The sequence below is a fragment of the Anolis carolinensis genome, unplaced genomic scaffold, assembly GCF_035594765.1.
Source record: "Anolis carolinensis isolate JA03-04 unplaced genomic scaffold, rAnoCar3.1.pri scaffold_13, whole genome shotgun sequence".
Classification (NCBI taxonomy): domain Eukaryota; kingdom Metazoa; phylum Chordata; class Lepidosauria; order Squamata; family Dactyloidae; genus Anolis; species Anolis carolinensis.
The window spans coordinates 11,100,356-11,172,444 of record NW_026943824.1 but is presented as its reverse complement, the minus strand read 5'-3'; the positions used below and the strand labels follow the sequence as shown (position 1 = coordinate 11,172,444).

Sequence of the window (72,089 nt, the reverse complement as noted above, 5' to 3'; positions counted from 1 at the left end):
TTGAAGAAGGTGAGAATAATGATTTGATCAGAGTTGGACAGTCTTATCTTAAATTAGAGCTTGATGGAAATATGCAAAAAAAATTAACCTATTGATGCCTCAATTAATGTAATTTTTGGTATCTACAGTAGAGTCTCACTTATCCAACACTCGCTTATCCAACGTTCTGGATTATCCAACGCATTTTTGTAGTCAATGTTTTCAGTACATCGTGATATTTTGATGCTAAATTCGTAAATACAGTAATTACTACATAGCATTACTTAGACGATCCCTCGTAGCTCGAGGACGATTGTCTTCCATCCTTGGTGTCTTGGGGGTGGGTTCTTAGGTGGCTGAAGAGACCTGTTCTTGACCCGCATATTCTCCCGCAGTGAGGACATCGGTTTCCAGGTGGAAGGCGGTCCTGGTTGGGGTTGGCTTGACGCTCCTTCCTTTTGGCACGTTTCTCCCTTAAGCCCTCCATTTGTGCCTCTTCGAGCTCTGCAGCACTGCTGGTCACAGCTGACCTCCAATTAGAGTGCTCAAGGGCCAGGGCTTCCCAGTTCTCAGTGTCTATGCCACAGTTTTTAAGGTTGGCTTTGAGCCCATCTTTAAATCTCTTTTCCTGCCCACCAACATTCCGTTTCCCATTCTTGAGTTTGGAGTAGAGTAACTGCTTTGGGAGACGGTGATCGGGCATTCGGACAACGTGTCCTTCAGTCCAGCGGAGTTGATGGCGTAGGAGTATCGCTTCAATGCTGGTGGTCTTTGCTTCCTCAAGCACGCTGACATTTGTCCGCCTGTCTTCCCAAGAGATTTGCAGGATTTTTCTGAGGCAACGCTGATGGAAACGCTCCAGGAGTTTGGTGTGACGTCTGTAGACAGTCCACGTTTTGCAGGCGTAGAGCAGGGTTGGGAGGGGAATGGCTTTGTAAACAAGAACCATGGTATCTCTACGGATGTCCCGGTCATCGAACACTCTCTGCTTCATTTGGAAAAATGCTGCACTCGCAGAGCTCAGGCGGTGTTGTATTTCAGTGTCGATGTTGACTTTTGTGGAGAGGTGGCTGCCAAGGGAGCGGAAATGGTCAACGTTTTCTAATGTGACACCGTTAAGCTGTATTCCTGGCTTTGCAGAGGGATTAGCTGGTGCCTGTTGGAAGAGCACTTTGGTTTTCTCGATGTTCAATGAGAGGCCGAGCTTCTCGTATGCTTCTGCGAAGGTGTTTAGAGTGGCTTGTAGGTCTTCTTCTGAATGCGCACAGACTACGTTGTCATATTGGAGTTCTATAACAGATGTTGTGGTGACCTTGGTTTTGGCTCTCAGTCTGCTGAGGTTAAACAGCTTGCCATCTGTCCGATAGATGATTTCCACTCCGGTGGGAAGCTTCCCATCAACAGGGTGAAGTATAGCAATGAAGATGGAAAATAAGGTGGGGGCAATAACACATCCCTGCTTGACACCTGATTCCACCTTAAATGGGTCACTTTGGGAGCCGTTGCTGTCCAAGACTGTTGCCATCATGTCATCATGGAGGAGCCGCAGGATGTTCACGAATTTGTCAGGGCACCCGATTTTTTGGAGGATGGTCCAGAGAGCGCTGCGATTCACTGTGTCGAATGCCTTTGCAAGGTCAATGAATGCCATGTACAGAGGTTGGTTTTGTTCCCTGCATTTTTCTTGGAGCTGTCGAGCAGTGAAGATCATGTCCACTGTTCCTCTGGAGGGACGGAAGCCATTCTGGGATTCTGGGAGGGTGTCTTCTGAGACAGGGAGAAGGCGGTTTGCAAGGATTCTTGCAAGGATTTTCCCGGCGGAGGTTAGAAGGGAGATACCACGATAGTTCCCGCAGTCTGTTCTGTCCCCTTTCTTGAAAAGGGTGATGATGGTGGCATCCTTGAAGTCAGCTGGGATTTTCTCAGTCATCCACACCTTTTCAATGAGCTGGTGGAGTTGTTGTATCAGCTCAGGACCACCCTCTTTGAAGATTTCAGGAGGAATCCCATCAGGTCCGCTGGCTTTGTTGTTTTTTTGTTGGCCGATGGCATTGCTGACTTCTTCCAAACTAGGCATTGCTGCAAGCTCACCCCTGGTTTGTTGTTGCAGGATTTGTGAGAGGGTCTCTTCGGCCACATTGGAGCTGCGATTCAGCAGGTTCTGGTAGTGCTCTTTCCAACGTAGTGCAATTGATGTTTTGTCCTTCAGAATTTTGGTTCCATCTGATGAGCGTAGGGGCTGTATGCCATGGTTTCTGGGTCCATAAATGATCTTTGTGGCTTTGAAAAATCCCTGAGCATCATGGGTATCTGCAAGGTGTTGGATTTCTTCAGCCTTCTTTGTCCACCAGATGTTCTTGAGTTCTCTGGTCCTTCTTTGGACCTCAGCTTTTGCACTGGCATAGATCTTTTTCCTGGCAGCACAGTTGGTGTCTCTCTGCCATGTTTGGAAGGCTTTCCTTTTGTTATCAATCAGCTGTTGGATCTCTTTGTCGTTATCATCAAACCAGTCTTGATGTTTCTTAGTTAGGTATCCAATGCTTTCTTCGCAGGCTGTGATGATGGAGGTCTTCAGTTTGTTCCAATGTTCCTCAACATTTTCGGGGTGTTCTGTGGGTAGATGATCTTTGAGTGTTGTTTGGAAAAGGGCTCGTTTGGAGGGCTCCTGAAGGGCTTGGGTGTTCATTTTGCACCTTGTTTTTCTTCCTTGGAGTCTGTGTTTGGGGACGATCTTGATAGCCATCGTGGATCGGATTAACCTGTGGTCCGTCCAGCAGTGATCAGCACCTGTCATGGCTCTTGTGAGAAGCACATCGCGGCGGTCTCTGGCACGTGTGATAACATAGTCCAAGAGGTGCCAATGCTTTGACCGAGGGTGCTTCCATGATGTCTTGAGCTTGTTTTTCTGGCGGAGGAGCATGTTGGTGATGACAAGGTTGTGCTCTCCGCATTTGGTGAGAAGCAAGATGCCATTCGAGTTGCTGTTTCCGACCCCGTCTTTTCCTATGATCCCTGGCCACAGGTCAGAGTCCCTTCCGACTCTGGCATTAAAGTCCCCCAGGAGGATGATTTTGTCCTCCTTAGGTATCTCCGATAGGATGGTGTCCAGTTGACAGTAAAAATTTTCCTTGATGTCTTCATCAGCATCTAGAGTTGGTGCATAGACGCATATGATGGTTGCCTGTTGGTTTTTGGCAAGGTTAATTCGGAGGGTTGAGAGTCGTTCATTGATGCCCGTGGGTGCTTCAGTCAGGTGCTTCACCAGGTCGTTTCTGATAGCAAAGCCAACTCCGTGTATTCTTCGCTCTTCTTCAGGCAGTCCCTTCCAGAAGAAGGTGTAGCCTCCTTTTTCTTCCTTCAGCTGCCCCTCTCCTGCTCTCCGGGTCTTCTGAAGGGCTGCTATGTCGATCTTAAAGCATCCCAGCTCCCTTGCAATGATAGCAGTCCTGCGTTTGGGGCGTTCATTGTCAGTGTTATCCAACAGTGTCCGTACGTTCCATTATCCAAAGTTCATTTTTCTTTTTTGGCCGCAGAGTGGTGACCCCTCTGGACGCGGCAGTCCAGTCAGGGTAGGAGAGGCAGACTATGTTTAGGGCACCTTTTCTAGCCCCTTCCCCGTGTGGGGTGAGCAGAGCGGATCCTAAAAAGGGCTGCTCAGTCATGGATACAGCTGCCGGACTCCTCAACTGCCTCGGTCCTTGAGGTAGAACGACTGAGTCCATATGCACCGCCCATGTGCCAGTCTGTGACTAGGGCCTTCCAGATTTCACAGTCCTGCCCCCGTCGCCACTCGCTGATCACCATGGGACTTTTGTAGGTTTGTTTTTATTTTTGTTGGAAGACACCTGTGCGTGATTTTTTTTTAATGTGTGGAGATCAGTGCACGGCCGGTCAACACACAGTCTTCACAGAGTGAGGTTCCAGCAGTGGTGTGGTTAACACAACGACAGTGGCTTCTCAGTCTGTTGCAGCCTTCTTCCGCCTTCACAGCCATTGTAACGTGTATCATGTTATCCTCCGCCTGCTCCGCCATTGAGGTCTTTGGGTCTTCAGATTGTGCTTGGTCTGGAACCTCCCCTGCGGCCTCTCCTGGGAGTGCATCACTCCAGTGGTTGTGCACACAGGTTCATCGGAACACACAAGCCCCCTCACCACGGCAAGGTGACAATCCATCGAGGGGGACATACTGTGTATTGAACTACTTTTTCTGTAAAATTTGTTGTATAACATGATGTTCTGGTGCTTAATTTGTAAAATCATAACCTAATTTGATGTTTAATAGGCTTTTCCTTAATCTCTCCTTATTATCCAACATATTCGCTTATCCAATGTTTTGTCGGCCCGTTTACGTTGGATAAGCGAGACTCTACTGTATCTATTTTTACTTCTGAAATTTACCACTCTCTGCTTATACTTGAGTCAATGATTTCCCAGTTTTTTTGGTGGTAAAATTAGATTTTTTTCCATGTCAGGAGCAACCGGAGTTGCTTCTGGAGAGAATTGGCTGTCTGCAAGGACGTTGCCCAGGGGACACCTGGATGTTTTGATGTTTTACCATCCTTGTGGGAGGCTTCTCTCATGTCCCCGCATAGAACTGGAGCTGACAGAGGGAGCTCATCCGCACTCTCCCCGGGTGGGATTCGAACCTGGCAGCCCAACCTTCAAGACACAAGGCTTTTATCCCCTAGGTCACTGGAGTCTCCTAGGGGATAAAATTAGATGCCTTGGCTTATATTTGGGTCGGCTTATATTTGAGTATATACGGTAATTATAATAGTGTATTATTATAACATCTATGGTGCATTACCAAATCCACAATCTCATAGAATCCTAGAGTTGGGGGGATCCTTGAGGTCATCCAGTCCAACCCCCTTCTTCATGGCAGGAATCCATAATCTAAGTATTCCCAGTATATGGCCATCTGGATCAGAGACAAAGACTCCAATACACTCTGTAGCAGCTTATTCCACTTCAAGCAGCTTACCATCAGGATGCTCTTCTTAGACACCTTCCATTTTTATGCAGGAAGAAAAGTGACCTCCAATCTATCCAGGTAAAAAGAGTTAGTGCAAACGGGAGGCTTCTGCGGACAGCTCTGCCTCTTGTTTTTATCAGCACACCAGGGAGCGTGGTTAGAGGGGGATAAGTTATGCACTGTGGGTTTAAGACTTAATGAGAACGCGAAGCTAAATTATGGAATTTTGCAATGCAAATGATTTTTGGAGTACAAATTCTTCATTTCGGGATGCGAAGGCCTCATAAAAAATGTCAATGGCTTATGAATTAGGCCATTAGCATGCAATTTGTGATGTGGGAGCTACCGGAGCTCCGTGCAATAAGGCACCACTGGGCTGTCTTCCCGTTTTAACAAATGGGATTTGCCGAGGACTTCAGACGAAAGAGTCAGCCGCTACGCAAAAAAGCTTAATCATCACCCTTGGTGGCGGATGCGATGGAGAACTTTGCAATAGTGGTGCCAAGGTAGTGCTCAGAAGAGGCAGGAGCAACATAATGACAGCCCACTGGGTGACCTTAGAGCAGAGGTTCTCAACCTGTGGGTCCCCAGATGTTTTGGCCTTCAACTGCCAGACATCCTAAAAAAATGATGGGCAACCTTTTGCGCTTGGTCAGGGCCGGCCCAATGCGGAGGCCACTGAAGTGCCCACTTCGGGCGCACAGTCCTGGGGGCGCCGTGGAGGCCAGCCGGGCAAGGGCGCGCAGGGCGGGAGGCGGGGCCCCGTCTGGGCGGAGCCCCGCCTCCCGCCCGTGCGCCCTGGCCCCGCCGCGCACTGCTCACCCTCGCCCGTCTGGCCTTTCCAGGTGGCCAGAGTGCGGCAGAGGTCCCTCCGGGCCGCAATCGCGGCCGGGAGGGACCTCCGCTGCACTCTGGCCAGCTGGCCTGGGCCAGGGCGCGCGGAGCGGGAGGCAAGGCCCCGTCCGGGCGGAGCCCCGCCTCCCGCCCCACGTACCCTGGCCCCACCTCCCACGCTGTGCGAGAGGCGAGGTCAGGGCAAGCAGCGCGGGACGCGGGGCCAGGGTGCGGGAGGCGGGGCCAGGTCTGGCCATGCCCCGTCTCCCGCGGTGCATGGCCACACCTCCCGCAGCGTGGGGGGGCGCAATTTTCGCCTCCCGCTTAATAGTTAAAATTTTCTCGGGCCGGCCCTGCGCTTGGTGTGTCAAAATTCACCAAAAAAACCTAGCATGACTTGGGTGGTGTGCCACTTTGAGAAAAAATCCCCATAATTTTGCAATATGTATAGTTTAAATAACCAAAATATATAATTGTAATATATAACTGTATTTAAATAATCAAAAAATATTTACTACAATTATTTCCATGTACAACAATCTATGGTACCTCTTGCAGTTTCCACGCTTATTTCTCTCTATTCTAGTTTCAATGTAGTCATGAATAATAAATAAATAATATAATAATATAATAGTAATAATATGCTAATATACTACAATAATAATAGAATAATAATAGAATGAATAGAATGAATATATATATATATATATATATATATATATATATATATATATATATGTAAATATAATGTGCATAATTCCCATGGAGTAAACAACAAAACCACTGGACCAAATCACACCAAATTTGGCCACAAAATACAAAGTCATCCAATCAATCTGCATGCGGCAGCGTGTCAGCAAAAATGGCTAGGTGTGTCAGTGCTGTCCTAAAAACTGGTAAATTGGCTGGGATTTCTGGGAGTTGTGGGCCAAAACACCTGGGGATCCACAGGTTGAAAATTTGTTAGAGAAAGGCAGGACCAAGATTTCTTCTTGAGTAGGGACTGGATCCTTGGTTTCTTGGAACAATAGCTGAACACTCAAAGCACTGCAGCATTGCCAATTTTGATTTACAACGACCATATCAATAGGGTCTCCTTGCCATCTTTTCTTCCTCTGAGGTTAAGAGAGTAGACTTGATCAAGGACACCTTGTTATGTGTTCCTCTGAGATGTCAAAAGGGCATCTGGAGAATATTTGCTGTCTGCCTTATCTAGAGTGGCCAAATGCTCGAGAGAAATGCCTGGGGCAATGCCAACTGAGTTGAAGGTCTACATCCCCAAAAATTCAAGAAGATGGCAAGGAGATCACATTGATTTGGGGATGTAGACCTTCAACTCAGTTGGCATTGCCCCAGCCATTTCTCTTGAACATTTAGCTTAGGAATCAACCTATAACAGAAAAACCAAAACAGAGAGATGTTCCAAAGGCGATCGAGGTCAATTTCAAAGCTGACATGGATACTGTTCTCAACATCTAGAGAATATTTGCTATCTGTCTTATCTATAAAAGGTAAAGGTTTTCCCTGACGTTAAGTCCAGTCATGTCCAACTCTGGGGGTTGGTGCTCTTCTCCATTTCTAAGCCAAAGAGCAGGTGTTGTCCATAGACACCTCCAAGGTCATGTGGCCATTGGCATGACTGCATGGAGCGCTGTTACCTTCCCGCCAGAGCGGTACCTATTGATCTACTCACACTGGCATTTTTTTGAACTGCTAGGTTGGCAGGAGCTGGAGCTAACAGCGGGCGCTCAAGCCGCTCCCGGGATTTGAACCTGGGACCTTTCGGTCTGCAAGTTCAGCAGCTCAGTGCTTTAACGCACTTTGCCACCGGGGCTCCTAGGAGACATGATAGCCATGTATAAATATGTGAGGTGAAGTCATAGGGAGAAGGGAGCAAGCTTGTTTTCTGCTGCCTTGGAGACTAGGACGCGGAACAATGGCTTCAAACTACAGGAAGGGAGATTCCACCTGAACATTAGGAAGAACGTCCTCACTGTGAGAGCTGTTCAGCAGTGGAACTCTCTGCCCCGGAGTGTGGTGGGGGCTCCTGCTTTGGAGGCTTTTAAGCAGAGACTCGATGGCCATCTGTTGGGAGTGCTTTGAATGCGATTTTCCTGCTTCTTGGCAGAATGGGGTTGAATTGGATGGCCCACGAGGTCTCATCCATCTCAATGATTCTATTATTCTAGGTCACCCTGTTTATGTGTTCCTCTGAGATGTCAAAAGGGCAAGAGTGTTTGGGGATGTAGACCTTCAACTCAGTTGGCATTGCCCCAGGCATTTCTCTTGAACTTTTAGCCACTCTAGAGGAGGCAGATATCAAATATTCTCCAGATGTTGAGAGCAGTATCCATGACAGCCTTGATAATAGCCTTGATCCCCTTTGGAACATCTCTCTGTTTTAGCTCTCTCTGTTATAGGTTGATTCCTAAGCGTCTTGACCTCAGAACTGTGAATGACCCATGTGGCTTCTCTCTTTCTCCTCCAAGTAAATTATGACATTGCCCAGGATTTTCATGGCAGATTAGAGATTTGAACCCTGGTCTCCTAGGAGTGGGACCTCTCCGGCGGGAAGGTAACGGCACTCCATGCAGTCATGCCAGTGGCCACATGACCTTGGAGGTGTCTACGGACAACACTGACTCTTCGGCTTAGAAATGGAGATGAGCACCAAACTCCAGAGTCGGACACGACCGGACTTAATGTCAGGGGAAAACCTGACATTATCTCCGAATCCAATGGTGTTTCTTGGGCCAGGCTGTGGGGAATGGAATCGTATGGGCGGAAGCAGTAAATGTACAAAGAAAACCGAGCAATCGGGGTTCTTTCTGCAGTTAATTTCCCATATCAATCTGCTGTGGGTCCAATAGGCGACTCAAAGGAGACGGTGAGGTCCTCTGTCACACCAATGAGCGTCTTTTAGCCTCCCATGGAGTTTAATGCCTGGTGTACACCCACAGCGCTAAGCCCCTTTTAAAAGCCGGTCCTGGGGAACATCGCTTGATTCCAGCCACTCAGCAAAGGATTAGTAGATCATTCTCCACATAAGCTAATTGAACACCTGGGGCTCCAAACAAGAGGAGGAGGGGGGGGAAATGAAATGGACCCTCTCCACTTAACGGAAAATAATCTCTTTCTCTGAGCCTTAAGTTGGTGGAATAGGTTAAAGGATGAGAGCAGCTGCTGCCCCCCAAGAGACGGCGGCAATTGCTTTTGCAAAAGGGTTGCATACACACACGCACAGACACACACTCCTGGGAGCCATCACAAATTGGCACTGGCTTGCTGCAGTCTGTGCCGATGTTTAGAACAGAGGCACAAGGTCAGAACCTGCTACCGCTGTTGTTGACTAACCTGAAACTAACCCAAGCTAACCCGAGTTAATAAACCAATTTGGTGGTGGTGCACCAGTGCATCTTTCCCTCCTCCTCCTTTCCCCTTCCTCCTTTTCCTCCCTTTCCTTCTTTTTCTCTTCCTCCTCCTTTCTTCTTCTCTCAAAACTACACACTAGAGATTAGACCCTAATTGATGATATTTTGCTTGCAAAACAGAGTATTGTTTTCAAAGTTCCCTCTTCACTGCATGGACCTGCAAGAGGTTTTGTCTGTTTGGGGATCGTTTCCCACAGTCTGAGGCTTTTATTTTAAAAGCTTGTTTGTGCAAAAACCCCTCAGAAACCCACTATTGTTCACATGCAAGTCATTTTATTATTTATTTATTTATTTGCTACATTTATATGCCACCCTTCTCACCCCGAAGGGGACTCAGAGCGGCTTACAAGTTAAATTTACATACAATATTATATTATTGGGGCCCCTGGTGGCTCAGTGCGTTAAAGTGCACCTGGACATAGAAAGCGCTTTAAATGTATATTTAAATGTATAAATATGTATATTTTTAATGTATATTCTTAATTTTATGTAATTTTTAATCTTGATGGATTTTTAAATTAGATGAAAACTGTTTTTTGATGTGTATGTTTATATTGTAAACCGCCCTGAGTCCCCTGATGGGTGAGAAGTGATGTAATAAATTAATAAATTAATAATAAAGCGCTGAGCTGCTGAGATTGCGGACCAAAAGGTGCCAGGTTCAAATCCCGGCAGCGGAATGAGTGCCCGCTGTTAGCCCCAGCTTCTGCCAACCTAGCAGTTTGAAAACATGCAAATGTGAGTAGATCAATAGGTACCGCTCCGGTAGAAAGGTAACAGCGCTCCATGCAGTCATGCTGGCCACATGACCTTGGAGGTGTCTACGGACAACGCCGGCTCTTCGGCTTAGAAATGGAGATGAGCACCAACCCCCAGAGTCGGTCTTGACTGGACGTAACGTCAGAGGAAAACCTTTACCTTTACCTATTATATTATTAGCACAGTACTGTACAATACTGGCAATAAATTACTATATTGTACTATATCAATATATGGTAATACAGTAGAGTCTCACTTATCCAAGCCTTGCTTATCAAAGCCTCTGGATTATCCAAGCCATTTTTGTAGTCAATGTTTTCAATATATCGTGATATTTTGGTGCTAAATTCATAAAGACAGTAATTAAAACATAGCATTACTGCGTATTGAACAATTTTTTCTGTCAAATTTGTTGTATAACATGATGTTTTGGTGCTTAATTTGTAAAATCATAACCTAATTTGATGTTTAATAGGCTTTTCCTTAATCCCTCCTTATTATCCAAGATACTCGCTTATCCAAGCTTCTGCCGGCCCTTTTAGCTTGAATAAGTGAGACTCTACTGTATTATTAGTAATATTACTTGTAAAATATAATATATAATTAATATTATTATATTGTATTGTTAGTATATTATATTACAGTATAGTATTATGAATATTATATGTATATACCATGTTATAATTATTATATATTATTATGTTAGGAGTCATCAATGTCATGTAGAACCTGAAGAATGTTGATCCTAGGTTGCATCCATAGGAATGGAATGTCTGGATCGGTTCTGGATTGTCAGTCACTGAAGGCCAGGAGAATAGCTCCTTTGTGACCTGCTTCTGGTTCGATAGGACATAATGCAGCCTGAGTTGGGAGAGATTCCATTTCACAGGAAGAAAGATGGAGTCAGGTGACTGCCCTTTCCTATCCCTGTGGCATATGATCTACTGTTGCTCTATTTTTTGGGTAATCCTGCTTATTGTCCTCGGATATGCCATTTTCAGGATGATAAAATATAGGGCGGTCCCAAGGTCTCCTGAGATTGGCAGCTTCGCAACATCTTTGAAGAGCAAAGTGGAATTTTCTTTGTTAGACACGGAAGAGCTCCTGAGTTCTTGCTCCTCCCTAACGTCTTTGAGGAGCCAGGAGCTGGAGTCTTCCTTGGAAGAAGAAGAAGATGATGATGAAGAAGACCAAGACATTCTTCCTGTACAAAGGCTTTATTTCAGCAACTCCTTTGCCAGCTCCTCAGAAAGCAGCTGCCGGTCTCAGGAAGCTCTTTTTGGTGCCTCAGAGGCTCCCTTTATTCCTGACTCTGTGCGGGAAACTTTGGAAGGACACCAACTCACAAAGAGACTCCAGCAACAAACGGGTCTGCCTTCCACCCTCCTCAAATCTCAGAGGGCCTTTTTGCCGCCTGCTCCAAACCGCACTTTCCGATCGGCCTCGGAAAGGGACGTTGTGGTAGAACCAAGGACTCATCCGATCCTATTCCGGAGTGAAGCCTTCAAGAGGAACCTGGAAGAACACCTGAGGACGATGATTGAGCAGAGGGGGTGGGGACTGCCCAGAAGGATCCGGGAGATACTTGCCTCCATGGGTTTGTCCATGCCTGACTTCGAGGAGGAGTGCGCCTGCGCTAGAGTGAGGAGGGCCGTAGCAGGGATGACTCACCAGCACTTTCCCTTTTGTGCTTCCACATCCAGTGAGGGGTTCCATAGCTCTTCCCAAGCCAAAAAAATTATTTGTGTTGGGAAGAACTCACTGCAGATTAGGCAAAAGGCACTTTCTAAACTGGTGGAGCCTTCCCAGAAAGACGAGGAGAAGCGGCTTCTGCCCAAGCTGATCTTGCACACTCCTACTAGCCGCCTACAAGAGCACAGTGGACCAAGCCTCCTCCTCCGGTGCAGGACCAATCGTGTGGCCATGAACCTCAAGTGCAAGTCCCTTCATGTCCAATGGAACCACCAAACCCAGTCCACACAGTTCCTGCCCAAAATGACACCCAGTCCTTTTCAGCCACAGACAGATATTCCACCTCAGACACACTCCGTCATTGAATTCAGAGGTGTAGACACGCCTTTTCTTCTCCATCGCGTGCGCCAGCTGTTGGAGTCCCATGTCACTGGGAAGAAACTCCAGCGGCAGTGGGGACAGCCGAGGCTGGTACGGTGGTCCTTGGAGAACTTCCTCCCAGGCACACAGTCATCTGGCTTCCATCAAATGCCTCTGCCAAACATGGACCTAGATGTGAAGGTCCACTTCAGCAGCTCCTTGTCTTTCATTTGCTCAGAGACTGCACGGCGCCTGGACAACCACATTAGGAAAAAGATTGCAGAGAGGATCTTTGGCTTTCCCAGGAGGGTTGTGCAATCTCTCCATCACTTCATGTCAGTCCCCCTTGCAATGCCAGAGGTGGCCATGGGCAGCAGGGAGATCTCAAGGTCTCTTCAAGGCGAGACAACTAGGAGGATGTCTTCTTTGGACGAGGCACTTTTGCAAAGACAAGTTCAAGAATGCAGCCAGTGCACAATGCTGCGAAGACACATGGCCAAAAGGGCAGTGGAGATCCACCTAGAACTGGCAGGTGCGGCATTCGAGGAGCCCCCAGTGACAGCCGACCAGGTCAGGGAATGCCAAAGTCTTCCAAAAATGATCTCACGTGGGATGAAAACCCATCAGCTGCGAACCCAAGAGCTCTCCTTTGTGGAACGTGAAGCCTTGGGCCACCTCGAACTCAACCTCATCCACAAAGACTTGATTTTCAAGTGGGGTCTTCCCACGCTCTACCAAACATCCCTCTCCTTCCTGTCTGCAAGTGTCTGGTGCCAGGCAGGCCCTCCTTCCTCAACTTGGAGGAGCACAAGCGTCGGCTTCCCTTCCACAGAGACCTTGCGGTTCATTGGCCAGGGAGCCCAGATGGAGCTGGAATGGCACATCAGATGGAAGAGGCTGCAGCACTTGTGGGGGCTGCCCCGCCTTGTCCAGAGGTCCCTGAGGAGGCTTTCCCCAGAAGCCCCCCACATGCAGAGACCTGGGCAGATGGAGGTGGTTGTGCTCCCTGCTCAGCTCTCCTTCCTGAGTGATGTTACCAAACAACAGCTGGAGAGAAACTTGCGGAAAAGGATCATCTTCCGGCAATGGTGCCTGCCCAAGAGAGTCCTTGAGTCCCTCTGGCTGCTTTGCCCTGAGATGGTAAGGACTGTAGATGTGGAGCGCAGACTGAGGAGCAGAGCAGAACCAGCTCCACGGCAACCTCGGGTGTTCCCCACGCCGCGTTGTGAAGCCCTGGAGAAGATGGTGCTCCACTTGGAGAAGAAGTGTTTGGAGGTGCAACTGGGAGTCCCCCTGGCCTTGACCCAACCACCCTCACCCACATTGAGGCGGCCTCTGCCCCAAAACATCTTCCCTGGCCAGAGATGCCCCAAACCACGCAGCCACTCTCTCACCTTTGGCCGCCAGGAGGACATGGACCGCCTGGAGCTGACCCTGCGGCACAACCACCTGACGTCCCTCTGGGGACGGGGCACTCGTTTCCTTGAGGATCTGGGTCCAAGGGCGCCCCGTGCCCCCTCCTGCTTCCAGCCCCCCAGGCCCAAGCAGGCAAAGGCTCTCCCGCTCTCAGAAGAGGAGACCCCGTTCCTCCAAACGCAGGAGAGGGAAGCCTTGGAGCTCCATGTCAAAAGCAAGAGGCTCCAGCACGAATGGCGCCTGCCTGGCCTGCTTGAGAGGTCACTTTCGGGATTCCGGCCAGCTCCCCGCTTGCAGACCGGCCCCTCAAAACTGGGTATCTCTATCGATGTTCTGCGGCAGGACCCCTGCTTTCTCCCACAAAGCACCTTCCAACGCTTGGACTTCCATCTTCAGAGGATGAAGCTGCAGAGGCAATGGGGATTGCCCAAGAGGGTCCTGGGATCCCTGAAGGGTCTCTGCCCTGGGATCATGGTGGGTCCCCCTGATGTCCACCAGATGGAAGATGGGGTGGCCCTCTCCCAGGGTCCTGGTCATCATGTGAATCCTGGTCTCTCCATCCCTGGGAGGACGGAGGGGAAACTTCTTCCCATGTTGGCGCCCAACATTATGAACAGGATGGAGGTCCACTGGGCCAGGAAGTCCATGGAGGTGAATCTGGAATTGGTTCCAGATATGGTCAGGCGCTCTTGGCTGCAGATGGCCCGTCTTTCCAGGCAACCCCTCCCCAGAAATATCCCTCCAGGTTTAATGCCACAGAAGGTCCGCACATCCTCCTTCCCATTTCTCCATGCAGGGAAAATGGACAAGATTGAGATGTCCGTGAAGTGCCACCACATGGCCTTCCTGTGGGGCTTGGGGACTCTCCATTTAGAGGCCCTGAGTGGGATGACGGAGCCCAAACCCACACCTGAGCATCCAGGACCCAGAGGGAGCTGCATTGCTTTCTCAGAATCAGAAACACCCTTTCTCCTGGAGGAGGAGAGGCAAGCTTTAGAGACTCATGTGTCAATGAAGAAGATCCACCATGCATGGGCATTACCAAGTCTTGTCCAAAAGTCCATAATGGCTTTTGTGCCAGAGCCTCCCCAAGCACCCTTCCCTCAGAAGACCACGATCGAGATCAACATCATTCCAGGGGAGCTCTCCTTCCTTTCCCAAGAGGTCTCCAGTGGCTTGGAATTCCACATTCATAAGAGGACCATCAAGCAACAATGGGGCTTGCCCAGGAGGGTGCTCCAGTCCCTCCACCTGATGGCCCCAAGGGATGGAAGTCATCACCAAGAGCCTTCTGATGGCCAGAGCTGGAGAAGCTCCCTCAGATGGCCTGTCCATGGGGAAACCCCCATTAGAAGTTGGCCAATGGGTGCAAGAGGAGCAGAGCAGAACATCCTGAGGAGAGGGGCAGAGAGTATTTTGGACACCGAGATCTTGAGAAAGGTGGCTAAAAAGGGTACAGAAATGTTCTTTGAGGCTTCCCCAATAGCCACTGAAGCCTCCTGTGAAGATGGAGGTCCCCAGACAGGACAAGCCTTTCTCAAGGTGATCCCTGCTGGCCATGGCACCAGGCAGCCCCAAAGCACTTCTCTGACCATGGTATCCCACAAAGAGATGGGAAGGATGGAGTTGGCTGTCCAAAGCCATCACTTGGCTCCCTTATGGGGCCTGAGCAAGACCTACAAGGAAGGGCTTCCTGGAATGGGGCGGGCACCATCCAACCTGCCCCATAAGTACAGACAGGTAGACATTGAGTACATGGGGATACAGACACCTTTCATCCTGAAAGAGGTGAGAGAAGCCCTAGAATTTCATGTGACAAAGAAAAGGATCCATCATACATGGGCATTACCAGGTCTTGTCCAAAAGTCCATAATGGCTTTTGTGCCAGGGCCTCCCCAAGTACCCTTCCATCAGAAGACCACGATCGAGATCAACATCATTCCAGGGGAGCTCTCCTTCCTTTCCCAAGAGGTCTCCAGTGGCTTGGAATTCCACATTCATAAGAGGACCATCAAGCAACAATGGGGCTTGCCTAGGCGGGTGCTCCAGTCCCTCCGCCTGATGGCCCCAAGGGATGGAAGTCATCACCAAGAACCTTCTGATGGCCAGAGTTGGAGAAGTTCCCTCCGATGGCCTGTTCATGGGAAACCCCCCATTGCACATTTGCCAATGGATGCAAGAGGAATAGCGCAGGGCATCAATAAAAGGAAAGGGGCAGAGAGTTTTTTGGACACCAAGATCTTGAGAAAGGTGGCTAGAAAGGATACAGAAATGTTTTTTGAGGCTCCCTCAACAGCCAATGAAGCCTCCTGTGAAGATGGGGGTCACCAGACAGGACATGCCTTTCTCAAGGTGATCCCTGCTGGCCATGGCACCAGGAAGCCCCAAAGCACTTCTCCGACCATGGTATCCCACAAAGAGATGGGAAGGATGGAGTTGGCTGTCCAAAGCCATCCCTTGGCTCCCTTATGGGGCCTGAGCAAGACCTACATGCATGCTGGAATGGGGCGGGCACCATCTAACCTGCTCCATAAGTACAGACAGGTAGACATTGAGTTCTTGGAGATACAGACACCCTTCATCCTGAAAGAGGTGAGAGAAGCCCTAGAACTTCATGTGACCAAGAAAAGGATCCACCATGCTTGGGCATTACCAAGTCTTGTTCAAAAGTCTGTAATGGCTTTTATGCAAGAGCCTCCCCAAGTACCCTTCCATCAGAAAACCACGATCGACATAGAGATCATTCCAGGGGAGCTCTCCTTCCTTTCCCAAAAGGTCTCCAGTGTCTTGGAATTCCACATTCATAAGAGGACCATCAAGCAACAATGGGGCTTGCCTAGGCGGGTGCTCCAGTCCCTCTGCCTGATGGCCCCAAGGGATGGAAGTCATCACCAAGAACCTTCGGATGGCCAGAGTTGGAGAAGTTCCCTCCGATGGCCTGTCCATGGGGAAACCCCCATTGGAAGTTGGCCAATGGGTGCAAGAGGAACAGAGCAGGACAACCTGAAAAGGAGAGGGGCAGAGAGTATTTTAGACACCAAGATCTTGAGAAGGGTGGCTAAAAAGGACACAGAAATGGTGTTTGAGGCTCCCCCAGCAGCCACTGAAGCCTCCTTTGAAGATGGAGGTCCCCTGGCAAGGCAATCCCTTCCCAAGCTGATCCCTCCTGGCCATGGCAGCAGGCAGCCCCGAAGCACTGCTCTGACCTTGGCATCCCACAAAGAGATGGGGAGGATGGAGTTGGCTGTCCAGCGCTGTCACTTGGCTTCCTTGTGGGGCCTGGGCAAGACTTACATAGAGGGGCTCGCAGGAATGGGTCCAGGGCTATCCACCCGACTCCCCAGGTATACACAGGTAGATGTTGAGTTCTTGGAGATGGAGACGCCCTTCCTCCCAAAGGATAGGAGAGAAGCCCTCGAATTTCATGTGACATGGAAGAGGATCCACCATACATGGTCCTTACCAGGCCTTGTCCAGAGGTCTCTTGAGGGCTTCATGGGCAACACTCCTTCGTGGCTTGAACCTAAAAAGCAGGAGATTAAGGTCCATATTTTGGTGCAAGAACCTCTGTTTCTCCCTGAAATCACCAGGATCTCCTTGGAGCAGCACCTTCAGAGGCGGAAGGTGAAGCATGTTTGGAGCTTACCACGGCAAGTGTTGAGGTCATTGAAACATCATCTTCCACCATCGCACCCAGCAAGGGTCCCCCCTTATTCTGGAAAAGACTTTGCAGAAGAAGACTTGGATGGGGAAAAGGAACAAATGCACAGGAGATGTATAGTGATGACTCCTTTCCAGGAAGTGGGCATTCAGTTTCTCCAGGATGAGGACAAGAAAAAGCTGGAATACCATATCCAGTGGAAGAAACTTCACCACCAGTGGGGTCTCCCCACTACCATCCAAAGGTCTCTTCAGGCCTTCCTTGCACCCTCTCTGCTGGTGCCAACGTCAAAAGATCACCCAATTGGCACAGTCAAGGAAGTTGAGATCCAGAGCAATAGACCATCTTTCTTCTCTGACTTGGTCCAGAAGGACCTGGAGGCCAGTTTGAAGAAGATGGCCATTCATAGGGCCCAGGATTCTCTCCATGCAGTCTCACCGGCCACCCCAGCCATTGGGGTACAGTGGCCCCATCAGGAAGAAGCCCATACATCTGAAAGGTCATCCGTCTCTGGTGAAAGTAGTCCATGGATCATAGAGGAACCAAGGGAGCAATCCCAGAGAAAGCTTTATGGGAGACATTCTGAGGCAAAAGTCTCCACATGTGGGAAAGCCATGGATCTCCAAGCCTTCCAGGACGGGAGCAGGGAATTGCTAGAGTTCCACATTATGCACAAGAAAATTTGCCGCTGGTGGGGCCTCCCACTAGTTGTCCAGAACTCTTTGGCAACCTTGGAGGACTTCAAGACCTCTCAGGAAGAGACCTTGGAGACCACCGAGAAAGAAACAACCTCCTCAGGGGGAAGCCATGAGGTTTCAAGAGTGTGGCCTGAACAAAGATCACAACTATGGGACAACACAGATGCTACAGATTTACAAAGCCCATCCACCACTGAAGGGAGGTCTAGTAGGGAGAGTGACTACACGTCTGAAGAATCGGTTATGGAAAGGGTCCTGGCATTCACTCCTGAGCTCCTGAGCCCACCTGCTGCTAAGGAAGAGACTGCCCCTGAAATCTATATCTCCTCATGGACGATGGAATATGAAAGCCAAGGAGAGCGATGGAGCAGCCACTCTTTCCATCTATGACAATGTTATTCAGATCTTTTGTCAAGCCCATTGGGAATTGCTCTCAGAGGACTCATTCTCAACAGCCTGTTTTCTTTTCCCAGAGAGACAAAATCTCAACACATCCGTTTCCATATTTCATCATCCTTTCCTTCTTCCTGAGTCTGCTGTCCACATTTCTAACCCAAACTTTTGCTTCATCAGCCCCAGTTACATTTTCTAGATTACTTTCCAATTGTTGGCACAAGACTATTGAATATTGCACACAAAAAGGTGCATTGAGCATGATGAGAATAAATTCCATTTTCCTTTGCATGCTTCATGGGATGATGTTGAAATTCCTTTAGGGGACTTGTAGGCATACTTCCATATAATACTTCTCTGGTCAATCTTCATGAAAGGGATTTTAACTGTACAGTAGAGTCTCACTTATCCAACATTAGCTTATCCAACATTCTGGATTATCCAACACATTTTTGTAGTCAATGTTTTCAATACATCATGATATTTTGGTGCCAAATTCGTAAATACAGTGATTACTACGTAGCATTACTGCACATTGAACTACTTTTTCTGTCAAATTTGTTGTATAACATGATGTTTTGGTGCTTAATTTGTAAAATCACAACCTAATTTGATGTTTAACAGGCGTCTCCTTAATCTCTCCTTATTATCCAACATATTCGCTTATCCAATGTTCTGCCGGCCTGTTTATGCTGGATAAGCGAGACTCTACTGTATTTCCAAAAGGGATTTTTGGGAAGAAAGCAGAATCTAGGATGCTTCTACACTATAGAATTAATATGGTTTGACACCACTTTAACTACCATGCTAGGGAGGAATGAGAGTTGTAATTTTACAAGGCCTTTAGCCTTATTTGACTGAGTGCTGATGCCTCACCAAACTACAGCTTCCATGGCAGGTAAAGCAGTGTCAAACTGCATTATTTAAGCCCAAATCAGAGTTCTATGCACAAATTCTCACCCTAATTTTCAGTAATTATTACAGTTCAGGTTTTAAATCGCTGTTTGATGTTTTATGCAGCTATAATGTTTTAATTTTACTGATCTGTTTTAATCTATGTTGTTCGGGTTTGTCTCTATGTGAACCGCCCCAACTCCCTTCAGCGGGATACAAAAATAAATTTAATTAATTAATTAATTAATTATGTATTTACCGTATTTATATTCCGCCCTTCTCACCTCGAAGGAGACTCAGGGCAGATCACAATGTATATATACATGGCAAACCTTCAATGCCATTAGACATGCAGACTGAGACAGAGACACAGAGGCAATTTGACATTTTCCAGCTTCCGGCTTCATGAGGATATGCTTGATTCTGGCCACAGTGGGAGCTGCTGCTTCATCATCCACTGTGACACCGAGTCCTTGATGGATTACTTCCACATTCCTTTCTGCATGCTGCTGGGCAATTTTTATGGTGCTGCAAATTAGTTAAATTAGCCTCCCCGCATAAGCGGTACCTAAATTTTCTACTTGATAGATGCAACTATCTTTTGGGTTGCTTAGGTCAACAATGAGTGGGCTATTTTTAATGGTCAGGTGCTCAATCCTACTTGGGCTGGTCTCAGTCAGTAGTGATTTATTGCAACTGGCTACTAACCAGCTGCACCACAGCAAGGCCCACAGTTGTTATTGCTGCTGCTGTTGTTGTTGTTGTTGTTGTTGTTGTTATTGTATGACACAGCAAACAAGATAGATATGCTGGATTCCGTATCACAAAATCATAAGTCGAACACTTCCCAAGTGTTTAGGGCTGTGTGATGTATTTTCGGATGATGTGTGCAGATCCCAGTAGGGTGGCCTTTTGCAGTTGGTAGATCGTAATTTTGTCAATGTCTGTTGTTTCCAAATGCCGGCTGAGATCTTTTGGCACGGCACCCAATGTGCAGATCACCACCGGGACCACCTGTACTGGTTTCTGCCAGAGTCTTTGAAGTTCAATCTTGAGGTCCTGAGAGCGGCTGAGTTTTTCCTGTTGTTTTTCGTCAATGCGACTGTCACCTGGGATGGCGACATCAATGATCCAAACCTTTTCTTTTCCACAACTGTGATGGTAATATAGCTTGGGAGGACTACATGTAAATTGAACCTTGGGGTTATTGTTGATCATAAATTAAAATGGTTAAACCCTTGTGCAGGCAGGACTGCTGACTTGAAGGTTGGGTTACTGACCTGAAGGTTTCCAGTTCGAATCCTACCTGGGGAGATTGCGGATGAGCTCCCTCTGTCAGCTCCAGCTCCATGTGGGGACATGAGAGAATCCTCCCATAATTATGGTAAAAACATTTAAAAAATCCCCGGGCAACGTCCTTGCAGACAGCCAATTGTCTCACACCAGAAGCGACTTGCAGTTTCTCAAGTTGCTCCTGACATGAGAATAAAAAATTAATTAAAATTGACATGAAACAGGAGAGTGGTACTGTGGCAAAGGAGGCAAATGCTACTTTAACCTACATAAAAATAAACTTGGATCCTGTATTGCTTAGTGGTTTCAGTATGACTGGAAACCTGAGTTTGAATCCTTGCTCAAACATGGACACCTACATAATATAAAAAGTGGCACCGAAATAGAAGCAGGTGGGATGAACATAACTGGAAAAATTGTGAATATACTTCCGATCTAATAATTATGATTGAAATAGTATTCCCCCAGAAATTGCACCCATCAGAACAGGAGAAAAATCTGAAAAGTCCCAGTGGAGAACTTGTACAGAACTAAAACAAGACATGTAGAACCCTTTTCTCCAGGCGTTTCCTATTGCGGACGGATTTTCTCCACTCGGTTTGTTAAGGAATAAACATTTGCAAGGTCTCTAAAAAAGGAATCCATCTTTCCCTTTTCTAAGGCCACTGCGTTGTTGCCCGTCCTTAGATCCATTCCGTAATTTGCCATCTGGGAAGCTTTTAGAAACACTTTGATAAATGAACAACTGACGCTCTCTCTGGAAGATAATGATACAGTGAGTTTCAGCTCTGCTTTAGTTCAGAGGATATTGCAGCGGCTGGAAAGGGTAAATGATTTTTTATTAGCCATAGACAAAAATCAAATTTGTGCTTCAATTTCCATCAATCTTCGGAAGGCCTCTGATGCGGTGGTACTGCTTTATTGGCCAGACTAATGAACACTGGAGTCAGTTCCTTAAGTCTTCAAAAATCACGCTCAATTCCTGGCAGTTCTAAACTAATGGCTTCTTTCTTTTCTTTTTCTTTCTCCCTCCCTCCCTCCTCTCCTCTCCTCCCTCTCTCTCTCTCTCTCTCTCTTTCTTTCTTTCTTTCTTTCTTTCTTTCTTTCTTTCTTTCTTTCTTTCTTTCTTTCTTTCTTTCCATACCTCCCTTCTTCTTTGTTTTTCCTTCCTTCCTTCCTTCCTTCCTTCCTTCCTTCCTTCCTTCCTTCCTTCCTTCCTTCCTTCCTTCCTCCCTCCCTCCCTCCCTCCCTCCCTCCCTCTCTTTCTTTCTTTCTTTCTTTCTTTCTTTCTTTCTTTCTTTCTTTCTTTCTTTCCATACCTCCCTTCTTCTTTGTTTTTCCTTCCTTCCTCCCTCCCTCCCTCCCTCCCTTTCTTTCTTTCTTTCTCTCTTTCTTTCTTTCTTTCTTTCTTTCTTTCTTTCTTTCTTTCTTTCCATACCTCCCTTCTTCTTTGTTTTCCCTTCCTTCCTTCCTTCCTTCCTTCCTTCCTTCCTTCCTTCCTTCCTTCCTTCCTTCCTTCCATCCTTCCTCTGAGAATGCCTGTCATAGATGTGGGCAAAACGTCAGGAGAGAATACTTCTGGAACATGGCCATATAGCCCGGAAAACACACAACAATTCCAGCTTCTGGTTTCATGAGGGTATGCTCGATTCCGGCCACAGGGGGAGCTGATGCTTCATCATCCACTGTGACGCTGAGTCCTTGATGGAGTACTTCCTCACCTTCTGGACATTTTTATGGTGACGTAAATTAGTTAAATTAACCTCCCCACATAAGTGGTCCCTACATTTCCTACTTGACAGATGCAACTGTCTTTCGGGTTGCTTAGGTAAACAACAAGCTGGGGCTATTAATGGTCAGTCACTCAATCCGACCCGGGTTTCGAACTCATGACCTCTCGGTCAGCAGTGATTTATTGCAACTGGCTACTAACCAGCTGCGCCACAGCCCGGCCCAGTTGAAAGGAAGCTGAGCAGAGAAATCACAGGGTCTTGAATGCAAGGTTCTGGTGGCTTCTGTTCTCTTGGAGGAGTCATGCTGGATGGAGAACAAACCATTCTGTACAAAAAATAACTTATATGGCATGCTTTGCTGCAATTAAATCATTGCTCGCTGCCTCTTGCCGACTTCTTTGTTTCCCCTGGGTTGTTTAATTATTGCCGAATAAGTGATACCATTGAGGGATTCGTCGGGGGGGAAAGTAATTAGTATTTCTATCTATCTCAATAAAAGAGACTGTTACTATTAATTAATATCCATACAAGGGAGCCAAAGAGGTTTTTAAAAAGTCTACAATAGAGATATCTCCAGGGTCCACATTTACTCTGAGAGTCTCTTTGACAGGTAGCCATTTATTATTTTAACAAGCTGAGATAGTCTGCATCTCCAGTCGCAGGAGGTCAATCCGTCATTGCTGTCAAATCTTTGATAACTAAAGTGTCTGTATTAATAACTAAAAAAGGGGGAAAAGAGAGTGTATTATAAGAAGCAACAGCGGCAGTGACGGAGAAGGGTCATCATATAGCAATGGTAGTCAACAGTCAATAGTCATCTATCTATCTATATATATAAAAGGGTAATGAAATTTCGGCCTAGGACAAAAGAACAAAACTACACATCCCAAAAACACTAAACTTGGCAGCACAACCCCTCATCCATGCCTCTACGTTCATACAACAAAAAGAAAAGAAAAATAAAGTCCTAATTAGAGGGAGAGGAATAATTGCTTTTATCAATCACTGCCAGTTACAAGGCTAAGCTCCGCCCACTGGGTCTCCTAGCAACCCACTCAGCCCAGGGGACAGGCAGAGTTAGGCCTCACTTAGGCCTCTTCCACAGATTATCTGATTGGCACTGGATTATATGGCAGTGTAGACTCAAGGCCCTTCCACACAGCTATATAACCCATTTAGAATCTTATATTATCTGCTTTGAACTGGATTATCTTGACTCCACACTGCCATATAATCCACTTCAGTGTGCATTTTATCCAGCTGTGTAGAAGGGGCCTCATATAATCCAGTTCTAAGCAGATAATACAGATTGTAAATACAGTAGCGTCTCACTTATCCAACATAAACGGGCCGGCAGAATGTTGGATAAGCGAATATGTTGGATAATAAGGAGGCATTAAGGAAAAGCCTATTAAACATCAAATTAGGTTATAATTTTTACAAATTAAGCACCAAAACATCATGTTATATAACAAATTTGACAGAAAAAGTAGTTCAATATGCAGTAATGCCATATAGTAATTACTGTATTTATGAATTTAGCACCAAAATATCACAATGTATTGAAAACATTGACTACAAAAATGCATTGGATAATCCAGAATGTTGGATAAGTGAGACTTTACTGTATAATATTATAGAAGCCCCCGGTGGTGTAGTGGATTAAAGTCTTATGACTTGAAAGTTGGGTTGCTGATCTGAAAGCTGCCAGGTTTGAATCCCACCCGGGGAGAGTGCAGATGAGCTCCCTCTATCAGCTCCAGCTCCATGCGGGGACATGAGAGAAGCCTCCCACAAGGATGATAAAAACATCAAAACATCTGGGCATCCCCTGGGCAACGTCCTTGCAGACAGCCAATTCTCTCACACCAGAAGCAACTTGCAGTTTCTCAAGTTGCTCCTGACATGAAAAATAAATAAATATAATATAATATGTAATAATTACTGTGGTATAATCATACAGAACAATATAATCTCTAAAACCAGGACAGTAAATAAAGAACAACACTCTGAAAACGGGGGAATTCCAGACAGGAAACAATCAGGGTCAGCTAACACCTCCCAACAAAGGATTCCCCTAGGAATCCTACTTAGGACGATGCCACAGCAACACGTGGCCGGGCACAGTTAGTAGAATCATAGAATCATAGAGTTGGAAGAGTACTCATGGGTGATTGAGATGCTTGAGTTGACCCACGTGATGCTGCAATGGAAAGTTGAATGTCCGTGATGTCCAGTGGTGGTATTGGAGAAACAAGGTCTCACATGGTTCTCACATCCAGAAGGTCCCCAGATTGGAAGTCATAGTGTTGGGACAGGTTCACAACCTTCCCTTTCAAATAAAGTGAATGATGCTTTCCCTTAAATAAAATTATGAGAACTGTGTAGCTTCAGTGAGCATCTCAAGATGAAGTTAGGAAGAACTATTCGTAAAAACAAAATTATGTACAAAAACAAGGGGGAGGAAAGAAGAAAGGCAGAAAAGAACAAGAATAGAAAAGAAAAATAGAAAGGAACAAACCTCTGGAAGATACCAGGAAGTCAAAACAACCAATCATCTTTCTGACAGAGTATTTACAGCGCAGCAGTAGTTGGATGGAAGCAGTGGAGCGCAGAATGAAGAGACACTCAGAGATGTTGGTAAAACTATTTACAAAGTTTTACTGTATGCAGCAATAATCAACACAAACAGACTTGCAGACAACAGACGAACACAGGACTGCTCTGTTCTCCAACCGAACTTGACTCGAACTCTAGGCAGACAGAACGCAACTGAACTGACACAATCATTATGCACAAACACTTGTGTCTGGATGCTCCCTAGTTCCAGCCACACATCAAGGTCATCATAGCTTCTTGGCAATTAACTCTTTCCACATTATGGTACATTCTGGATGATGCAAACAGTTGCAATACAAGCATGGCACAAATTGTATTTAAACACTATCAATACACAAATCCCACATTAACACTTTCTCTGTAACATCGTTTCGCTATCCTGAAAATTTTAACCTATGTTTATATTTTCATTTCCTCTTCGCCTACGCTATACATATATATTATATATTTTCTTTCTTTCTTCTTTTCTCTACTGCAATTACGTAATTATATTCTGTCACGAGCTGGGCCTGTGACTGACTGTCTGTTATATAGGACATACGCTTTACACCCAGCGGGAAGCCAGGAGCCTAAAGAAGGGTCGTTGAGGAATTTTCCTGAAAAGATGGCCTTGAAGTCTTTAAAGAAATGACAAAGTCTTTATTGACGAACAAATAATAAATCTTCAAGGAGTCTAGTCCCACAGGACAGGAGATAGGCTTTGAATAACGGTGAAAACCCTCTTATAACCCCTCCCAGGCTATCTATTATCTGGGCCTAGCTGGTCTGGGACCCACTGCCAACTCCCAAGTGCGTCTGGTTGTTGAGTGGACCTACCAGCTGAGGCTTTCAGATGTTTCTGTGCTGTTGTTCTGTATCCTGGGACGGTCAATATCCCTGGTATACTTTAACCCTGGTGCTCTTTATCCCCGGTGGTCTTGAAATAGGAAGCCTTTTACGGGACGAGCTGGTGTATGTCCTACAGCTGAGCTTCCCAAGAGAGACTAACTTAAAAATGGCTCCTTCCCTCCCAAAGCCCTGAACAGGGGGCGGAACCAAACTTAACGGTGATTGACAGGTGGCCTGTCCTAGGAATGCAAACATTTGCAGCAATAAAGTAAAGTAGAAGGTTCTGGTACAGCTGTACCAGCACACTCCTGGCCTAGATTTCTTAATGATGAGAAATCTACACTAAAACATTAACAAACAAATTTGGCAATGAACTGATTATACGTTCAACAACAACACAATATCACAAATTGGTCTGTGTAAAACAGAAACATTGCCATTTTGGCACACTCTTAGTTTTATCTTCCTTACCAATCCGTTCGGACTTGGCAAGGTCTCTATAACTTTGGCCAAAGGCCACTTGAAATGAGGTAAGGATTTGTCTCTGAGAAGTACAAAGTCCCCAACTTTGGTGTTGGTTTTGGTGTCTTTCCACTTTCTGCGACTCTGGAGCTGAGCCAAGTACTCTGCCTTCCAGCGTCTCCAAAACTGGTTGGCAAGAGTTTGAGTTTGCTTCCAAAGTGCTCTGTAAGATCCTTTCGAAACAGGATACGTAATCTCCTGCCATTCAGATGCCTTTGAGTTCGAATGGATGCAGGAGTGAGAAGCTGTGGGTGGTCCGTATCTGTGGTGATGGGCACCAATGGACGGCTATTTACAATGGCTGTCACCTCTGCGATCAAGGTGACCCAAACACCGTGGGTCAAATATTTACAGTTCAAAAACATAGCATTTAATATCTTTCTACACAAACCAATCATACGTTCCCACACCACCCCCATATGAGACGCATGCGGTACATTAAACAGCCATGTAACCTTTTTAGAACTCAAATAGCTGTAGACACTGGGGTCCTTGGCGAACTTAACAATACAGTCCAATTCTTTGGTAGCCCCAACAAAATTTGTGCCGCAATTGGACCTGATTGTCTTAACAGGTCCCCTGATTGAAATACCAGTTTCTCTTCTAATTATCTGAGCTATTTGGATGGCTAGCACGGCTGCACACAGTTCTAACCTAGGGATAGTGGCATTAGATGGAGCAATTTTGACCTTGGCCATAACAAAATCTAAAGCGCAAGAACTAGAGTCTCTTTGTCTTGCATAAGCCACAGCTGCAGTGGCTTTCTCTGAAGTGTCACTAAAGATGTGGAGTTCTGTGTGCAAGTTCTGCAAAGGGCTCCTGGCCATGAATTGACGCAGGATGCTCAACTGGTGTAGATCTTGAGCCTGGGCGTCTTCAAACCATAAAAACTTTAAAAACTTTCTATGCTCCGGTGTGACCAGGAACACATAAAACATTTTAAAGATGTCAGCGATGACCGTATACTTTGATTCCCTGAATCTTAGTATGACTCCAATAAGGCTGTTCAGAAGATCTGGTCCCTTCAGGAGCACATCGTTCAAGGAGATGTCCTTGCATTTGGCGCTGGCGTCAAACGCAATGCGCACCTTTTCCGGCTTCTGAGGGTGGGTGACTTTATAGAAGGGGAGAAACCAAAGTTCTTCATTGTCCGAGCCAGGGTTGGATGGCTCAGGATACCTTGATGCGAACATGTCGTCCATAAACTGAACAATTTGCTGCTTGGTCTTGGAATCACGCTGCATCTTGCATCTCAAAGACTGCAGTCTCTTCTCTGCCACCTGTCTGTTGGAAGGTAGCGTAGGCTGGTCTGCTTTGAAGGGTAAAGGGGCTATCCAATTCCCTTCCTCACTAAGGGTGACCTCGGAGTTCATGATGTTCAGGAACGCTCGCTCGTCTCGGGAGAGCGTCATCCCGGAATACGTCGAAGCTGGATGAGAATTCAGATGAAACTCCTTGGCAGCAGACAGAGATGTGACTGAGGCAACTCTGCATGAGGGTGACTCTGCCACTGTGATCTGGACACAGAGAAGATGGAGGATGCATTCTGTCGATACATACAGGTCCCTGTATGGTTCATCCTAAAGGAGTCTTCTGTGCCAAGGGTGCACTAGGAGGACCTCTCTTTTCAGCCTGGACGCTCATCAGGCTTGGGCAGTTGGATCCGATGAGCAGGACTATGTCGATGCCTGGCTCAAAGGGAGGAATGAGGTCCTGTAGTCCTTTCAGATGAGGATACGCTTGCATCACTTCTCTGGTAGCAATCTGGTCCTTGTTTCGTGGGATGGACGCACACTCAATAAGGTCAGGTAACTCTTTGGAATGTCTTTGCCACATGGCGAAATGATAAATCCAGATGCAACACGGCCCTGTCTTCTTTGTTTGCCCGTACAAGTAGAAATACAATAGTCAATAGTCTTTGCCTGCCCTTTGAAGAAGCTGAAGAAGTCAGGGGTGGCCAGTGAACCGTCACTTTGGTTGTCAAGGGCCACGTACATTCTCTTCTCCATCCATGGCTTGCTGGCGGGATAGACATCTGCCAAACAGATGGGGTGGCAAATCCTAGTTTTCTTTGGGCTGCCGCACAGCTGGGTGCAGGCCACAGAGGGTGCCTCAGTGCCCGATGAAGGTCCAGCCGAATCTTCCGGATGCACTTCTGGGGTGCGTTGACTGGTTGCTGCGCTCTTGGCCTTCAGGGGCACAAAATCCTTATCATGCATCGCTGAGCAATGTCTGACGGATTGACATACCTCGCATTTTACCTTTTCTTTGCATGACTTTGATTGGTAAGGGGTAGCACCACAGCACCTGAAGCAGATCCTGGATTTCTTGAGGATCTCAACTTTGTCTGCGTGAGGCTTTTTGGCAAACTCTCTGCAGTCGGCCAAACTGTGGGGCTTTGCGTGCAGTGGGCACAAAACTTCTTTTGGTGTCATCTTGGCATCAGGTAGAGATGGGATGGTCTCCGTAGTCTTGACGGCGATGTTTCTTTTGGTGTTACTGTCTTTAGCAGGTTTCTTGGTTTCTTTGATAGGCCTATCCGTCCTTGGAGCCCCATCAAGAGTTGGAAATCCTGTCTGTGGGTCGTTAAGTTGCATGGCAGCATTTGTAACAAAATCCACAAGATGGGTGAACGGTGGGTAGACCTGATGATTGGCCTGCTTGTATCTGAAGACTTCCCTGCCCCATTCTTCCTGCAAGAAAAAGGGCAGCCTTTGTGTGATGACAGTTTGGGACAAGTGCTGGTCCAGGCAGGCAAACCCTGGAAGCTGTGGGTTTCCCTTAGCTGACTGGAGCTCAACCAATAAGTCTGTTAGGTCCCAAAGCTGTTCAAAGTCCTTAGGTTTGAGCACCGGGAACTTATGAAGTCTGTCCATCAGCGAGGCTTCAATTTGGGTGCTGGACCCGTAACGCTGGTTAAGCCTTGTCCATGCAGTGTCCAGTGCTCTTTCTGGTTGGTCAATGAGGGCTGAGAAGATCCTTCTCACCTGGTGGGCTGATGCTGGACCAAGCCAGGCAACCATAAGAGTTAGTTCCTCCTCAGAGGTGAGTCTTAAATTCTGTATGGCACGCTGAAAGGTCTTCTTCCAAAGTAGGAAATCTTCTGGCCGGTCAGAGAATTTCTCCACACCTTTGTCCCTCAAATCCTTCTTCGGGTTCCTAAACAGAGACTCGAGCTGTGACTGAGGAGTCTGAAGAAACTGAAGGGGTGTTTGGTCAGGGGTAAAGGTGAAGTTCTTCTCAAACCTAGAAGGTCCCTTCAGAGGAACATCTGTGATCTCAGGTATGGGCGAAACCCTGGTTTCTATTGGCCACGCAGCCTGAGTTGGTGGCTGTGGGCTCCTGGCCCTGGATTCTTTGACCTGCCTGCGTGGCACGATGACGCTGTCCACCTGCACCAGCTTGTTGTCTTGGAAGCCAACGTGGGCTGGCAGAAGAGGTGTGGCTGGTGGTGTTGGTAAACAGTTGACGTTTTCCTGAGACAGCTCTCCTTGCAGCGCCTTCGCCAGGATGTTGGCATGAACCCTCTTCTGAGCTGCATCTTGTTGGACACGTGTGAGCTTTAACTTTGCTTCTAATTCAGTTTGAGCCCGCTCGAAGTTCAGGCTTAGCTCTGCTGCTGCTGCCTCAGCTTCCGCCTCAAGGATCTTCTCCTGCAGCTCCATGCGCTTGGCTTCCTTGTTGTAGAAGGCCGCCATCGATGAGGAGCTGCTCCTTGAAACAGAAGATCCAGGCACAGAGTCAGGTCTGCTGCCAAACTTCTTGCTGGGGTGACTATGTTTGCTATGGGCAAACGTGCCTCCCTGACTATCCTTCAAACTTAAGGCCTGTAGGGAATGTTTAAGGAGCTCAGGGCTCGCACTACGGGTGGGTGTAGCTTGACCATCTTTGTCCCTTCTGGGGGAGGGGCTGAAGTCAGCTACATGAAACAGGTGTGCATAACTTAGCTCCCTATGCTTAACACTATTTAGAAACTGTAGAGCTCTAAGATCTGATTCCTGGCTGTTTATTTTGCCAAGCACCTGGGTGATGCCATCCACTAGGGCTCTCCATTTGTTAATCAGAACCTTGATATTTGCCCTGATACATTGAGACTCCCTAGTGTCTTTAGAACCTTCTAGCTGACCATCAAGGTTAACAATAGAAAGCCAGACGCTTTCAGCCTTATTTGTCAACCGAGACTCTTCTAGCAAAAGCAGGTCTAAAGCCTTTTGGGTAGGATGAATTGAACCCTGAGATCTCAAACTATAAGCTTTTCCCTCTGATTTTGCAGAGCCTAGGGTATGAGCCATAATCACAAATTAAGCAAACAATATGGCAATGCAGTTACAAAAGCACACTCAAAACTTATTACTTTAAAGCAAGAAATAAGAACACAGCAATAACAAAAAATTTAATTAGTTTTTTAGTATATACACAATTGAGTGTATGTAATACACATAGTAAAATAGATACTCTAACTTGCAGTCTTAAATCTGCTCTATTTATGTCCCTTTTTTCATATCTATATATTAACCCTTCTTTTTCTTTTTTCCTTTCTTCTCTTTTTTTCCTTCTCTTTATTACTATTGTACTATTATTGTATTATAAAATAAACCTTAATAAAAAGTATTTTAAAAAGATGAAGTTAGGAAGTGAGTGCAAAGACAGGGATTGGGATTTGAAGGAAAGGAACACATTAATATTTTGGTCTTATGCATACTTTCCTTTCAAGACATCTCCGGATTGACAAGATACACACTCTCTAGGATTCCCCCTCCTCAAAATAATTCAAGAATAATGAGGTCATCCTGACTTGACAGGCCCTTGAATACAGTTCGACACTTGTACATAATACTTTTGGAAAACCGTCCTTTGGTTAAAAGAGCGGCTCTACATCTGTATTCAGCCTGGGCTCCTCGCTGTGAAGCGAAGGGGAAAACAAAAATATGGAAATCAGAAACCAGAGGTAATGTGAGCTGTGTAAGAAGGACAACTTAATTCCTACAAGGACGTCTCCTTTCTGCTTTCCTCAAGCAACTCAACGAATACCGCAGAGGCAACTGGTGTTCACTGGAGAAGTCCGGTTCTCCCGGGACCGCTTGCAAAGCCATACAAGCCCTTTTCCTCCTACCTTTAGCATTTGGCGAATTAAGGTTGTATAATCCTGAAATGAGGTTTATACAAAACAGGGAGAGTTTGCAATAGTTTTGATCTGGGAGTGAGCTTGCACGGGTCTAAAATTATGAAATCTGATTTTTTTTGTATAGGGGTAAAAAAGACTTCTGAAGTTCTGTATTTTGGATCAATCCACCTACCCTTTTTTAAACATAATATGCGGGACAGCTAAGTGAGAGATTTAAGCTGCACAAATGTGCTATTTCCAGACCAAAATATTTTCCACGAATGACAGAAAACATGTTTCTAAATCAAGAGAAATAATATTCCCACTATGTTGTTGGCTAATCTGGCTATACAGTAGAGTCTTACTTATCCAAGCTTCACTTATCCAAGGTTCTGTATTATCCAACACAGTCTGCCTTTTAGTAGTCAATGTTTTTGTAGTAAATCTTGCAATGTTTTGGTGTATTCATAAATACATAATTACAACATAACATTACTGTGAATTGAACTGTTTTATCTGTCAATTTGTTGTAAAACATGATGTTTTGGTGCTTAATTTGTAAAATCATAACGTATTTTGACGTTTAATAGGTTTTTGCTTAATCCCTCCTTATTATCCAACATTTTCGCTTATCCAATGTTCTGCCGGCCAGTTTATGTTGGATAAGTGAGACTCTAATGTATTTGGAGTACTGTGATCAGTTCTTATTTCAGGAAGGATGTGTTTATTTATTCATTCATTTATTATTAATTTATTAGCTACATTTATATCCCACCCGTCTCATCCCGAAGGGGACTCAGGGTGGCGTACAAGTTATATTTACATACAATATATCATATTATTAGCATATAAGTATTATACAGTACATTACTATATTGTACTATAACACTATATTGCAATATTATTAGTAATATTACATATAATAGAAATATACAATTATAACAGTGTATACACAGGATGTAGACAGGTTGGAGTAGATTCAGAGAAGGGAAACTCTGCAAACTAGGATCCCTCAAAGTTAACTGGGACAGAAGCACTTCAATAGGGAGAGGTTGGGGTGTGTGTGTGTTTTAGATCCAAGCTCCAAAAGTTGCGCGAAACGAGCAAACAACTTTGCAAACTGTTGGCAATTATGCCGTGATCGCTGTTTGTGTGCGCTCTACTGTACGTCGCTTGCCTTAGGGTGGCTTTGGGTGCTGGCGCAAAGACATAACTAATTTCATTTTAAAGGAGGAAATGAAAGTTTTAAAGTAGTTTAATGTTTCGATAAAACTATAATGGCTCGGGAAGATTGGAGCCTCCGAGTCAATAAAGCGCACTAATTCTGATAATAATTCAAGCCTTAACTCTCCCCAGATCTTGCAGAATCCTTTTTTCGGACACACAATATTAACGTGGCTTATGTTCACAATGGATGGGGAGTCAGCCCCAAGAATACCCATTTCCATCCTTGGAAAGCCAACATTCTTGTACGTTGAACACATCAGTGGTGGACTCTCCTTTTATAGCTTTGAGCCTCAAAAAGGTTCCCAATTGTCCCTCTTCCCCAAAGTAGAAGAGGTAGGGTCCCCTTATGACACATAACAATAGCAACATCATAAGTTTTTCATGGTGGCATATTACCAGTGGTTTGTTGATACCACCACCACTATATTGGTCCACCTCCTCTTCAGCAGGACTACACATTGAATACAACTTTGGATACACATGTGAGCCTTAGGGTCACCTTGAATTAGAGGTGACTTGTGTTGGGAATCACCTGGACTACTCAAGTCTAGATGTAGTTAGATAGATGATAGAGTTAGATTGAGGGAATCCTTTCCCTGTTTCCAAAGCATGCCTAGACAGGCTTTACTGTGTTTCACTCTATCCTGTTTACGTCACATCCCTTACTTTGAAGTTATAGAAATGTGAATTTCTAGGGACACTAACTTCTCATTGGTCAGAATGTTTTATGGCCCCAATAAACTGGACCAAGAGGTTGGAACTATTTTTGGTTCACTCTTCTCCCTTTTGTTCTTCTAGCTAACAAGAAGCATCTTACTGTCTCTCCTGGCAAGATGTAACTATTTAGATGTTTGTTATTTTTCCTTTCTTATTTTTCCTTAGAAACCAGTCTAGAGTACACTAGACAGCTCCCAAGCCTTTCTATCTACAATGGAGTTCTTTTTACCTGAATAAATATTTTTTGAACTTTTACTGAGAGTCTGCAGTCCATTACAATCCTAAATGGTCAAAGGCTTCTCCTGCTCACCCCGTGTAAGTAACTGTTGCATTTAAAAGCTTTGCTTTTGCTACTCTGCTGATTTTTGGTGGAATCTCCCCCAGAGAGGGTTACATTGAGTCTAACCGCTCAGAGATTACCACAACAATTTGAAGGCACACAACGACAACAAGCAGAGAGTGTTTGAGGATCAGGACATCCATAGGATACCAAGGTGCTTGTTTATAAAGCTATTGTCCTCCCAACTCTGCTATATGCCTGCGAAATATGGACTGTCTACAGACATCACACTCAACTCCTGGAAAGATTCCATCAGTGTTGACTCCAAATCTCTTGGGAAGACAGGCAGACAAATGTCAGCGTGCTGGAAGAAGCAAAGACTACCAGTATTGAAGCGATGCTCCTACGCCATCAACTCCGCTGGACTGGCCATGTTGTCCGAATGCCCGATCACCGTCTCCCAAAGCAGTTACTATACTCCCAATTCAAGAACGGGAAATGTAATGTTGGTGGACAGGAAAATTAAAAGATGGGCTTAAAGCCAACCTTAAAAACTGTGGCATAGACACCGAGAAACTGGGAAGCCCTTGCCCTTGAGCGCTCTAACTGGAGGTCAGCTGTGACCAGCAGTGCTGTGGAATTTGAAGAGGCATGAATGGAGAGCTTAAGGGAGAAAGATGCCAAGAGGAAGATACATCAAGCCAACCCTGACTGGGACCACCTTCCATCTGGAAATCGATGTCTTCAGAAGAACATGAGGATCAAAAATAGGTCTCCACAACCGCCTACTCATCCACTGCTAAGACATTCCACTTGGAGGGCCATCATCCTCAGGCCTAAGTAAGTAAAGTACTACAACATTTACTTTGGGGAAGAGGGACAACCCTAAGGCACTGCTTCTTAAAGTGTGAATCCTGAACTCTGGTCTGCCACTGATTAAACCAATATAATATCCTGTAGCATGACAGTTGAGAAACAGGGTTATGTTTGACTTTTATTCATTTTCATTTCCCTTTTCGGCACCTTGGATCAAGGGGTAGAAGATGGGCTTCAGGATACACTAGAGGTGCCTATATTGCATTTTTTTTTCATCCATGCTGCCTTGACTCTTGAACCTTCTTTGGTTTTGACTGTACCCTCAGCTCCTTGACTTGCTGATTTCTTGTTGTTCTTTGGACCCTGATATATTTGTTGTTGCTCTTTGTTCTTTGGATATGGATTCCCCAGAAACACCTCCTCTCCAGATAGCAGACCTGGTGGCCCCAAAGAACAGGGGGAAAATCTTACCCAGGTTTAACCTGCGTGCTTCTAAGGCAGTGATGGCCAACCTATGACACACGTGTCAGCACTGACACGCCTAGCCATTTTTGCTGACACGCTGCTGCATGCAGATTGATTAGATGACTAATGCCTTTTGTGGCCAAATTTGGTGTGATTTGGTCCAGTGGTTTTGTTGTTTACTCCATGGGAATTATGCACATTACATTTATATATATATATATTATATCATTCTATTATTATTCTATTATTATTGTAGTATATTATCGTATTATTACCATTATATTATTATTATATTATTCATTATTCATGACTACATTGAAACTAGAATAGAGAGAAATCAGCGTGGAAACTGCAAGAGGTACCATAGGTTGTTGTACATGGAAATAATGGTAGTAAATAGTTTTTGATTTATTAAATACATTTTTGTTATTTAAACTATACATATTGCAAAATTATGGGTTTTTTTCTCAAAGTGACACACCACCCAAGTCATGCTAGGTTTTTTGGTGAATTTTGACACACCAAGTGCAAAAGGTTGCCCATCATTGTTCTAAGGGTATGAACTATGAAGCAGACCATTACAGTGGCCGGCACATGTGCAAAGTTGGGAAAGGGTCAAGAACGAAAGAAGCGATACAGACAAGGACAGAGTTTGCTGGGATTCTGATTAGAAAAATATCAAACTTGCCTTCGAGAGGGACTTCATATGGGCAATGTGACTGAACACACTTGAAAGTTAAGGGGAACGGCCTTGACTCAAGGGCGTAGAATTTTTAGCCAGACTGGTGCAATTCATCACGAATTAGATGGGAGGTAATTGGATGCTACAAATTTGAAAATAACCTTTTTGTCAATGCCCGCGTGAACGCAGGACACGAGACAAGAGATTTCTGATTAGATGCCTCCTGGTCTTCAGGGACCACCTCTTCTCCGAGTCGAGTTGTTGAGTACATCTTTATTAGAAAGACCACATTTACGCGACTGAACAAGGGCCGTAAGGGAGGCTTGATCGCCCTACAAACTAATGCACCAGTAAGAGACGACAGGGATGGATGTCATTGTTATGATAACTAGACAGTCAAGGATTCACACTCGCCTTGCCTCAAAATGGAGCAGTTGAAATATTTTGTGCTAAAAAAATGAGCTAGTTCACCCTTTCAAGACTAATATGAAGACTGAGACAGAGTTGCATGCATGAATCAAAACTAAGAACAATTTGGATGTTACTGCAATAATTATATCTAGACTATTTTATTCAGTTGGAATGTGGGTTGAGGCTATTCATATTTGTGGGCTTACCGTATATACTCAAAGATAAGCCGAGTTTTTCAGCCCTTATTTATGAGCTGAAAAAGCCTCCCTGGGCTTATAATCGGGACAAGGTCAAGGCTGGCAACAGAGTCTGCAGGCTATTGCTTGCAATATGTGATCTATTTCTCTCTTCTGCCTTATCAATGTGTTTTCTTTTGCAAAGCCTCCCTCCTCTTAATCAAGGGAATGTTTTGATAAGAGAAAGACACCCTTGCAAGTCAGGAAAAAGAAAAATATATATTCATTAATCTTGTGAAAGCATTTTCCCCTGAAATATTTATTAAACCCTCCTACAGATATATAGGCATTTACCCCTTGTAACCTTTTGCCATCTCTATGTACCTTTATATGTGTATCTATCTATATACATCAATTTCATATATGAATTTCCCCTCATATGTTTGTAGGTCTTTGCAAATCCTTTATACACATAGATCCATGTACCTGTGTATCTGTAGCCATACATACACATTATTTTTATATATGAATTTACCCTCATATGTTTTCAAGTCTATGCAAATATCTATATAAAGAGAGATGTCTGGATAGATATGTTCTTACCTACCTATATATAGGGCTTGCAAATATTACAGGGGGGAAATGAACACACAAATATATATAGACATGTCTATATATATATATATATATATATATTGCAAATATTGTAGGGGAAATGCACACACACACACACAGGGATTTGCAAACGTTTCAGGGGGAAATGCATATGTGAAATTCGTGTCTAAAATTATAGATCTATATATAGCTCTGCACTGTTTATATAAACATTGAATGTTTGCCTGTTATTATGTTGGGTGCCGGCCTGAATCCCCATGGGGAGATAGGGTGGGATCCAAATGAAGTTATTATTATTATTATTATTATTATTATTATTATTATTATTATTATTATTATTTTATTGTTGATACCATATTGTTTTTGTTCCCCTACCTTTCCACTTATAGAGCTAGTTTATTGTTTTTCTTTGAAATACGTTAAATATTAAAAAACATTTAACCTACTGATGCCTCGATTAATGAAATTTATTGGTACCTATTTTTATTTTGAAATTTACCCGTAGCTGCTGCATTTCCCACTCTCGGCTTATATTCGAGTCAATAAGTTATCCCAGTTTTTTGTGGTAAAATTAGGTGCCTCGGCTTATATTCGGGTCAGCTTATACTCGAGTATATACACTAATTTTGCAAATTTGATTATTCTTGGATTTAATTAAATATGTTCTTGATAGGAATTTCTCGGTCTTCAAGTATGAATGAGTTCTGCTGGATGTTGACTGTAAAACCGAACTGGAGGAGGTAGAGAAAGTCTCTCCTATGGATGCAGCCTAGAATCGCATTGGCTGGGTGGCATGCTGGAAAACAATCCTGCTCCTATCCAAAATCCACCTTTTTCACTAACAGAAGGACCCACTGGGAGAAGAGTATTACTACTGCTTGGGTTGAAGTAGCTACCCAGAGATTTCCTATTTTAACACAGGTTTAATCCCAGTGTCCTCTCCATTCAATTTTCGCCAGAGAATGGATGGTACTCAGACTCTGAGCCGTGAAAGATTTATGGCTCAAGCGGTCCATATCCTTAATTTGCTATGGTTTTAATTTAATTTTATATCTTTTAGGAGATTGAGTTATGTTAGTAATATCTCACCGAGGGGCTGCGACTCCCTCCCCGAAGTGAGAAATGGCTCGGTGCCTCTACCTGGGTTGGGAAGCCTCCTTGTTCTTATTCATGCCGCTCTCACAACTTCAAGGATGAAGTTGTGCGGTGACAAAAAAAGTATTGTTAAATCAATAGAAGCCAATAACATTCCCAATTATTTAGAGGACACTTATTTTGATTTAGCGGAGCTCGGCGACAGAGTTTTGATGCTCCCGTTAAGAAAGAAAGAGAGAAGGGAAAACATGAGATGCCTTAACAACGGCTTCGCTGGGATTTAAATCTCACATGGCTTGAACTGCTGACCTCCCACTTTGATACAACTCAGGAAAGGTGTGTAATTTGCAGCTTCCCTCAAAATAATTAAGCTCTCTATGCATATATCTATCTATATATAAAAGGGTAATGAAATTTCGGCCTAGGACAAAACAACAAAACCACACATCCCAGAAACACTAAACTTGGCAGCATGCCTCTACATTCATACAACAAAAAGAAAAGAAAAATAAAGTCCTAATTAGAGGGAGAGGTATAATTGTTTTTATCCAATTGCTGCCAGTTAAAAGGCTAAGCTCCGCTCACTTGGCCTCCTAGCAACCTACTCAGCCCAGGGGATAGGCAGAGTTAGGCCTCACTTAGGCCTCTTCCACACTGCCTATAAAATACAGATTATCAGATTTGAACTGTATTATATGGCAGTGTAGACTCAAGGCCCTTCCACACAGCTATATAACCCATTTAGAATCTTATATTATCTGCTTTGAACTGGATTATCTTGACTCCACACTGCCATATAATCCACTTCAGTGTGCAGTTGGACACAACTGGACTTAATGTCAGGGGAAAACCTTTACCCTTTACCTTAACTATCACCAATTCCTCAATACTTTATTTCCCATACCACCAGACTTCGCCACAGCAACGCGTGGCCGGGCACAGCTAGTATGTATGTGTGTGTGTGTATATATATATATATATATATATATATATATATACACACACACACACACACACACACACACACACACACACATATATATATATACACACACATATATACAGTAGAGTCTCGCTTATCCAACGTAAACGGGCCGGCAGAACGTTGGATAAGCGAATATGTTGGATAATAAGGAGGCTTTAAGGAAAAGCCTATTAAACATCAAATTAGGTTATGATTTTACAAATTAAGCACCAAAACATCATGTTATACAACAAATTTGACAGAAAAAGTAGTTCAATAAGCAGTAATGCTATGTAGTAATTAATGTATTTACGAATTTAGCACCAAAATATCACGATATATTGAAAACATTGACTCCAAAAATGCGTTGGATAATCCAGAATGTTGGATAAGCGAGTGTTGGATAAGTGAGACTCTACTGTATTTTAAATCTGTTTTTAATTGCTTATGTTTTATTCTTTTGTATTGTTGTATATTGGCATCGAATTCTGCCAGTTTTGTAAGCCGACCTGAGTCCCTTCGGGTGAGAAGGGCGGGATAGAAATGTTAGAAATAAATAAATAAAAAACAGGGAACAAAAATCTGCAAAAGAATGAGATTTACGAAGCACCTGATTTGGCAATAAATTATCTTTGTGGAATTATGTCTTATCTGTAGACTAAAATATGCCCCCCTCCCTGGGAAAAAATTAATGAGCTTGTCAAAGAGGTGATTTCAAGATTTATGCGGAACTCCCTTGAGGTAGTTTTTCAAGGAGTGGGAAAGAAAGGCTCTCTAAGGAAAATTAAAAAAGAGGAAAAAGACAAATGGGAGATATTTAGTCTAAATAAGAGCAAAAACAAGTAGCTTCTTGTTAAGCTTGAAATGTTTTATCTTGTGGGAAGAAAGGGGGAAAGAAACCATATAGACGCATATTTCTTCTTGAAATATTTTGAACAGGAAAGTAATTTTGAGAGAACTAAAGTCAGAGATAATTTTACTGAGGCTGATGTAATATAATTATAAGGCCTTTCTACTACTCTACTACTATTTCTGATGGACTTAAGAACCCCTTTGTAGGTGAACTATAAATCCCAGCAACTACAACTCCCAAATGTCAAGGTTTATTATTCCCAAACTCCACCAGTGCTCAAATTTGGGCATACTGAGTATTCGTGCCAAGTTTGGTCCAAATCCATCATTGTTTGAGTCCACAGTGTTCTCTGGATGTAGGTGAACTACAAGGCCAAAACTCAAGGTCATTGCCCACCAATGCCCACAGTTCTGTCTATTTAAAAAAGACATATTTAAAAGAATTTGCAGCTTTTCTCTACATATATGGCAATGCTGGCAGCTTGGGACTTTATTGCACAAGGCAGGCCAAACAGCATTGCATATTGCACAATGTTGTATGCATTCTGGTCTTCTTCTCCCTGTGATTCCTCAAACCCAGCTATTATCAGATAGAACCTATCAATAGCTCGCAATCCCGCAATGTTCCCATCACCCATCTTGGTGCAATGGATCCCTTCTGCTTCTGTAATGGCATGTGGCATCACGGTAGTAACGTGACATCAGATTATCCTCTTCCCTCCTCCCTTGCTATTCCCAAACTAGCAATTATTTCCCTTTCCTTTCATATTTCATATTTATATTTGACTTTTTTGTTTTCAAATGTTGGAATTGCGCAATTGCACTAAAATAAAATAAAATAAAATACCTGTAGTACACCCGGAGGACCATGCATTTGTGAATCAGTGCAATTACATTACCAAAGAAAGATGCAATATCAAAGATGTTCAATCTGGTATTTTATCTGCTGTCAACATAACACAAGTGTAGCGGAATAGCAGGTTCGTGTGATAAAGTCCTTAATCTTGAATCTCTTTGTTAGAAATCAGTTTAACAATTATTATGGCTATGCGAGCAAGCATTCAAAGAATACATTTCGTTGGCTTGAACTCGGTCTGGACTAAGGTTTATGTACAAGGTTTTGTGGGTGAATGGATCAAGTATTTTGTATTACAGTAGAGTCTCACTTATCCAACATAAACGGGCCGGCAGAACGTTGGATAAGCGAATATGTTGGATAATAAGGAGGCTTTAAGGAAAAGCCTATTAAACATCAAATTAGGTTATGATTTTACAAATTAAGCACCAAAACATCATGTTATACAACAAATTTGACAGAAAAAGTAGTTCAATAAGCAGTAATGCTATGTAGTAATTAATGTATTTACGAATTTAGCACCAAAATATCACGATATATTGAAAACATTGACTCCAAAAATGCGTTGGATAATCCAGAATGTTGGATAAGCGAGTGTTGGATAAGTGAGACTCTACTGTATTTTAAATCTGTTTTTAATTGCTTATGTTTTATTCTTTTGTATTGTTGTATATTGGCATCGAATTCTGCCAGTTTTGTAAGCCGACCTGAGTCCCTTCGGGTGAGAAGGGCGGGATAGAAATGTTAGAAATAAATAAATAAATAAATAAAATTATAATTGACTAGCTGTGCCCGGCCACGCATTGCTGTGGCTTATGGGAATGCTTTGTTGGCTAGGTGGAATAGCAATGAATAGCCTTGCAGCCTCAAAGTCTGAACCCTGGCTGTACCCTGGCGCCATTGTGGCCAAGGGGGTTGTTAGGAGATGAAGTGGGCGGGGCTAAAGGGGGCATGGCCTACCCTTCTGACCAGTAACCAGGGTTGAAAACGGCTCTTCCTTGTTCTCTAATTTGGACTTTATTTTCCAGGTTTTTTTGTTTGAAAGACATAGAATGCATGACTACCCTGTTTCCCCGAAAATAAGACATCCCCTGAAAATAAGACCTAGTAGAGGTTTTGCTGAATTGCAAAATATAAGACCTCCCCTGAAAGTAAGGCCTAGCAAAGTTTTTGTTTGGAAGCATGCCCTACACCCAAGCATGTAGGATCAGTAAATGTACGTACCATAGATTGTTGTACATGGAAATAATGGTAGTAACAAGAAATTCTTAATAGTATTCACAATTTGATAGGATTCAGTTTGTCTGGTTATGTTGGTTTGTGATGACAATTACTGTACAGTATATAATAGGGGTCCAATCATAGGGTTGGAAGATACCTCCAGGGCCATTCAGTCCATAAAGGAAGAGACAATCCAACCCTTTCTTGACAGCCTTAAAGGTCCACAGAGAAGGAGATAGATAGATACTATAGATAGATAGTATCTATCTATAGTATCTGTATTTAACACACTGTACACAGTGTGTTAAAGCGCTGAGCTGCTGAACTTGTGGACCAAAAGGTTCAAATCCCGGGAGCGGAATGAGCGCCCGCTGTTAGCCCCAGCTCCTGCCAACCTAGCAGTTCGAAAACATGCAAATGTGAGTAGATCAATAGGTACTGCTCCAGCGGGAAGGTAACGGCGCTCCATGCAGTCATGCCAGTGGCCACATGACCTTGGGGGTATCTACGGACAACGCCGGCTCTTCGGCTTAGAAATGGAGATGAGCACCAACCCCCAGAGTCGGTCACGACTGGACTTAATGTCAGGGGAAAACCTTTACCTTTTAACCTTTTATATAATAAGTGTTCATTTTTTTCTGTTCAACAATAAATGTGAATTCTTCTTCATAGAAAAATAAGACATCCCCTGAAAATAAGACCTAGCACATCTTTGGCAGCAAAAATTAATATAAGACACTGTCATATTTTCAGGGCTAAATTTGGTGTGATTTGGTTCAGTGGTTTTGTTGTTTACTCAGTCCTATAAACGTACATTACATATATATATATATATATATATATATATATATATATATATATATATATATATATAGATTTCCTCCATAAGAACCTAATAGGGAATCATTCTTGGGGCTGTGGAAAATACAGACTGAGGTTTTAGTATCCTTCCTTCCTTCTTCCCTTGCAAATACATTTTTATGTTTCCAGGTACGATTCTCCTGCTAATGGGCACAGGGACCCGAACAATCTTCCCACCGAACCATTTGCATGCTGTTCTTTCTGTGTAATGTCATCCATTTATGGGATTTTCCCCTCTTCCCCGTGACCTTTCTTTCAGGATCGCCAGACAAGGCATCCGGTGCGGTATTCACATCTGCATAACCACCGGAACATTGATAATGACTTGCTGCGTTGCGTCTGGTTTTGAGAAAAGAGAGTAATAGTGCGGGCGATGGATCCTGAACGGGGACAAACCGCAGGTCCTCGTATCTCACGGAGCCAAAGGAGCTGTGGCATAACCGCTAAGCAAAAAAGGACATTGGGGAAATCACAGAAGTCTGGCAAAAATGAAATGTAACCTTTAGTTCAGCCGGGGTTAGTTGGAGGCTGCCTTCTAATGGGAAGCAAACAGCAAGGAAAGTTTGCCAGTTTTCTGTGCCTGGACTTTTCAGGGCTGCTCTCTCCTTATTATAAAAAATGGGACGATGTTTAGGAGGGGTAAGAATTGAAATACAAAAATTCAATCTGGACTCAAAATACTTTCTTTTAGAAAAAAATAAAGAAATATTATTTAACTATCTTATTACGGCAGTAAGAATGACATATGCCAAATATTGAAAAAAGAAAGAAACTCCTGAGACAAATTGTTGGATAAATAAGGTGTTGGAAATAATGAATATGGATAAGTTGACGTGTTTATTAAAAAATAACCATGGCAGACCGAAAAAACAAACAAACTGGGATTTGATAAAAAATTATTTGAAAGAAGAGCAACTGAAGGTGTTACAGTAGAGTCTCACTTATCCAAGCCTCGCTTATCCAAGCCTCTGGATAATCCAAGCCATTTTTGTAGTCAACGTTTTCAATATATCGTGATATTTTGGTGCTAAATTCATAAATACAGTAATTACAACATAACATTACTGCATATTGAACTACTTTTGCCGTCAAATTTGTTATATAACATGAAGTTTTGGTGCTTAATTTGTAAAATCATAACCTAATTTGATGTTTAATAGGCTTTTCCTTAATCCCTCCTTATTATCCAAGATATTCGCTTATCCGAGCTTCTGCCGGCCCGTTTAGCTTGGATAAGTGAGACTCTACTGTAATTTAAGGATAAGATTTGCTAATATAGATTGATTGTAAGAAGATACCGACACTAGATGCCCCACCCGCAGCCAAGCAAGCTTAAGGCGGGGGAGGGCAGTTTGGAAGACCCCATGAGGGAGCCAGACTTGCTAAGGCCGGCTGGTCTGCCGGCTCATCCATGTGAGGGGGCGGAGCAACAAGTGGGAGGAGGCTCCTCTGTTCCCCTCTTTCAGTTTCCTCCTGATGGCGTGAGAAGAGGTTGTCCTGAAGCACGCAGCTCCTGATCTGCCCTCCTTCAGGCCTGGCGAAGCTTCCTTCCTCCTTCCAGGCTGGTAACTATGGAGTGGGGAGGGATGAGCTAGGCAAGCAGCAGCCTTCGCCCCATCAGGAGCCTTTTGGGTGCCCTTAGGGGCCCTTGGCCTCTCCTTATTTCCCCTTTTGGCTTGCCTTCTCCTGCAGTGGAGCCAGCAGTGCCAGCCCTGCCTTCTGCTTGATTCCTTCATTCACCCTCTTGCAGGGAGGGGCCTTTGGTGTGCATTCTGTGGTGCCACTGAGGGTCCCCCTGACCTTTTGCCCCCTTGGAGGGGCCTGTTCTGCTCATACCCCGAGGAGGGAGGGACCTTTCTAGCAGGACTGCATTTTGAAGGGCCCCTTGGTCCTTCTCCTGTCCCCTTGGAGGCTCCCTGGGCCTCTAGCCCCCTCGGAAGGGCCTTTTTGCACAGTGCCAACTGCTCCTGGAGGAAGGCCTGCTTGGCAGGAGCCTAACTCCCTGGGGAGTGCCCTCCCCTTTAGCAGGGTGGCCATTTTTTATTTAGGCCTAACCACATGGCCAGCAAGAAGCCTGCCTAGGAGTACGGTGGCCATTTTGTCCTCCATACCTTTTCTTGGCAGGGTGGCCATTTTGATTTTGGGCCTAAGCACATGGTCAGAAAGAAGCCTGCCTAGGAATATGGCAGCCATTTTGTCCTTCATACCTTTGCTTGGCAGGGTGGCCATTTTGATTTTGGGCCTAAGCACATGGTCAGAAAGAAGCCTGCCTAGGAGTATGGTGGCCATTTTGTCCTCCATACCTTTTTTTGGCAGGGTGGCCATTTTGATTTTGGGCCTAAGCACATGGTCAGAAAGAAGCCTGCCTAGGAGTATGGTGGCCATTTTGTCCTTCATACCTTTGCTTGGCAAGGCAGCCATTTTGATTTTGGGCCTACCTCATGGTCAGTAGAGACCCTGTTTGGTAGTAGGGTGGCCATTTTGTTGTATCTTTTTTAAGTCTGATTTTATGGCAGCCATTTTGTACCATTGAATTTAACCTTTTCCATTGCATTTGGCGGACAGTGCCATTAGGGCATAGACCATCATTTAGGAATTGACAGCTTTATCTCCTTTACCTAGAGGGGGAACCTCTGATCCAGCGAAAGGCCCCCTCACGAACTGCAATAGTTTCTGAACGACAGGAAAAAAGGAAAAGGAAAAAGGCAAAGGAAAAAAGCCAGTTTTAAACCACATGCTTTACAATCTTTCCTTTGGATTCTGGATTTCGTATGAAACTTTATGAACTCTAGACCTTTGGGTGGCTGGGAGTGGGCAGTATGATTTCTGATTCTATGAATGTATTCCTATATGTCTCCCTTCCCAAAATGCCTCATATATATATAAAAAAAAATAGAGTGACTGAGGTTTGACTCAGCTACGTGCAGACAGCCCCCCCCCCTTTGGATGGGCTGGAGTACCCTGCCCAGAGGAGATTATCACCTACCCTTGCATGGACAATTATTTGGGCTGTTCCCCCTTCTGAGTTCGGAGCAGGCCATCAGAAGGAAGAATAGCTCACCCTTCATCCACACAATTATTCAGGAAACAGCTCTCCCTTTGTCAATATCAGCGTGTCAGACATATTTGTAGATTGGACATATTGACTCATCCATCTTTTTCATAATCTGCTTGGCTGTCCATTAATCGCTGCTCAGCCCGCCCCTTGTCCCTGATTGGTAGACTGTAGGAAGCCATCTGATTGGGGGGATTTCGAGCCACCCAGTCAAAGAGCCAATCAGAGTGGAACTGGGCGGGGAAAGGCAGGGAGGGAGATTTGAATTGCTCCGCCTGTCTTTTTGCTTATAAAAATTGCTGCACTGTATTATGTGACATGTCATCACGACGAGCGATTGCGTCTTGACATCCGCGTCAGCTGACTCGAAATAAAGACAACTCGGTTCTCTCTCTTCAAGATTTGGGTGAGATTATTGTGGGAAATAGGGTTTTAATTTACAGTGCCCCCGCTGGCCAGGATCGAATCCTGCGGTCAGAGGGCATCGGTTTGTCCCTGCTCCAGGGACGAACCCTAAATTTGCTCGACAACACCCCTGCAGTGCCTCAGGTTCCTGTCTTCTCCCCTACAGTACTATCAGCACCGCACCAGCCTCCTTCCTATTTTCAGGTAGCGCCATTGGTGACCCAGGCTTCTGCCATTTCTAGCACTATGGCTTCTACAGTGCCCCAGACTTCTATCTATTCTCAGGTAGCACCAAGGGGGCCTCAGGCATCTGCCCTTCCTAGAGCAGTGGCCCCCGCAGGAGTTTCTCCAATGCCTTAGGTTGCACCAGCGGTGCCTGCCTTCATGGTTACAATGGCCTCTGCAGCAGCATTATCAGCTCCCCAGGCCCCTACATATTCTCAGATGGCATAGTCTATGTCTCAGGCCCCTCCTTACGTAGGTGTTACACCCTTGGTTTCTACAGCAATAGGCAAGCAACCAAGCTTAGTGGTAGGATCTGGGTCACTTTCTGTCGGAAATGCTTTGGCAGCTCCGACATCAACAGTTTCATTAGGTGGCACCACTGTACACACCAAGCCACCAGGAGTCCCTCAGCCACAACAATTGGTTTATGGGCAAAGCTTGGTGGGGCAATAGCCCACCTTGCAAGCCTACTCGGCCATCCCACCAGGTGACCTGACTATGGAGCTAGGAGATCACCTTACTCAGGGAATCATTGATACAATCTTGAAGGGTGAGTATGTCAATATACTCTCATTATTTCATAGGGAAATTTTAAAAAAAGGATTGGGAACTACTGGATGGCAAAGAAAGGCTAACGGTGAAGAAATGAAAAGTGAATAGATCCTGGAGTGACTGGCTAGCAGGTTATGTTATCTACATGGGAGTCAGTGTTAGGGTTCAGCCATGGTGGGCTTACACCCTGACCAAATACTTTGACATTATACAGAAAGCTTACACAGACTATCAAGGCCCCACATGGCTCTCCTATGAAGAGGCTTTCCGTATGAAGGCAACCTCCTTTCCTACTTTGCCGTGGGATAGGCCATTTTCTGAGATGTGGATGAGGATCATGAACCCGGCCCGTCCCGTGCTAGAGGACATGTCACACAGTGGCCATTTGTTGGCAAACACTAGTTTTTCCCTAACAATGCTAGCTTCAAACAAGGGAAACAGAATAAATGCTGCTGGGAATTTGAGATACAAGGCAATACTAAGGTGTGTCGATTTAAGCACGAGTGTTCATTGTGCAAAAGACCACATTCCTTTCGTAATTGTTCAAAAGAACGCAGCAATGCACAAGTGTGGATCAGTCAGGCAAGAAACCAAAGTAATGCCCAGTGATATCAGGGAACACCCCAATTACCTCCTAAAGGGCCCCAGCCCAATTAAATGAGAAAACATGATGGGCTGGTTGATGGAATACCAGATCGTATTCCTGCCAGTTATTTGCTATGGGGATTTTTTCTGAAGGTTTTCAAATTCCATTTCATGGGAATAGGTGGCCTTTCAAGTCAGGTAACCTCCAGTCCATTGTTGGAATGGGGGATGCAGTTCACCACAAGATACAAAAAGAGGTTTGGGAAGGACATGTAGTGAGTCCCTTTGTGAACCCCCCCCCCCCCTTCTGAATTTGAGAGTCTCGCCATTGGGAATTGTCCCAAAGAAGGCCCCTGGAGAGTTTCGCCTCGTACATCACCTCTCATTTCCCAAAGGTGAGTTTGTGAATGATGCCATCCTGGCTGAATTATGCTCAGTGCGGTACACGTCATTCGATGATGCTGCCTTGAGAGTTAGAAGGCAGGAACCTGGAGCGGAACTAGCAAATGTGACATTAAGTTAGCTTTCTGTCTGCTCCCAGTGCACCCTCAGAATTTTGAGTTATTGGTTTCTGTTTTGAACAGGCATGCTATAGGGACAGAGCCCTGCCCATGGGTTGTTCTGTGTCCTGTAATGCCTTTGAACAGTTCAGTTCATTCTTGGAGTGGGCTATTAGAAATCTGGCCGGCCAGGGGTGGCACACTATCTGGATATTTCCTGTTTATCGGCAAAGCAGGACAGTGCAGATACCTAATGCAGCAATTTCACCAACTGGCTGATCACTTTGTCATGCAAGTAAACAGAAGGGCCAGCCACGGTACTCACTTTTTTGAGGGATTGAAATTGATACAGTGGCTCAGAGCTGTCGACTACCATTGGATACCTGAAGGGTAAGTTAAGTAGTTTTTTAGGTCACCGTAAAGCATCACCCAAAGAATTTCAAAAGCTCATGGGGCATCTTAATTTCGCCTGTCGAGTAGTTGCTCCAGGTAGGTCCTTTTTGCCTCGTTTATGTGAGGCTACGTGTGGTGTCACCAAGCCCCACCACAGAATAGCTATATCTCGGGGCATCCGGGACCACCTATTACTTGGGCAGAGTTCTTAAACTCTCACAACTGTGTCTCTTTCTGGAGACAAGACTTGCAGTTGCGTGACGCTGAAGGTCGCATCGGATGCCTCTGGATCTGTGGGTTTTGGAGTTTACTTTAATAGCCAGTGGTGGCCAGTTCAGTGGTTCTCTACAGGAATGTTATCTGATTTAACTGTTTGGAGTTCTTCCCTATAGTGGTCGCTGTTTGGCTATGGCCAACAATGTAGTTCACTTTTGGTGTGACAATGTGGCCATCAGGCAATGTTGGTCTGAAGTTCTGATTGCCTGATTGGCACTTTTGACAAGATTACTGTGTCTAAGGGATTGTGATCCCAAGAAACCCGATGTGGCCAGAAGGAAGGTCAATCGGGAAATGAAAATTGCTAGGGGGCAGAGTGGGGGCTGTTTAGTCCCACACAGAGAAACTCTTCAAATGGCCAGAGTTGTTTAGGGCTGATGGAGTTCACCTCTCAGATGAAGGCAATGTTTTGTATGAGAGCAATTTGAAAGAGGGAATAAAAGATTTATTCCACAATTGGGAATACATTTTCTGCATTGGCATTTGCCTCCCAAACTCATGGTACCCAAACTCACCCAAGAATTTTAGGGTTCGTAAATGTGACACAGTAAAAGATACTCGGGCACCACTGGGGGCCAGCAACCCTAAGAGGTGTGGCAAAATGTTTGGCCTGGGATTTGTCATTCTCAATTCGAGGCCCTGCTTTTCCAGGCTACAGCTCTGACAGCTTTCTTTGGGGCCCTAGATGTAAGCAAATTGCGGTAGAGTCTCGCTTATCCAAGCTCCGCTTATCCAAGGTTCTGTATTATCCAAGGCAGTTTGCCTTTTAGTAGTCAATGTTTTTGTAGTCAATTTTTCAATAAATTGCAAAATTTTGGTGCTAAATTTATAAATATTACATAATGTTATCGTGTACTGAACTGCTTTTTCTGTCTATTTGTTGTAAAGCATGATGTTTTGGTGCTTAATTTGTAAAATCATAACATAATTTGATGTTTGATAGGCTTTTCCTTGATCCCTCCTTATTGTCCAACATTTTCGCTTATCCAGAGTTCTGCTGGCCCATTTTTTGTTGGATGAGTGAGACTCTACGGTAGTTGTAAGATCTCGCAGGGATGGCTCGGGCCGGGCGCTGATGATGCAGGACCTGGAGTTAGGGGCAAAACAGGCAATTTTGCACATTCGCTATTCCAAAATGGATCAAAGGGTAAGGAGACTAAAGTGCAGTTACTTGCCTATGCAGATGAGACCTTGTGCCCAGTGAGAGCCCTGCATCCATACATAGAGGTAAGGGGAAGAGACCCAGGCATTCTTTTTAGGCATGCAGACTCCCTCCCGCTTGCAAAATCTCAATTTTGGAGGGTTACATCAAGGCCCTACAATTTTTGGGCTTGGTCGGGGTCAATATTGGAACTTAGTCCTTTTGAATCAGGGCAGTCATGGGATGTAAAGACCAAGATGTTCAGCACAGTGGGAGATGGCGCTCAAACGCATATCGGCGTTATGTGCAATCATTCACAACAACAAATCAGTAGTCATTGACCCTCTTATTTACAGGTGCAGACCACTTTGCAGGCGTGTCCTCATCTATGGCCATAGTTTGGTCTTCTGGGTGGAGAGAAATGCCCGACGAAGTTACTTTGGGACCCAGTTGGGTTTGAGTAACCAGGTTGAGGAGAGGTGGGGACCTCCTCCCGATATGGTAATTGTACATTTGGGTGGCAATGATTTGGGTATCTTCCTCAAGCCCTAAAAGATTTCAATCTCATCAGGCAATGGTGGCCTGGAGTTCTGATTGCCTGGTCGGCACTGTTGCCACGATGGCAGTGGCTAAGGGATTGTGATCCCAAGAAGCTCGATGTGGCCTGGAGGAAGGTCAATCGGGAGATGAAAACTGCCATGGGGCAGAGCGGGGGCTGTTGAGTCACACACAGAGAAACGGCCAGTGTTAGGGCCGATAGAGTTCACCTCTCAGAGGAGGGGAATGTTGTGTTTGTGAGCGATTTGAAAGAGGGAAGAAAAGATATGTTGGCCAGCCTAGTGGGAAAAAAGGACGAGGCAGACGCCTGACCCTTTTAGTGGCATGTTTAAGGTTAAATAGGTATGGTAGGCACCGTGGCACCCCCCCCTTAGGGGTGAAGGGTGGACTCCCCAAAAGTCCCTATAAGTTTTCATAAAATGGGAGCTACCCTTGGGGCTGGATTGAGGGTTCTCACTCTTGAAAGACTCTGTGGTTTGGGAGAGAGCGCCCTCAGGATGGCCTTCCAACTATGATCGGCCGAGGGTGCAGACTAAGAATTTTTGGTCGGCCTTCGGGATCCTTGGTGCACGCATGTCCTTGGAGGTGGTCAGAGGGAGTGACACCTGGACCCGGGACGAGGCTCACTAGGTAGCCATTCACCCATGATTTACATTTTGTGTGTTTTTTTACAGATTTTCCCTCTACAGGTTATTACCAGGTCTTTCAATAAATAGGTCAGAGAATGGCCCTTTAGATCCATTTTCTTGTGTCTGGCTCTTTTATTTCATGGTGGGAGTTCAAATAGAGAGAGAAGAAAAGGTAATCAAAAAGTTTCTAAAGTAACTGTGTAAAAGATGGAAGTCAATATACAGTAGAGTCTCACTTATCCAACATAAATGGGCCGGCAGAACGTTGGATAAGCAAATATGTTGGATAATAAGGAGGGATTAAGGAAAAGCCTATTAATCATCAAATTAGGTTATGATTTTACAAATGAAGCACCAAAACATCATGTTATACAACAAATTTGACAGAAAAAGTAGTTCATTACACAGTAATGCTATGTAGTAATTACTGTATTTATGAATTTAGCACCAAAATATCACGATGTATTGAAAACATTGACTACAAAAATGTGTTGGATAATCCAGAAGGTTGGATAAGCAAGTGTTGGATAAGTGAGACTCTACTGTATATTTATTTTTATTTTCTATTTTTTTCTTTCACTTTTTTCTTTTTTTCTTTTTCTTTCTTCTTCCTTTTTTTCCAGTCTCTCTCTCTCTCTCCCCTTTTAAATCACCGTCTCACGACATTGACTATAAAACAGGACACTCTCTTTCCCTGTTTTATTGTATTTCATGTCTATATTTACGTTTATCACTATTTCTTTTTAATAAAACCACTAATAAAAATTATTTTTAAAAAATTCAACCTATTGGTAGAAGTCAAAATTGTGGGCTTGGTTGCATTTAACCTTTCAACTTAGTGGATTTTTTTTTTATCGTGTCAGAAGCGACTTGAGAACATACTGCAACTTGAGAACATACTGCAAGTCGCTTCTGGAATAAGATAATTGGCCGTCTACAGAGATGTTGCCCATGGGATGCCTGGATGTGTTGCTGGGAGACTTCTCTCATGTCCCCGCAAGCTGGAGCTGACAGACAAGAGCTCACCCCGTCTCGCAGATGAGACAATTTGAAAGGTTTTGTTTGGTGGAATCCCAGCTCAGTGAAGAACCTGGTGAAAAGTTTCTAGCTTTCTTTGTAAACAATCAATATGCAGGGAATCCAGATTTAGAATAAATATGATGTCAGAAATTGCTTTCCACCCTGCCCTCCTAGAAGCCAATAACTTAGATTTGCAGCCTTCATTTGTAAGGGAAATGGGATAACAGTCGGAGCCTAAACTTTGGATCTCTTACAGCTTTTGACACAAAAGTAATTAATGCTTCTGAGAAACTGATGGAAATTTAGGCCCCTTCCACAAAGCTGAATCAAATCCCACATTTTCTGCTTTGGACTGGAATATATGGCAATGTGGACTCAGATAACCCAGTTCAAAGCAGATATTGTGGCTTATATGGCTTGTGAAATGAACATTAGGAGTGCTCATTTCCCCAAACATTATACTTTCAATATTATGCTAAGTTATGGAAAAATCAAGATATACCTGACGAAGAAACCTGGATTACAAAAATCTTAGAAATTAGAAATATGGATAGGCTTACCTTTCTCATGACTAAGAATAAAGGAATGAAAATAAAGGAAACCAACTGGAAACAAGTAAATGAATATCTCATGTCAAAGAATGAAAAAAATATTGATATGATAAGAACTATTCGTAAAAACAAAATTATGTACAAAAACAGTCAGTCAGTCAGTAGCCTTTATTTCGGTCAACAAACCATTGGCTAGAATCAAGTTACAGTACAATGATGGAATACAGCATTTGAGTAATTTATGACATTGCATTTGGCTTATGGTTAATAACAAGTATGTCCAATCTCTATTGGTTATTTGACTGTCTTTGGTAATATAAAGCAAAAACTGATTACAGATTAGTAAACCATCCCCTGGATACTCTTTGTTATACTCTCAACACTTAAGATTTTTTATGAAGTACAAAAACAAAGGGGAAGAAAGAAGAAAAAACAAGAATAGAAAAGAAAAATAGAAAAGGATCAGACCTCTGGAAGATACCAGGAAGTCAAAACAACCAATCATTTTTCTATGTAACATCGTTTCTCTATCCTGATAATTTTAACCTATGTTTATATCTCCATTTCCTCTTCACCTATGCGAGATATATATATATATATATATACACACACACACACACATATATACATATATACATACACACACATACTAGCTGTGCCCAGTCACGCGTTACTGTGGCGTTGTCTGGTGGTGTTGGTGAGAAATTGTTGAGCTAGTGGTGGTATTGAATGTCTGTTGTTTGGTTGTCTTTATGTTTAGTATGCACACTGAAGTGGATTATATGGCAGTGTGGAGTCAAGATAATCCAGTTCAAACCAGATAATATAAGATTCTAAATGGGTTATATAGCTGTGTGGAAGGGCCTTGAGTCTACACTGCCATATAATCCAGTGCCAATTACATAATCTGTGGAAGAGGTCTAAGTCTAACTGTGCCTGTCCCCTGGGTTGAGTAGATTGCTGGGAGACCAAGTAGGCGGAGCTTAGCCTTCAAACTGGCAGCAATTGGATAAAAACTATTATTCTTCTACCTGTAATTAGGACTTTATTTCTTTTCTTTTTGTTGTATTAACCTAGAGCCGTGAATGATAGGTTGTGTTGTCAAATTTCGAAGTTGGGGGGCCTGTAGTTTTGTTGTTTTGTCCGCTGCCCTGATGCCATCACTCTTTTTTATATATAGATATATTCTTCTATCTACTGCAATTTAGTAACCACAACAATAATAACAAACATTTTAATTAATTTTTTCCAGAATATACACAATTTAGTGTAGGTAATACATATAGTAAAATAGATACTCTAACTTGCAGTATTAAATCTGCTCTATTTATGTCCCTTTTTTATATCTATATATTAACTCTTCTTTTTCTCTCTTTTTTCCTTTCTTCTTTTCTTTTTTCCTCTTTATTACGATTGTATTATTATTGTATTATAAAGGAAATCTTAATAAAAAGTATTTAAAAAAAACATTATACATTCAATAACAAGTTTTGTTCAATTGGAGTGTGTCCATTGTAAGTCAGTGTGTGTGCATATATGTATATACACACTTCTCACTAATGAAGAACATCTTCATACCAAGTACATTGCTCTTTCATCAAAGTGATGCTGAAGAGCTGATGTATTAATGAGACGCGTTCGCCCCATAGAAGCCACAAGGAAGACCCCGGAAGCAAGCAAGTTGGGCAAGGAAGCATATGGCCAGTGCAATGACTGAACCCAGAGACAGCTTGCAAAAATTACAGTGCAGCCGCTGAAACCGGAACTCACGCTAAGCTGCTCAGAGCAAAAAAGGGTTGTCATAAAGTGTGCCAATGATTGATGTGGCGTGGCTGCAAGACGTCTGGATCTGCGTGGATCTGGGCACACCGTCAGGAAAGGCTGGAGGCTCCCGTGTCTGAGAGGCGATGGATCTGTGCCAGGTTGGGGATGACTTGAAAGGAACTCTCCAAGGGCCTTCAAACTACTTCATGAAAATGACTCAACACCTTGGAGAGCCACTGAAATAACCTGGAGTGGGTTTACTGTCCTGTTGACACGAGACCTACACAATATTGAGGGAATGATATTTGGGATGCAGGTGGGAAAGGATCTAGATCAGGGGTCCCCAAACTAAGGCCCGGGGGCCACATGAGGCCCATCAAAGCCATTTATCCGGCCCCCACAGCGCATGCCTTTCCCGCCTCCTCCCTCGCCCGGTGCACACCTTCCAGAGCTTTGCTTGTTTATAATGGTATTGTAATTATTATTTCATTAATAATTAATTATCAAGGGGATGCTTTGCTAGTGCTTTTGGTGCACAAAGGCAGAAGGGGGCTGGACTAAATGGTCCAAGGGGTCTCTTCCAATACTCTTTATTATTATTATTGACACAAAGACACAGTATAACACAGCAAAGGAGATAGATATGCTGGATTTTGTATCACAAAATCACAAGCTCCCAAGCGTTTAGGGCTGTGTGATGTATTATTATTATTATTATTATTATTATTATTATTATTATTATTATTATTATTGAGGCTGGGTGGCCATCTGTCAGGGGTGCTTTGCTTGTGCTTTTGATACACAAAGATAGAAGGGGGGTGGACTAAGTGGCCCAAAGGGTCTCTGCCAACTCTCTTTATTGTTTTTATTATGATTATTAAAATTGAGACTGTATTTGTTCCCGTTTGGGTATTTTTACTTCAAAATAAGAGATGTGCAGTGTGCATAGGAATTTGTTTATAGTTTTTTTTTTTCAACTATAATCCAGCCCTCCAACGGTCTGAGGGACCATGAACTGGCCCCCTGTTTAAAAAGTTTGGGGACCCCTGATCTAGATCTATGTTGCTTGTAGAATCATAGAATCCTAGAGTTGGGAGAGATCACAAAGGCCATCCAGTCCAAGAACACTCCTGACAGATGGCCACCTGTCCCTACCTAAAAACCTCCAGAGAAGGAGACTCCACTAGTAGTCTCAAGTACCATATATACTCGAGTATAAGCCGACCCGAATATAAGCCAAGGCACCTAATTTTACCACAAAAAACGGAAAACTTATTGACTCGAGTATAAGCCGAGGGTGGGAAATGCAGGAATTACTGGTAAATTTCAAAAATAAAATTAGATACCAATAAAATTACATTAATTGAGGCATCAGTGGGTTAAATGTTTTGAATATTTACTGTATTTCAAAGAAAAACAGTAAACTAACTCTATAAGTGGAAAAGCAACAATAACTTTATAATCATCATCATCAACAACAACAACAACAGCTTCATTTGTACCCTGCCCTATCTATCTCCTCCTCGGGACTCAGGCCAGCTTCCATCATAGTAACAGGCAAACATATAATGCCTACATAAACAATGAAGAGCTAGATATAGATCTATCATTATATATACTAATTTCACATGTGTATTTCCCCCTCAAACCTTTGCAAATCCTCTCTATGTGCATTTCCTCCTGCAATATTCCCCTAAAAACAATTTTGTCCTCTTTTCTCCTGCCCTTTCCCACCTCTTTTCTTTCTCCCTTTTTCAAACTCTAAAAGTAGCCAGAAAAAGCTTTTTAAAACTTCTCTCCCCCTCCCAAAAATGCCCACCTCATTTTTGTTTCCTTAGGAATAAAAAGAAATACATACCTTCTGTTGCTCTCTTTTCCCTCCCTCCCTCCCTTTGGACTCAAATGTTCTTGCAATAATAGTAGTAGTAGTAATAATAATGATAATAATAGTAATAGTAATGAATCATGCAAATTTGCAAGAATATCTTTTTTCCTTCCCCTTCTACCCATGCAATCTGGCTTGCAAGGCATTCTCCTTTCGCTTTTGAAAACATTCGCTTCTTGTCTGTCTCTCTCTCTCAAAAAAAATAAGATAACCAGCCTGGGAGGAGAAGCGAAGAAGGGAAGTTTTGGAAAAGAAAACAAACTGTGGCCTTCAGGCTCCACTGCTGGCTTGACCTTGACCCGAATATAAGCCAGGGGAGGCTTTTTCAGCTCATAAATAAGGGCTGAAAAACTCGGCTTATCTTCGAGTATATACGGTATATTCTTCTGCGGAACAGCTCTTTCTAATATAGCCAGAACTTCTTCCAGGGTTTAAATCCATTGCTGCATTGTGTCCTAGTCTCCAGAGCAGCAGAAAACCAGCTTGCCCCCTCCTCAATGTGACATCCTTTCAAATATTTGTGTGGCGCTGCTGGTTATCATTGCTGACCAAGAGGTCATGAGTTCAAAGCCAGCCTGGGTCGGAATGAGTGCCCAACCATTAAAATAGCCTAGCTCATTGTTGACCTAAGCAACCCGAAAGATAGTTGCATCTGTCGAGTGGGACATTTAGGTACCGCTTTATGTGGGGAGGCTAATTTAACTAATTTACAACACCATAAAAAGCATGTGAAAAGGAATGAGGAAGTAATCCATCAAGGACTCGGGTGTCACAGTGGATGATGAAGCAGCAGCTCCCCCTGTGGCTGGAATCGAGCATACCCTCGTGAAGCTGGAAGCTGGCAAATGTTAACATTGCCTCTTTGTCTCTGTCTGTGTCTGTATGTCGTATGTCTAAATGGCATTGAATGTTTGCCATGTATGTGTACATTGTGATCCGCCTTGAGTCCCCTTCGAGGTGAGAAGAGCGGAATATAAATACAGTGTTCCCTCACTACTTCGCAGTTCACTTTTCGCGGATTTTCTGTTTCGCGGTTTTTCAATAAACTTTAAAATACGATTATAAATCATTAAAAAATTACAATTTACAGCCTAAGGAAGGGACAAAGGAGAAGCCAAAGGGAGAGAAAATGTGCCCAAGTGGCAATGGAAGGAGAAGGAGGCGATTTATCAATACACAATTGGTCAATAAAGACTTAAAATAGTGTATAACTACTAAAATAATGTATAAATATTAAAATTAATATAGTGCCCCTCCTTCGTGGATTTTCACTTATTGCGGGTGGTCCTGGAACTTAACCCCAGCGATAAGTGAGGGAACACTGTACTGTAAATAAATACCGTATATACTCGAGTATAAGCCAATCTGAATATAAGCTGAGGCACCTAATTTTATCACAAAATTGGGAAAACCTATTGACTCGAGTATAAGATGAGGGTGGGAAATGCAGCAGCTACTGGCAAATTTCAAAAATAAAAATAAAAATAGATACCAATAAAATGACATTATCTGAGGCATCAATAGGTTAAATGTTTTTGAATGTTTACATAAAATTGCAATTTATGATAATAATAATAAGACTTTAATAAGACTGTCAAAGGCTGATTACCTATATACTTGAGTATAAGCCGACCCAAACATAAGCCAGCCAGGATCATCACTTGAGTATAAGCCGAGGGGAGCTTTTTCAGCCCTAAAAAAGGGCTGAAAAACTAAGCTTATACTCGAGTATATACAGTAAATGAGTAAATAAATAAATAAATAAATAAAACATATCGATTTAATCCAGAAATAATCAAATCCATAGAGTCAGGCCCTCAAATGGGCCCATTGTACATATATTCTGACTTGAATCTTAATACAGTAGAGTCTCTGTCAGAGACAGAACGCCAGTGAGTAAAGCAAAACTCAGTTTATTGAGATTACAGAACTAAAAATGCCTGTAGGAGACAAAGAACAGGGCAAACACTTGACTTCAGTGTGATAGGTAACAAAAAACAACTCAGATTGAGCTTAAACAACTCAAAGGGAAAAACCGGGTTAAACAGAAGTATAATCCGGATAAAATCAAAAGTGCTTACTTCAGCCTGGCAAACAATGCAAACAAAGGAGGATCAACAGGAGTCAGAATGTAAACAACAGACTGGTAGCAGATTCCTCTCTGCTACTCAGAAACAGCAGGAGACTAAACCAGGCTTGTTTATTCCTCCCTGCAGCGAAGGAAAACGTGGTCGTAGTCAGGATTCAATTTCAGGTTCAACAGCCAACGATATCCAGGTCCAGGCTCAGCAGTCAGGGAAACGGCAGTCAGCAGGGTCCCAATCCGGTCCAGAGGTCAATAGCCAAACGTAGTCGTCTAGGAATCCAAAGGTCTCACCGATAAGCAGCAGAAGGGATAATCCAGAATCGAAGTCAGTCAGTCCAGCGTCAATCCAGTGTGAGTAGGTATTGCCCGTCAAAAAGACGACGGAGGTCCAAGCTATTGAGATTAAACACAAGTTGCACAGAGAAAAACCCCGCACAGTTCCTCCCGCCGTCGATGCCCAGTGTCCTTGGTAAACTTACGTATCCAGCAACGAATCACACCCGTCTTCAGGAAGTTCCCCAACAAAAGCCCAAGCGTCCGTCCAGATTACCTTGCCCAACGCAATTAGACATTGATCCCAAACCCCAATTTATCCCAGTTCAAGCTCATCATCGCTGTCAGCTGCCATCCCAATTCCAGGCGCCCCAAACTCATCATCCTCATCAGAGCTAAAGCACCTTTGACTACGCCCCACAGCATCCCCAGCTGTGGATCCCGCTCCATTCCTCCAGCCAGTCCATGGGTCTGATCCTGCAACCCGCCACTCACCTCCCATGCTTTCATTGCCTGTTTCCCCAACACCCAAATCCTCCCTCACACGAGTCCATTCCATGTCATCCTCCTCCGAGCTGGCCATCTCTTCCTCCAAACCCTCAGAAAAACCCTCAAATGAGTCCTCATCTGTCGGGTCTGTAAACAAATCCCAGAGCCGTTTTCGTTCATGCTCCTCGAAAGAGTCTGACTCTCGAGGAGTCTTATGCCCCCTTCTTCTATTATCGGAGCCCGAAGGCTCAACCATAACACTATCCCCCCTCACAAAGGCCCCACCCTCCAAAGGTGGAGACACCGCAGAGACCTCCACAGCTACAGTAGCCCGTTGCCCAGAAGTGTCCAACTTTAACAAAGAGCGATGGAATACAGGATGGACCTTAAGAGAGGACGGCAACTGTAATCTAAACGCCACAGAAGAGATCTTCTTAACAATAGGGAATGGCCCTAAATACCGTGGTGCAAACTTTCCCCCAGAATGTTTTATATACTTAGAGGATAACCAAACCAGATCCCCCTCTTCTAACTCCTCTCCTGCTTGCCTATGTCGATCTGCTTGAGTTTTCTGAGCTGCCTTGGCTTCCAACAACAACTTACGAGCGATATCATGCAAGGCAGCCATTTCAGATGAGCGATATACAGGATCAGAAGAAACCACATTGGTTGACGGTGCCACTCCCCCCCCCCCCCGCGCGGATGGAAACCATAAGTCAACTCAAATGGTGTGTGTCGACTGGACGTATGCGTAGCGTTATTATAAGCGAACTCGGCTACCAACAACCACTTCACCCAATCACCAGGTTGTTCCAGACAAAAGCAGCGCAAATACTGCTCCAACAGTCCATTAACTCTCTCAGATTGTCCATCCGTTTGCGGATGGAAAGCAGAGGACACATTCAACTTGGTTCCCAAACACTCGTGGAAATGCTTCCAAAAACGAGATACGAACTGAGGAGCCCGATCAGACACAATAATCTCAGGCGCCCCATGCAAACGGAAAACATGCTTAGTAAAAAGTAAAGCCAATGTAGGAGCCGCCGGAATCGTTGAACAAGGTATAAAATGAGCCATTTTAGAAAATAAATCTACCACCACCCAGATACACGTGTAACCCCCAGACCTAGGTAAATCAGAAATGAAATCCATAGAAATAATTTGCCAGGGTCTTTCAGGAACGGGCAGTGAAGACAATAATCCCCTAGGGCGCCCGACAGGCGTCTTACTCTGTTGACATACTGCACAACTATCACAGTAACGAAGAATGTCCTGTCGCATTTTAGGCCACCAATAATTTCTGGTAATAAGTTGTACAGTCTTAAACCTACCAAAATGCCCAACCATCGGCTCATCATGATGTGCCCTGATTACTTCCAACCTGAGTAAACCCGCCGGTACATAAACTTGCCCATTACGCACCAATACCCCCTCCTGTTCCTGTAAATGAGGTAGCACAGTACGAGTCCCTACCGAAAGCAATATGAGTTGTTCTTGAGTCCAGTTATCATTCTTTTGAGCCTCCAGAATCTGAGTGTGCAGCCCCGACTCGTTTTCTACCACACATAAAGAAGCAGTTGGTAATATCGTCTGACGCACTGTTTGCTCGCAAGTCTTAAACTCTGGTTTACGAGACAAAGCATCCGCCCTTAAATTAACCTTCCCCTCCACAAACTGTACCTTAAAGTTGAACCTAGAGAAAAACAAGGCCCATCGAATCTGGCATTGATTCAATTTCTTGGCAGTCTGTAGATGTTCTAAGTTCTTGTGGTCAGATCTGACCACGATTTGATGACGTGCCCCTTCTAACCAGTGCCGCCACACCTCAAAAGCCACCTTTATAGCCAACAATTCCTTTTCCCAGATGGTGTAATTTTGTTCAAAAGGTGTTAGTTGTCTGGAATAGAATCCACAGGGACGCAAGGTCCCTGATGAATCCCTTTGAGATAACACAGCCCCCAACGCATAGCTAGAAGCATCTGCTTCTACTATGAATGGTTTATCAATGTCTGGATGTATTAGTACATTATCATCTTGGAAACTAGATTTCAACTGTTCAAACGCATCTCGAGCCTCCCTTCCCCACACAAACGGTTGCTTCTTACGTAATAGCTGTGTTAAAGGTACAGTAAGTTTAGCGAAGTTTGGAATAAACTCTCGATAGTAATTAGCAAACCTCAAAAAACGCTGTACATCTTTTTTAGACTTAAGTTCCTGCCAGGAGTTGACAGCGTCAACTTTGTGCGGGTCCATTTTTAGTTCTTTTCCTGAAACTACATGTCCCAAGAATTCCACCTCTGACACGTTAAACACGCATTTGGAGGCCTTAGCAAAAAGCCCATTATCCCGTAAACGTTGCAACACCTGCCTCACATGTTGCTGATGTTCCTTCTCATCTTTTGAGAAAACCAATATATCATCCAAATAAACAACCATAAATTGATCAATCAAATCTCTAAACACGTCATTTATGAACCTTTGGAAGACGGCGGGCGCATTACATAACCCGAAAGGCATCACACGAAATTCGTGACATCCGAAGCATGTATTGAACGCCGTCTTCCATTCGTCACCTTCCCGTATCCTAATCAAATTATACGCCCCCCGTAGGTCAAGTTTAGAAAAGATCTTAGCCCCTTGAACTCTTGAGAGAAGCTCCGAAATCAAAGGTAGCGGATACCTATCACGGATGGTATACTTATTAAGAACCCGATAGTCACATACTAGCCTAAGCTCCCCCGTCTTTTTAGCCACAAAAAACACAGGTGCAGCAGTTGGAGAGCTAGATGGACGAATAAACCCTTTAGCTAGATTCTCATCAAGAAATTCTCTCAAGGCTTGTCTTTCAGGTACCGTTAGAGCGTACAACCTTCCTGCTGGTAACCTATCTGCTTCCCTCTTACAGAAAACATCTTGGAATTCCCTGTATTCAGTAGGCACACCCTCCATATCTATCTGGGAAGAATTTAAAACAAAACATCCCTGCCTTTTAAAAGCTATAGTACGCTTCACCCAATCCACTTGAGGGTTCACCAAAGATAACCAATCCATTCCCAGAATTACATTGTATCTTGGTAACCGTGTGATATCCCATACAAACTCTCCAGTTACCCCTTGCACCTCCCATGTTATTCCTGAGGTTTCTTGATTAACCACTCCAGATTCCAGTAGTCTTCCATCCGCCCCTTCCACCCATATATCGCATGCTTTACGTATTGTAGGGAGCCTATGTTTTCTTGCAAACCCAATATCCACGTACGAGACCGTAGCCCCTGAGTCCAGCAATGCCAAAGTTGAAGCAAGTTTCTTTTCCCCAACAGATAGAGAAATTGGTACAAAAACATGTTTCTTTCCCTCTAGTGACTGCCTTATAAGCCCTAGTGCATTGGACTCACATCGCACTAGGGCTGGCCTTTTCCCGAAAACTGAGAAGGCTTGATATTACAGTTCCTAGCAAAGTGCCCAGCAGTCCCACAATACAGACATAATCCTAATTGCCTTCTACGATCCTTTTCCGCCGTTGACAACTTTCTAAACACTCCGAGCTCCATAGGCTCCTCCCCCTTAGCTACAGGTGCCCTAGATACAAATACAGAGGGCGCATACATAGGCCGAGATTGTTTACGCGATTCAAACCGGGCGTTCAAACGCAACACCTTAACCACCAAAGCGTCCCAGTTTTCTGCTGGCTCTAACCGCGCCAGTTCATCTTGAAGATGGTCACTTAAACCAGCTATAAACAAAAGCATAAATGCATTCTCCCCCCAGTCCAATTGATGGCAAAGAGAGTTAAACTTATTCAAGTAGTCCAAAACAGACCCTTTTCCCTGTTTTAATCGGTAAAGAGCCCAGCTAGCGTTCTCCCTACGAAGGGGATCCCCAAAAGTGTCCGACAATAATTTCTTGAAGTTGACCAAATTATCCTTGACTGGGTCATTACCCAAAATCAAATTAGTTGCCCACTGTCCCGCTGAACCGGTCAGTAAACTCAAAATAAATGCCACCTTGCTGGTGTCCGTAGGAAAAGCTTGTGGGCTAATCTGAGAAAAATAAAGTTCTATTTGAGCCAAAAAAGTAGGCAATTTGTCCCGGGATCCATCAAAACGTTCAGGAATCATTACATGTCCCTTAGCTGGCTGTGCTGCTTGTGCAGCGTAAAATGCAGCCTGCAGCTGGTCAAAACGGGCCTTGAGCTCCTCCATCGTCTTCTTGATGTTGGTACCTCACTGAGAAAAAAAAAATTTTTTATGAAGGCGTTGGGCAATCTGTCAGAGACAGAACGCCAGTGAGTAAAGCAAAACTCAGTTTATTGAGATTACAGAACTAAAAATGCCCGTAGGAGACAAAGAACAAGGCAAACACTTGACTTCAGTGTGATAGGTAACAAAAAACAACTCAGATTGAGCTTAAACAACTCAAAGGGAAAAACCGGGTTAAACAGAAGTATAATCCGGATAAAATCAAAAGTGCTTACTTCAGCCTGACAAACAATGCAAACAAAGGAGAATCAACAGGAGTCAGAATGTAAACAACAGACTGGTAGCAGATTCCTCTCTGCTACTCAGAAACAGCAGGGGACTAAACCAGGCTTGTTTATTCCTCCCTGCAGCGAAGGAAAACGTGGTCGTAATCAGGATTCAATTTAAGGTTCAACAGCCAACGATATCCAGGTCCAGGCTCAGCAGTCAGGGAAACGGCAGTCAGCAGGGTCCCAATCCGGTCCAGAGGTCAATAGCCAAACGTAGTCGTCTAGGAATCCAAAGGTCTCACCGATAAGCAGCAGAAGGGATAATCCAGAATCGAAGTCAGTCAGTCCAGCGTCAATCCAGTGTGAGTAGGTATTGCCCGTCAAAAAGACGACGGAGGTCCAAGCTATTGAGATTAAACACAAGTTGCACAGAGAAAAACCCCGCACAGTTCCTCCTGCCGTCGATGCCCAGTGTCCTTGGTAAACTTACGTATCCAGCAACGAATCACACCCGTCTTCAGGAAGTTCCCCAACAAAAGCCCAAGCATCCGTCCAGATTACCTTGCCCAACGCAATTAGACATTGATCCCAAACCCCAATTTATCCCAGTTCAAGCTCATCATCGCTGTCAGCTGCCATCCCAATTCCAGACGCCCCAAACTCATCATCCTCATCAGAGCTAAAGCACCTTTGACTACGCCCCACAGCATCCCCAGCTGTGGATCCCGCTCCATCCCTCCAGCCAGTCCATGGGTCTGATCCTGCAACCAGCCACTCACCTCCCATGCTTTCATTGCCTGTTTCCCCAACACCCAAATCCTCCCTCACACGAGTCCATTCCATGTCATCCTCCTCCGAGCTGGCCATCTCTTCCTCCAAACCCTCAGAAAAACCCTCAAATGAGTCCTCATCTGTCGGGTCTGTAAACAAATCCCGGAGCCGTTTTCGTTCACGCTCCTCGAAAGAGTCTGACTCTCGAGGAGTCTTATGTCCCCTTCTTCTATTATCGGAGCCCGAAGGCTCAACCATAACAGTCTCACTTATCCAACACTTGCTTATCCAAGTTTCTGGATTATCCAAGCCATTTTTGTAGTCAATGTTTTCAATATATCGTGATATTTTGGTGCTAAATTTGTAAATACAGTAATTACAACATAACATTACTGCGTATTGAACTGCTTTTTCTGTCAAATTTGTTGTATAACATGATGTTTTGGTGCTTAATTTGTAAAATCATAACCTAATTTGATGTTTAATAGGCTTTTCCTTAATCCCTCTTTATTATCCAAGATATTCGCTTATCCAAGCTTCTGCCGGCCCGTTTAGCTTGGATAAGTGAGACTCTACTGTAGTTACATGGTGCATCTACATTGCAGAATGAATGTAGTTTGACAACGCTATGGCTCAATTCTATGGAATCCTAGGAGTTATAATGTCATCCAACTTCAAAAATGGCTTTTCCCAATGTTTCCTTACCAATACCTTTCTCGTTTGCTTCTGCCACTTCTCCTAATCTTCTTAAGTTTTAATCTGTATTTCGTCAGCCCACTCTCCTGCCAATATACCTTTTCAATGTAAAAGGCAGACCGAGGGATATAGTCAAAGGTTGGCCCCCTGTCACTAGTTATATCAGAAACCTTCGGAGACCCTCGCCATCACAATTAAAAATAACGACACCATTAAGGATGTTCAAATGAGAGAAAACCAATTTGGGTGATCATTACGGGCCGGTGACACGCGGGAGCTTGACCTCCACTCGGCATTGGTGCGGCTTCCATCCCGAGACTTTCTAATTCGTGAGCAATAAAGTTGATTAGCCAAATGAATGCTTTCCCTTGCAATGCGGTTGGGTCTTGGGGTCATTTCCTTGGCAGCCGGGCACCTGGGGTGTCCAATGTTTGCACACCAAGGATCCTAAGAAAACAGACTTTCCATGCCGAGCGCTCCAGAGAGTTTAATATGTGGTTCTGGACCAACATCACAAAGCGATTTTATGCTAGAAATCGAAACAGGTTGACCAATAATCCACTTTTCTTCAGAATTATAATTTTGTAAGTGTAGCAAGGGACAGCTAGTCGAAATGAGCCTGTCCTCTGGTGAAGATACCCTAAAAGATAACCGTTTTTGAAAACAATGTTTTATTTCATTCGGAAAACCTTGGAAATTGGAAACATATAAATTCTGGCCACCTAATATTACCAAAATATTATTTATTTATTTATTTATTTCCAGTATTTCTACCCCACCCTTCTCCCCTGGGGGACTCAAGGCGGCTTACAAATTGGCAACACAGTGCCATCATGTCAACAATACAATACAAAAGGGATTAAAAACTAAAAACATTTAAAACATCATAAAAACCAATATACAATAATAAAACATTACCATGCACTGAGGTAATGTCCTTTCATTCACTAGACCTTGTTAATTCAGAATCTTAAAAACCAACCGTGCCAAGCTCAAAAGTTCATTCATTGAACGCTTGAGCACATAGTTCAAGCGTTCAATATTATAAGGATATATCAAGTGTAGCCATCTAAATATATCAGCTATCAACTATTTATTTATTTATTTATTTATTTACAGTATTTATATTCCGCCCTTCTCACCCCAAAGGGGACTCAGGGCGGATCACATTATATACATATAAGGCAAACATTCAATGCCCATATACACATAGAACCGAGACAGAGACAGACGCAGAGGCAATTTAACCTTCTCCTGAGGGGATGTTCGATTCTGGCCACAGGGGGAGCAGCTGCTTCATCATCTACTGTGAAGGCACTTCCTCATTCCAATGTCGAAAATTAGTTAAGTTTGCCTCCCCACTTTATGAGTGGTACCTTATTTCCTACTACTTGATAGATACAACTATCTTTCGGGTTGCTAGGTCAGCAACGAGCAGGGGCTATTTTTTTATTTTTTAATTGACAGGTGCTCACCCCGCCACGGGCTGGCCTCGAACTCATGACCTCATGGTCAGAGTGATTTATTGCAGCAGGCTGCTCACCAGCCTGCACCACAGCCCGGCCTCACTATCGTATTTACTTGAGTCTAATGCGCCATTGAATCTAATCCGCACCTCAAATTTCAAAACCCCAAAACCCAAAGAAGTATTTGCCACATTGCGCGAATCTAATTTTAGGAAGGTAGGTAAAAGTAAAGTTTTTCCCATGACATTAAATGTAATCGAGTCTAACTCTGCGGGTTGGTGCTCATCTCCATTTCTAAGCTGAAGAGCCAGCATTGTCCACAGACACCTCCAAGGTCATGTGGCCGGCATGACTGCATGGAGCGCTGCTACCTTCCCGCCAAAGCAGTACCTATTGATCTACTCACATTTGCATGTTTTCGAACTGCTAGGTTGGCAGAAGTTGGGGCTAACAGTGGGAGCTCACCCCGCTCACCGGATTCGAACCGCCAGCCTTGTGGTCAGCAAGTTCAGCAGCTCAGCGGTTTAACACATTGCACCATCAGGGGAAGGTAATTTAGTCAAAAAAGGTAAGCATTAGAATCGAGTAAATACGGTCTATATTGTTTTTCTTGTTGTGTGCCTTCAGATTTATGGCAACCCTATCACATTTGTTCAGAAGGGGGTTTGGTGTGGCCTCCCTCTGAAGCTGATTTTTACTGGGTTTTAAATAAATAATACAAATTAAAAGGCAGAAGAAGAAAAAAAAAGCCGAAAGGAGAGGAATTATGCAGAAAGACATCATTTCTGTTGATCCAACTGTGCCACTCAATGTGTCAATTAAACATAGGCGTACTGGCATCGAAGCTTTGCAAATTTTAACCCGATAACCTGGATCAGAGAGAGGTGGAGGTAAACTCAAAGAGACTGAAAGATGAGCGATTCACATCTCACATGATACCTGCTGGCTTTCTAAGAATGTACAACTACCTTGGAGGATGAATATAAGCACCGCTACTTTGCAAAATTTCATTTGGATCCCCAGGGAGTCCGGAGCTCAGCTTCAGACATGGTGTAAATGTTCTCCACTCCCCTAGAAACCATTTTGAAGCCACATGGTATGCTGGTTTGGCTCTTGAATTACTGGTCATCTACAGTATGGAATTAATACAATTTGACACCACTTTAACTGCCATGGTTCAATGCTAGAGGATCTTGGGAATTGTATCTTGGCAGAGAAAGCTAAAGACCTTTATAATGTTTCAAATCCCAGGATTTCATAGCATTGCGCTATGGCCGTTCAAGTGGTGCCAAACTGCATTAATTCTGCATTGTGGATGCACTAACAACTCTGGAGATCAGGTTTGAATACCTGCTTGTACATAGAGACCCAGTGGGTTTCTTTGGGCAAATCATAACCATTTAGTCTCAGATGGAGACAAAAACAATTCCCTTCTGGGGAAAATCTTGCCAGGAAAACCATGTGATACCTCCATCCAGGACCAGGCTGTGACGCAGCTGGTTAGTAGTCAGCTGCAATAAACCACTACTGACGGAGAGGTCATGAGTTTGAAACCAGCCCGGGTCGGATTAAGCTCCTGACCATTCATAGTCTAGTTTGCTGTTGACCTATACAGCCCAAAAGACAGTTGTATCTGTCGAGTAGGAAATTTAGATACTGCTTTATGCAGGGAGGCTAATTTAACTAATTTACAACACCATAAAACCTCCAGCAGCATGCGGAAGAATGAGGAAATACTCCATTAAAGACTCGGTGTCACAAGTGGACGGTGAAGCGGCAGCTCCCCCTGTGGCTGGAATCGAGAATACCCTTATGAAGCCAGAAAATGTTAAATTGCCTCTGTATCTGTCTATATATGTTGTATGTCTAACGGCATTGAATATTTGCCATGTATGTGTGCATTATGGAGCCCCGATGGCGAAGTATGTTAAAGAATTGAGCTGCTGAACTTGCAGACCGAAAGGTCCCAGGTTCAAATCCCGGGAGCGGAGTGAGCACCCGCTGTTGCTCCAAATTCTGCCAACCTAGCAGTTCGAAAACAATAGGTCAATAGGTACCACTCCGGCAGGAAGGTAACGGCGCTCCATGCAGTCATACCGGCCACATGACCTTGGAGGTGTCTACGGACAACGCCGGCTCTTCGGCTTAGAAATGGAGATGAGCACCAACCCCCAGAGTCAGACATGACTGGACTTAACGTCAGGAGAAAACCTTTACCTTTACCTATGTGTGCATTGTAATCCGGCCTGAGTCCCTTTCGGGGTGAGAAGGGCAGAATATAAATATTGTAAATAAATAAATAAATCTCAAGATCATCATGCATCGGAAATTATTTGGGATGCATCTACACTGTAGAATTAATGCAGTTTGGAACCACTTCATTTGCCACGGCTCATGCAACGACAGCTGCAGCTTTACAACATCTTTAGCCTTCCTTGCCAAAGAGTGGTGACACCTCACTAACTCCCAGGATTCCTTAGCATTGAGCCATGGTAGTCCAAGTGGTCTCGAACTGCAATTATTCTACAGTGTAGAGGCAGCCTTGAAGGCAGACAGCAACAACAGTTCAGATAAAGTATTATTATTATTATTATTATTATTATTATTATTATTATTATTATTATTAAAAAAGGTAAAGGTTTTCCCTGACGTTAAGTCCAGTTGTGACCGACTCTGGGGGTTGGTGCTCATCTCCATTTCTAAGCCGAAGAGCCGGCATTGTCCGTAGGCACCTCCAAGGTCATGTGGCCGGCATGACTGCATTGTTGTTGTTGTTGTTGTTGTTGTTGTTGTTGTATTGTTTTATTGTTTGTTGATTATTGTTGATTGTCACTCAAGTCAGCCAAGAATCATTGACTGCTCTTCTGCTCAGTTCTTGCAACCTTCCTTGATTATTGGTTTTCTTGGTTGAGTTCATCCATCAAGACTGCACTCTTCCTCTTTTCTAATTCTTGAGATTATTGTCCTTTCTAGTAAGTGATGTCTTCTCATGGTATATCCAAAGCACAACAAGTTTCAGTTTAGCCGTCTTGGTTTCTTGCCAAGTTTCAGGCTGATTTATTCCAAGATTTGCAACTATATACTAAAATCAGAACTACAATGATTTGCATGATGTTGAATGCTGTCTTAATGCCTTCCCTTCGACATTACGATAGATTGACCCTCTTTTCTCATCAATGTTTTCTTGGAATACTCTTGATCTGCCTCCCCGATGACCCAAGACTTCAGCTTCCTTGCCGAAGATAATGTTCAAACATTGACGGCTCAATTAACAATCAAGAGGAGCACCGCTAACCATGCAACCTACAATGCAATCAATAATTTATTTTCAAAGAAATTAAATGAAAGGTGCTAATGAAGCCAAGCGTCAAAACCATTGGGATGCTTAATTTGGAAATGTGAGTTCAAAACAAGAGGAGGTGTCAAGTCGGATGTGAGCATCTCAGCCAGGAAAGCAATTCTGCAGGGGCTTGGCGCATACGTGAGCCAGGGATGGAGCATAAATATTTGCTCAAAGTGGGTTTTTTTCTGTCGCCAATGTTTTGGCCTCATGGCAAAAGATCAACAGGGTTTTGTGCAGACCTTTTCTTTTGTTGTGATTAATATTTATTTTGGGAATGGGACGGAAAAGCTTAAAAAGGCAAAAGGATCTGGACAGAATTGTAAGAAGGAATGTAAAAGAATCTGTAGGGATACTTTTTGTGGATTTTGTGTTGATACATGAAACTATTATTTTTGATGGGACTAATGCTGGAGATAGGACCCCTGATGATGCAGCAGGCTAAACGGCTGAGCTACTACTACAACAACAACAACAACAGCTGAGCTGCTGAACTTGCTGACTGAAAGGTTGGCGGTTCAAATCCAGGGAGCGGGGTGAGCTTCCACTGTTAGCCCCAGCTTCTGCCAACCTTCCACATCTACCGAGATTAGGAGTACAGGATCCACACGAAAGTGGAAAATATACACATTTTAAATCTTGTATTTTTCAAAATCTGAGATAGCACTGTGGTGCTGCACTCCAGACCTGGAAACCCCTATGACCACTGCACCACACAAGAGTCCAGGAATGTAAGCAAACAGTTTATTGTAAAAAAAAAACATATAAAAAGCATATAAAAATAGGAATAGGAAAGGAAGATATATAATCCAAAAAGTTTTAGCAAAAGGTGAGAACCAAACAATAATCCAAACATCTCATAAAGTTTCAGAGGTGGCAAAGTCCAGGAACAGCCAGGAATCACAGATATAACATAAGTTCACAATCAGAAACTAGTAAAACTTGATCAGGAGTACATGAACAGGAAAACTTCCAGGATATATTAAATCCAAAATCAAAGCTAGACTTGAACCAGGAACAAGAGAACTCAGGCTTAGCTTCTCACTCTAACACAGCATTGCCTGAACTGACCTTAAGGTAAACAACTTGTTTTATAGACATCCATGAAATCATTCTGTTTCCCAATGCAATCTATTTTTGGCTCTGATTTGTAAACGAAGACTTTTGTTGATCTCCGTAGCTACAGCTGGTGTTCTCACTGAGAGTCCTCCTGAGTCCCCACAGGTAGATGGTGGCGGGGTATAAATAAAGGTTTATTATTATTATTATTATTATTATTATTATTATTATTATTATATTCCCACGGGTACCCTACTTATCACTCAGCTCTTCACTTGATTCCTTATCTGCTCTTGCTACTTCTGACTCCCCTGAATGCCCTTGAGGCTCTGCACCTTCTGAGCCGATTTTCTCACAGAGAGAACCATCATTTCCCAGACTTGAGGGTCCATCACTTTGTGCCACAGGAAAGCTCACAATCCTTTCTGAATCATCCACAGAAAAGCTCACAATCCTATCTAAATCATTGGTTAAACCATCAACCTCTGGTGGATGATCTTCAACATGTGGTAGGAATCTCTAGATCTTCTAGCACAACATTTTAATCCAACTCACAAATAGATCTGTGCTTACTTTCTTGGTAATATTTGATTCCTCTGCAATTGGCTAGAAGCAATACAGTGCAGATTATATTGCTTCTGGCCAAACACACTTTCACAGGTAGATGTGTTGGATGTCATGAAATATGTGACTGTTTTACCTCAATGACAATTAAAATATGGCAGAGGGAAGCTTGCTAATGAGACCCCTTCCTGAAAGAAAACTTCAGAGCGTTACAATCCTATCTTTGGACCCGTCCTTTGATAGACACTAATCAACTGTGATCAATCATCTGAAATTACATCGACATTGTATTTCATCTCCATCCAAAACCCTTTTCTCCCACAGAGCCCCGCTAATCTCCTCCTCATTGTGAAACTCAAAGGGGAACTTCTGTCATGTAGAATATCACAGCCTTTTGGTTTGTCTCCGTAATTAAAGAGACGTTACATCATTTGAAGGAAGTTGCCGGAGCTGCCAGGATTGCCACATGGATCCTCCTGCCCCTTAAGAATCGACGAAATCTTGCTGGAGAGAATTAAAAATGCACCTTCACCGGAGAACAATAGGAAGATTTCGGATTTCCCTCGTTGCTCTTTGGAATAATTTTGATCTTTCATCTCTCTTTCTCTCTCTCTCTCTCTCCTAAGCCATCTCTATAAAAAAATTAGCATGCTCATATATCTCGCTTTCCCTTTTCAAAGTTTCTATGGTTTTCCATCTATTTGGTTGACTTTATGCAATTTGAGGCTCATTTACTGCCAGGACTCAATGCAAAGGGAATTATGGGAATTTTAGTTTTACTAGTCTTAACTTATTGTTTAATAGACATCCATGAAATCGTTCTGTTTCCCGGAGCCCCTGGTGGCGCAGTGCTGGCAGGACTGATGACTTGACAGTTGGGTTGCTGACATGAAGGTTGCCGGATGGAAT

General features: G+C 43.9%; 1 protein-coding gene across 1 annotated transcript; it reads left to right on the top strand.

The window, feature by feature from the left end:
• The first annotated feature begins 13,385 nt into the window (after positions 1-13,385).
• LOC134294213 (uncharacterized) lies at positions 13,386-19,212 on the top strand. The gene has a single exon (XM_062964535.1). It carries the CDS (start codon positions 13,444-13,446, stop codon positions 18,193-18,195), a length of 4,752 nt encoding a protein of 1,583 aa, XP_062820605.1. The 5' UTR covers positions 13,386-13,443; the 3' UTR covers positions 18,196-19,212.
• Positions 19,213-72,089: the final 52,877 nt, after the last annotated feature.

Coding starts and splice junctions, on each gene's coding strand:
- LOC134294213 (XM_062964535.1), top strand. CDS start 13,444: ATGGACCGCCTGGAGCTGACCCTGCGGCACAACCACCTGACGTCCCTC.